This window comes from Erinaceus europaeus, chromosome 10 (genome assembly GCF_950295315.1).
Source record: "Erinaceus europaeus chromosome 10, mEriEur2.1, whole genome shotgun sequence".
NCBI lineage: Eukaryota > Metazoa > Chordata > Mammalia > Eulipotyphla > Erinaceidae > Erinaceus > Erinaceus europaeus.
In genome coordinates this window covers 35977915-36050003 of record NC_080171.1, presented here as the reverse complement: position 1 = coordinate 36050003, position 72089 = coordinate 35977915, and the positions used below count along the sequence as shown (strand labels likewise).

Sequence of the window (72089 nt, the reverse complement as noted above, 5' to 3'; positions counted from 1 at the left end):
AATATATGTCTGATTAGTCCCTTTTCTGATCACCTATTGCAAATGCATTCACTACTAACAGCTCAGGTACTTATTTGTCACCCTGTTTTTTTGTTTGTTTTAACCACAGCACTTCTCAGCTCTAGCCTATGGTGATGTGGGCATAGAGCCTGAGACTTCAGAGTCTCAAGCAAGAGAGTCTGCATAACCATTATGCTATCTACCCCAGCCCCTGTGACCCTTTTCTCCTCATGCTGCAGGATGCTCACTCAGTCATGTGTGATTTGGTTCCTTCACTTTCTGCCTGATGTATCAGACTCCTGGCAGTGCCTTCTCTAACTTCTCTCCTCCTCAGACTAAACTTCAGCATTGCTTCAGACACAGCGCTGGCGCCATAGCCAAGTTGCTCAGTAAATATTTGACTGATTAATAAGGAAGGCAAGACAAATTAGACTTTGAATTCCTTGAGAGTTGAAGATATAAATATCAATTATCATAAAATTTTATGTAGTTGTGTGTGATCTGCAAATAGTTACTGACTGACAAATCTTGTTGACCAAGAATTCTGATGTAATTGAAGGTACAAGTTTGATCTGTTTAGAGCGGTGACTAAATAACAAGGTCATAGAATTAATCAGATAACTGAAATACCATCACATTCTCTATGAACCTGTGGAAGACGATTTTTTGTTGTTGCTGCTGTTGGGGGTTGGGGAAGTGGGAGTATTGTCCCTTTAGGGGGAATTACTCTGCTACCACTTAGCCAGTTACACCAGTGTTTAGACACTTGAGTAGACAATTGTGATTTTTATCTCATGTACTATTCAGAGACCACAAAATGAGCAAGATGTATATAAGAAGCAATCTTGACTTGGTCCTTTTAACTAATCTAAAGTGACTATTGGTTCAATTTCATTTGCTGCTTTTATTTAATCTTGAGCAGCATTCCTTTTCCTCAATCTTATTTTTCCCCCCAACTATTTTTATTAGTGATTTAATAATGATTTACACTCTCACCAGTGATCACTTCCACAGTTGTCACAAAGTCCTATAGAACTTCTTTCCATCTTGACTTCTTAGCAGTGTCATAGTTCTGCTTTAGGAGAATTGATGGGTTGAGAATCCTTGCTCCTGAAAATGCTGGAGTCACATCTAATACAGGGGCAAATGACACCAAGACCCTCTGAGGGTTTTGTGTGGTTGACAGTATGAGTTCTAGAGGATGATAGTTCAAGTTTGAATTTTAACTTCATCAGTGGACATCCATGGAGTGAATGGATCAATGTAGGATTGCTTGCCTTGGGCTGTATTCAGCTCATCTGTAAATCAAGACTAGTACAACTCCAATAAGGCAGGCACAAGGATAAAATAATCAGTTGCATGTTACGACATGCTTGGTACATGGTGGCTGTTCACTAAACTGCAGCATCATTTCCTGTTTAGCTTTTGCCCTGGAGTATTAGTAGTAATTCAGTTGCTTAACGCTAAAGAATATATTGTAGAGGGCTGTGTCTCAAGAACATTAGATAGTAGTAGATTGGTGAGGTCATTTTTTTAAAAATTTTTATTTATGAAAAGGAAACACTGACAAAACCATAGGATAAGAGGGGTACAACTCCACACAATTTCCACCATCAGAACTCCATATCCCAACCCCTTCCCTGTTAGTTTTCTGCCGGGCTACCTTTGCCAGAGAGAGAAGAGACCAGGAACTCATGGCAGAGCCGGAACGCAAGTCTTTATTCATGTGGGTGCCCCAGAGTTGGGTGTGAGCACAGCAGGTTTAGGCCACGTGGAGCTAGCAAAATGGCCACCTCCCGCTATGCACGCCAGCCCTTCTCCAGGTCTTTTCCAGATCGGGATGTGGAAGAGAAAGAGAGAGCAGAAACAGAAGTGACTTTTATAGGGGAATTCTGGAAGTGGCAAGTCGGGACAGAATTGGCTAGGAAAGGGGGTAGAGAAAACAAGGCACTCTGGGAAGGTAGAAAGCTTCCATAGCAATGGTTGCTATAGTTTTTTAGCTCGCAGGAATGGGCGATACCCTGAGGGGGGCTAACCTGGTGGGGATCTTTCAGGCAAAACAGTGATTATGTAAATAGATCATAGTGTCAGCAATGAAGCAGAGCAGGGGGTGGGGGGCTGACTTTAAGACCCGACAGCTTTCCTATTCTTTATCCCTCTGGGAGTATGGACCCAGGGTCATTATGGGGTGCAGAAGGTGGAAGGTCTGGTTTCTGTAATTGCTTCTCCACTGGACATTGGGTGTTGACAAGATTGTTCCATATTCCCAGCCTATCTCTCTCTTTCTGTAGTGGGGCTCTGGGGAAGCAGGGCTTCAACACACATTGGTGTGGTTGTCTACCCAGGGAAGTCCAGTTGGCATCTGGAACCTGGTGGCTGAAAAAAGAGTTAACCTATAGAGCCAAAAATTGTTGACTAATATGAACCTAAAGGCTGAAATATTGCAGATGAAGAATTGGGATCTCCATTTTGGAGATAGATAGTAGGTTGCCAGGCTAGCATGGGGGTGCCTCTTCCTGGGCATGTACTCTCTGGGTTAGAGAGAACTCGACCGGAGCCAGCCTGGGCTGCTACTCACTCAGCGAAGAGAGGGAGATGACTCAGGAACCAAACCTGTGGCGGTGGTGAGGCAATGCAATTTTTTATTGATCACAGATCCAAGGCGTTTAAAGGGTAGACCCGGAAGTGGCAAGTCAGAAATGAAATGGCTAGGACAGGGGTGGAGAAAGGCAAAAAGGTACTGGGAAGGTAGAAACTTCCTTAGCAGCTGTTGCAAGGGTTTTTAACTGGTTGGATTAATGGTACCCTGCAGGCAGGTCTTGAGGGTATAAAGAAGACAGATCAAAGGAATGGAATGGGTGGGGATCTTTCAGGCAAAACAATGATTATGTAGATAGGCCATAGTATTAGGAATGCAGGGTGCTTTGTGAGGCTCCTCACAATTTCCCAACAGTAGGTCTATTTTAGGTATATTCCAAAGGGCCCATGATTATACTAGTTTTTCCCTCAGCCTGGCATCTGATATGCAGGTGGACCCAAGTTGTTGTCTGGGGAGATGATGTCATGGAACCCCACCTCTTCAGAGCCCTGCCCTACTAGGGAAAGATAGAAAAAGGCTGGGAGTATATATCAACCTGCCAATGTCCATGTCCAGCAGAGAAGCAATTATAAAAGCCAGACCTTCCACCTTCTGCACCTCATATTGATCTGGGTCCATGCTCCTAGAACAATAAAGAACAGGAAAGGTTCCAATGGAGGGGATGGGATGGGATACAGAACTGTGATGGTGGGAATTGTGTGGAATTGTACTCCTCTTACCCTGCAGTCTTGTCTATCATTATTAAATAATTTTAAAAAAGCAGTAAACACACACACACACACACACACACACACAAAGAGAACATTAGCTAGTATAAGCCAGACTCCTTGTTCCTGTCATTGATAGGGCTTTATATAACAGGACACCACATCATATAATTTCCTATTCATTCACATGTGCATTATTAGTGAATATTTTCATTGTATATTTTTGCAGAAATTTCTTATGCATATTTTTAATAGACAAGCTATTTTTTTGTGTTAGAGCATAAAACATAATAAAGTCCCCAACACCACTGCTACACATGTGTAAATAAGCTACCTTTCTCCTGAAAAACTTTTCATGCTTTTCATTTTATCCCAGCAATTTTGTGGATTTTAAAACACTCTCAAATTATAGTTAAATGCACATAAACTAATGAAGTAACATTTTATTTGATAATTCACATTGGCTCTCGTTTATTCTTGTGAACTAGCAAGGATTCTACTCATTATGTAATTGGAACTATAACACAGTTCAGTTTCAACACAAGCTGAAATGGATTTTTTTTTTTCCTTCCCTGCTACTTAAAATGTATTATGGCATGTAGTGTGTGAATAACAAAAGATTTCAGGCTTATAGATTTTTGACAGCCCACAATTCAGATATCCTTCTCTGTAGTTTTTATATTTTTATAAAGCAGCATTATTTTCTACGAAGAGGAATAATGACTGACTGACAGTAAATTCTGAACACATATTTGTTGCCTGGATTATCTACTAGTAGGCTCATATATGACTTAGAACTTAATTTTCTATCGTATTCTTACAAAATACAATAGCCAGACTTTTATTTATTTATTTATTTATTTATTTATTTATTTATTTATGTCAGCCAGAAGTTGAGAGGGTAGGGGGAGACAGAGAAGGAGAGACAGACATACACCTGCAGCACTGCCTCACCACTTGTAAAGCTTTCCTCTCTGCAGGTGGCAGGGGCTCGAACCTAGGTCCTTGTGCACTGTAGCATGTATGCTCAACCAGGTGCAACACCACCTGGCCCCAGTAACTAGACTTTTAATTGTGAATGTAAGGGTCTTCTAGTCGCTTCTCATGAGATGACAAAATCTTGAAGGTGTTGTGTGAAAATTATGGGTGTAACATTATAAAAACAGGGTAATTGTGATAGCAGTAGGAAGGCTTAAGACCTTTAAATAGATGATGACGCAAGTAAAATAATTTTGATGAATATATTTTTTAAATGTAGTTTGCAAATTGTTTGAAGTCTCCTTGCCAGAAGATTTTGTCCTCTTTACCGTATCACTTACAAAGCCAATCATTTCTTTGTGACTTTGCCTTTTGTGAGTTTTTGTGCAGGTTGGAAGGGTGTAGAGTCACTATATTTCTCTGACTCCCTTGCACACCTTCCCTCCAGCTCTTTGTTCCTAGATATTTGTGTTTTAAGTATGTTAACTATACTATAAAGTTGTCATATTAATAAAGTACTTCCCTACGCTACATTTCCCCTTCCAATTTACCTCTTTTTCAGTAACTGTTAGTACTCTTACTCCTTCTTCCTGTTTCTTTAGTCTAATCCTACAGAATTTTATATCCACTATTAACTTTTAGCATACCACCACCCCCCAATTGCTGCTCATCTAGATAATGGAATGTAATTATATTTTAGTCCTCTTATTTACTATATACTCCTTGACACCAAACTTATTGTATGAATGGCCTTAACCCCCAGTATTGTTCTTTCCCATCTACTACCAAAAAAATCTCTTCATTAAATTCTGGTTATGATGTTCCCAGGTTGGCTTTCTGTACACTTCCTTTTTATACAGCATTATATTGAATCAGCTATGTCTCTATAATGTATTTTATCAAACAGTAATGCAGCCAATTCCTCCAGCCACTTAGAAATCCTGGGTTTAAAATCAATAGAAGACTTTCTAGATCATTTCACTTCATCCTTGTAGAATTGTTTTCTGTTTCCCCCATCACCTGGAATGGATTTACTCACTGACATCCTTTCATTCTATAAAACCCCTCTCGTAGTTATCAAAACTCTTCATGAGACATAAGCATTATCTTCCCTTTTTGAGCAACAACAAAATTTCTTTCTTTACATCTCCCACCTGGGAGGGCAGCTACTTATGTATTCACCTCATCGCACTTCCTAGATTTTAAGCTACATGTGGGCAAGGCCAGCGTCTTACCTAAGTATGTGTCTGTGGGATGATATATAACAGCATGTTGCTAGGAAGTGTTTACCCATGCATTTAATTGTATGGAAAAAGAAACATTTTCCCAAACCTGAGTATATCTGATCTCTAGAAAGGTAATCTTTTGTTACACATCTTCAATACTTTTTGATAATTACATCTCAAAGAGTTTGCTAAAATATGTATGCTAGGGTGCCTCCCTCCCCCTACTGAGTATCTTACAAGTACTGATAGCAAGCAGGGGGTCACATTATCTTAATACAAGCAGGCTTTTGAAACTCTTTGTAAAGGCACGCATAGGTGTTTGTAGAGTGGTGATTGCGATGATGAATGTTACATTGAAAACTTTGAAAGATATTTTGTGTCTGGGAACTTGAATCTTGTGCTCTATAAAGTGTACCTCACCCAGGAACGCCACCACCTGGCTTCTGTACTTCATTTCTTAACTATTTAAATTATTGGGACTCTTTAAAAGTCATTCACTGATGTCCTTTCAAGTAGATTATCATTGAGATTGTATAATGCCATCAAAACTTGAAGTTACCTTAATCCTTTTTCTTCCCTTGAAGATTAATCTTCATGGTGTCCTAATTTTTTATTTTTCCTGTTGTCCCTCAAATCAGCCTTTCTTTATAAGCATTACTGCCTTCCCTTCTTTGTCTAACCTGCACCTGTTCTCTTCTAAGGACGTTCCCCATCTCTCTAGCCCTGTAAAGGTGTGGAGTGAAACTTTTCAGTTAGTTGACATTCTATAATTTTTTAGGGTTGGTAGTGGGGTTGTTAAAGGCTCAGTTCACAACTCTCCCTTTCCCCAGTCAGTCTATTGCAGAATAGCTCTTCTGAAAACCCAGCCCCTTTCAGATTTGTGCCATTGCATGCTACCTACCCTCTAGCTTGGTGGTGTGAGGTGCTGAGGGACTTGTCAAGTCGACTAGGGTCTAGATTTCTCAGGTATTCACAATGGCAGCCTGCCAGTAACTTAGCCTTGATACTTGTCCCACATCATCTCTCCGGAAAATATGCCCATCTCAACTTGAGCTCCTTATTTTCAGACTCAGAGTGAGGATCTAGTCACTGCTTTCTCCTCCTGTCACCTTTTGATCCAAGTGTCCTGTTCAGCACAGCCACTTGTACTTCTTGTCATCTATAATGACCTCTTGAATTGTAGACATGTACCCAACTTTCTCACTGTCCCCCAAGCCCAAGCCACCATCTTCTCCCCCAGGTTGCTCTACTAGCCTCTGGACTATTTTCCCTCCTTCTCAGCTGCTACCAGCAACCGGGTGATCCTTTTAGAATATTTATTGAATCATATTTTATACTTGTGTCCAGTGACTTCCCATTCTATTGAGAGCAGTACCTACACTCTTCATTGCAGCTTGATCCTTTCTGCCATAGCTTCTGCCTCTTTCTAGCCTCTTACTCCTCCCAGTGGACTCTGGCCTTCATGCTTGGTTCTGCTTCAAAAGATTTTGCATTTGCTGTTTTTCTACGAGGCATTTTCTCACTTTGATGTTTGTGGGCACTGTGTCCTTCCTTCAGGTCTTGGCTCACATGCCACTTAAAGCATCTCTCTGCACCTTTAGTATCTTTTATCTGAAGGGAAAAGGTTTAAAGAATATTTGACACAGTTCAACACCCTTAGAAGTGAATTATCTGTCTTCCTTCTAGGATATATGCTTTGAAGTGTAAGGACATTGTCTGCTCATTCATCTTGTGATTTCCAACACTGGATATTACCTACCACATAGTAGACCATTAATGTCTTCTGACTAAATGGATAAGTAGTATACTATCTCACTTTGGCTTCCCTTTCCTCATACAATCTCTTCTCTGCTTCTCTCCCTCCCTCCTGCTGACTTCTTCTACCCCCAGGAACAGAGATGTTTGTGGAGGTAGATGCTCTAATAGAACTTACATTTTAGAAGCAAATGCTTTCAAAATTTGAGAGTTTTCCCTGGAAATGAACTTGATGTGGAATTGCTGGTAGGCACTCAGGGTCTTAGGGTCATTCACATGGAACTGTCTTTCAGGTTCTATCTCCATCTGGAATTACTAGAATTTGTGATTACTACATCTGACACAACTCCTTCTAGCATCATAATCTTGGTGTTCTATTTTTTTAATATTTATTTTATTTATTTATTCCCTTTTCTTGTCCTTATTGCTTTATTGTTGTAGTTATTATTGTTGCTGTCGTTGTTGGATAGGACAGCGAGAAATGGAGAGAGGGAGGGGAAGACAGAGAGGAGGAGAGAAAGATAGACACCTGCAGACCTGCTTCACCGCCTGTGAAGCGACTCCCCTGCAGGTGGGGAGCCGGGGTTTGAACCGGGATCCTTATGCCGGTCCTTGTGCTTTGCGCCACCTGCACTTAGCCCGCTGCACTACAGCCCGACTCCCAATCTTGATATTTTCATCAGGAATTCATTTGATTTGGATAAATTGATTTATAGGTAAAATGCCATTGAAACCTTCCTGAATAGGCTAAAGTAGAAAGCAGTGCAAATGAAAGGAGTAGGTACTTTTAGGCATTTCATGTGATATGTAGGTAAATTCTCTGAAGTTCAAAGAGAGTAAGTACATACAGAAGCTAATGAAGTTGACTTGACATCGTAGATCTAGTCCTGTGCTTCTAAAAAATATGTTCCTTCCACCTACTAAGTAAATTTGACTTGTTTATAAATGATAAAGAACACTTCAGAGAAGCTTCCTTTTAATCTCAGAAAACTTTTTTTTTTTATATTTCCCTATCCTTTTTTCTCTCAATTGTTTTAGAGCATATTCCTTCCACGTCACTGCAGACGGTCAGATGCAGCCTGTCCCCTTTCCCCCCGACGCCCTCATTGGACCTGGGATCCCTCGACACGCTCGTCAGATCAACACCCTGAACCACGGGGAGGTGGTTTGTGCAGTGACCATCAGCAACCCCACGAGACATGTGTACACGGGTGGGAAGGGCTGCGTCAAGGTCTGGGACATCAGTCACCCGGGCAACAAGAGCCCTGTCTCTCAGCTTGACTGTCTGGTGAGTGACTATGGATGAGCAGGCTTAGACCTTCACTTGGAAAGTGAGACAAGATATGGTGATGGTGAGAGGCTGAGATGCACAAGCAATACACAGAATCAGTCCCAAGGGGGTGTTTTGTCTTCAGTGGTTTGTGGTTTTTCACTTGGAGATAAAGAGTTGACAGGGGAGGAATGACTTTTAGTTTTAGACAGAAGGACCCAGTTCTTCACAAGGCATGTGCAAGCCACTGTGCATCTTCACTAACCCTGCCCGGTGCCCAGGGCCAGGCAAACCCCTTGCTTTCCTGTCTGACCAAGGAATTTGAGAAAGCTAAGAGCCCACCATAGTTTCTATGAGCCTGCATCTACATCATAATATATCATTATTATGAGATAATACTTCATGTACCAAATAGTAGATATCCCATGGCTGTTTCATGGCTATTTGTCCCTACTTAAGAAAATTCAGTTTCATTTTGTTCCTTAGATAAGCAGGCTTTTTACTATAGAGTGATGCTAGGTCAATTTAACATTCCCATAACCACATGAGGTGGGAGGAAATTTTTAACTTTTTTTTTTGGTCACTTAACACTCCTTCCTTTATCAGGTTGATACCGTTTAATCATGTTCTTCTTTAGTTGGATAATATAGGGCGAGGGAGAGGGAGAGAGATTGAGAGATTGAGATTTCTTTAATTAAGCCAGTGACATTTTCTTGGTGACAGTAACTAAACCTTTCATTAGCCAGGTCAGATGTGCCAGATTCCCAGGTGTATGTCCTCCAGGCGAGGCTCCTGCATTAGTTTGTGTTTGTGGGTGTGCAAATGGCTCAGAATAGTGAGAGCTTGTGTGCATATGTGCTCAAGTGACTCAGGCAGCTGGTGATGTGGTAGTAGTGGGAGTGGATCTAACTCTTTCCATTTTCATACTAATTAAGATTAAGTATCTCAGTACTAAATTTTGTAGATCAAGTTTAAGTACTTCCCTAATTTCATGTAATTTTCTAGCATTAATCCACTTTATCATTGTCATAAGTAAAAATGGCTCATTAAAACCAGGAGGGAACACAATACTTTTATGGATTTCTGCTCTCATGTTAATGCTGTTTTCCTTTCCTCATGAGTAATCTCTTGATGGGTTTTGTCTCTGCAGAACAGGGATAACTACATCCGTTCTTGCCGATTGCTCCCCGATGGCCGTACCCTCATAGTGGGAGGGGAAGCCAGCACTCTGTCCATTTGGGATCTGGCTGCCCCAACCCCTCGCATCAAGGCAGAGCTGACATCTTCAGCCCCAGCCTGCTACGCTCTGGCCATCAGCCCTGACTCCAAGGTCTGCTTCTCGTGCTGCAGCGATGGCAACATTGCCGTCTGGGACCTGCACAACCAGACACTGGTGAGGTGGGTCAGCAGAATTTTCTTCTGTTTTGAGGAGAAGCCAGCTTTACCAGAGCTAGCCATGCCAGAGCATTCTCTGTGTGTCTAACAGATGAAATAGAATTTTCTTGTAATTATTGTTACAGGCCCGTATTATGGTGTTAGGAACAAATCATTCATGGAAAATGTTGTCTGCCTGATCTGGATTTTATAAAATCAAGGGTTGGGGGCATAGGATAGCTTAGTGGGTAGAGCATGTACCTTTCTATTGTATGATGCTCTGGGTTCTGTTCTGAGTACCATGTATTAACAGTGTTTTCGTGTCTGTTTTTTCTCTTTACAAAAAAAAAAAAAAAGAAAGAAAGAAAGAGCCCCCAGGAGTTGGAATATTGGACAGAAACATTGAGCTTTCAAACATAATGACATCCAGCGTTTCAGCCCCAGTATCTCCTGTGTCAGAGTGATACTCTCATTCTTTTTCCTCCCTCTACCTCATTGAGTTTGTTTTTATTATTGGTTTTTGTTTGTTTCCAGCAGGGTTACCTACTACTCCTGGTGGCTTTAGGGGGTGGGGTGAGGTGGGGTGAGCAAAAGACACCTGCCGCACAGCTTCATTACTTGTGAAGCTCCCCCCTCCCCCTGCAGATGGTGGTCCAAGAACATGAACCCAGGTCCTCACACATGGTGGGTAATGTGTGCACTTCACTAGGTGCACCACCACCAATCACATACACCTTCCACACATACACCCTTAAAAAAAGAAAAAAGAAAATTTTCCCAGTAGGTGGCCCAGAATGCATGTGCATGAGGCCATGGGTTTGTTCTCTGGCATTGCATAAAAATAGATGTCTAGATAGAAGAAAGGGTAGAGCGACTCGTCTTCCTTCTCCTACACTGCTTTCTTCTTTGCTCCTCCCCCTCCCTTCCATATTAAGCCTCATCAATTCAGATGTTGGGAAGCTGAGGTCAGTTTTACATAATTAATGTGCACAAGCTTCCCATGACCTCTTGAACTCATTAGATATCTGTAATTTGCCATCTGTGTCTGTTAATAAACTGCTATTGTTGCTAGACACTCAATTGACTCCGCAGGGTGTGTGCTACTGTGCTGGGTGTTGTGTGTATCTGACATATTTCATTTCATTCAACAGTTATTAAGCATCTACCATGGACATATAGGTACTGTGTACCGTGAGACAATAACATTATCTGTAGTTCCTGCTTGATAGTATCCTCTTTCCCTCCCATTGCCTTCTTGCTCATCTTAGTGGAACAGATTCCTGGGGAGCAGAGCACATTGGTTCTGTCCTGAGCTTGACTTAAGAGCAGGGCCTTCTCATCTTCCACAGCCACCTGCTGTCTCATTGTTGCAAACTGGCTGCATTTGCCCTGCTGCTCCTTGTGCCCTTCCCCACAGCTTTGTAGCAGGGAGAATGTGCCTTACATGCTTTTAAATGCTTTCCTTCCATATCACAAAGATAAATTTCAGACTGTATCTTTGATTAGTTCATATACATGTAGGCTGTGTTTATTTCGGTTGAAGGAAGGATTTCTGTATGTTTAATTGGTTAAATGTACATGTAAGAATAATTTGAAGAGTACTTCCTAAGTATTCAGAATAAAAAGTGGGGGCATCAACATTTCAATTATACTTTAATCAGTCTGTAATTATGTTTTGTCACTACTTTGAATAACTAGAAGAATACTACAGCAAAATGAAATCTACAGCTAACTACAATGAGATTGATTGCTAAGGAATTCTAAATAGAGTTCAGTGGAAACCTAACTTTCCTTCCATTCTGAATTTCCAGGCAATTCCAGGGCCACACAGACGGGGCCAGCTGTATTGATATTTCCAATGATGGCACCAAGCTCTGGACGGGCGGCCTGGACAACACAGTCAGGTCCTGGGACCTTCGAGAAGGGCGGCAGCTGCAGCAGCACGACTTCACCTCACAGGTATGGTTTTTATTTTTACCTTTTTGTCTGTGATATTTTAGGGAAAAAAATGGTGAACTACATGACATACTTAAAGAATAGTTCAATTGCCATGTGATGCCATCAATTTTGACAAACGTAAATGAAAATTTCATTTTCTGTCAAAATGAGTGTTTATTTCCTTTCTTTTTTTAAAATAGTGGTTCAAGAGTTGTTTACAAGATCATAAGATTACAGGATATAGTTCCACACTAGACCCATAACCAGAGTTCTCTGTCCCCATCCTCCCAGCCATAATCACTATAGTTTTCACAAAGTCTTAGAGACAATTTGGCTGCTTGTTCTGGTTTTGGTATGGTATTTTGTTTTGTTAAGTTTATGTTTCAATTCCAAGACTCCATATTTTGTTAGAGAATTGAAGAAAATATCTCATTATAATCTTTTTGCTGGTTTTTCTCTCACTGTCTATGATTATATGTAATGGGGTTTTACATACTTGACTGGAAAGTTAAATTCTGGAGAACCATTGAACTACTTTGGGATCACCTTGGTTTCTCCCTGTAAAATTCAAATTTTCTTGGTCTCCTTTCTAATTTAACTGGTACCCCATCACCAAAGTAAACAGGAAGTATTCTCTTTAGCCAACATCATTATCACTTGCTTTAATTCTAGATCTTTTCGCTGGGTTACTGCCCCACTGGAGAATGGCTTGCAGTGGGGATGGAGAATAGTAACGTGGAAGTGCTCCATGTCACCAAGCCAGACAAATACCAGCTACATCTTCATGAGAGCTGTGTGCTGTCACTCAAGTTTGCCCATTGTGGTAAGCAAAGCCTTCTTGTTCTCCATTTTCTGTCAACCCAAATGATTCCTCCTGTTTGCCTGCTGATGCAGTTGAGTCAGGTTGGAGGACCAGATGGTGGCACACCTGGTTAAGTACACACATTACAGTGTGCAAAGACCCAGGTCCAAGCCCCTATTCTCCACCTGCTGAGAGAAAGCTTCTCGAGTGGTTAGCAGTGTTACAGATGTATCTGTCTCTTCCCCTCTCTATCTTCTCCTCCCCTGTAAATGTTTCGCTTTCTCTATCTAATAAATAAAATAAAAAAAAAAATTCGACTCGGGTCCTTTAGTTGAGTATGTGCTTCCTTTAAAAAAGTACATTATTCCCTTATACGTGCTACTCTTCTCATACTATGTGAATTTGTGCCATCACAAGCACTAACATCAAATCTAGGAGAATTGAATTAATTAATTTTGCCATCATGATTATCACTGGGGTTTAGTGCCTGTCCTATGAATCCACTGATCCTGTGGCCATTTTTTTCCCCCCATTTTTGGATAGGACAGAGGGTAATTGAGAAGGGAGGTGAAGATAGAGGTGGAAAGATAGTTACCTGCAGACCTGCTTCATCGCTTGTGAAGCAACCCCTCCTGGTGGGGTGTGTGTGTGGGGGCTTGAACCGTAATCCTCTCGTGTGTCCTTATGTTCTGTGCTACGTGCACTTAACCCGGTGTACCACCTCCCAGCCCCCGAGAATTAAATTTATTTTTCAGGTAAAAAGAAACTCTCTGTTGCCCACCAGGTGAGATTGTTTTTGTGGGTAGTTTGATATGCTGTAAAACTAACTTGAAGTTTGCATTTCTTGAAACTTCTTCCTGTAGGCAAATGGTTCGTAAGCACTGGAAAAGACAACCTTCTGAATGCTTGGAGAACACCTTACGGGGCCAGTATATTCCAGGTAACAAACTTATTTTTAGCTACCATTTGCTGTGTGTTTCACTGCAAGGCCATTTGTTAACACTTTTCCATGTATATCTTTAAAATAATAGTACATGTAATGTCCTAGAAAGGAGTTGGTCTGTCTTTACTGCACAAAGAAAACTATGCCCAAGGGAGCCTGGTATCATAGCCCTGGAGCTGGAGGTCCTTCCTCCCAGTTATTTTGCCTGAATAGTCTGATAGCATTAATTCTTTGCTATGGGAGGGGCTAGGTGGTGGTGCACATGCTACAGTGCTCAAGGACTCAGGTTTGAACCCCTAGTTCTCAGCCTGCAGGGAGAAAGCTTTTCGAGTGGTGAAGCAGTGTTGCAGGTGTCTCCCTCTATCACCCGTTTCTCTAAATTTTTGGCCATCTCTGTCCAATAAATAGATAAAAGTAATACCAATTTTTTTTTAATTTCATATTTAAATTTTTTTTTTTTTTTAAAGTGCCATGGGAAAGTTCAATAAATTAAGACTGGCTTTTATAAACTTCATTCATATTAAATTCAGTATAACTTGGTGAAAGTGGTAGCAAAAGCAAATAGTAAATGTGACACACATATATAATAGATTTACAATTTTCATAACCAAGTGGTATCACATCATAGAATGAATTGATCCAGTTGTATCAAAAAATACATTTTGAATGATAATACTATTTGGATAGTAACATTAAAGTAACTGATACTTGTCATGTGGCTAAATTTAATATTCTTTTTTTATTGTGACTCCTAATCAACAATAAAAAAAATAGAGTATATATTTTGTAGTTAATACTACAAAGTCTTGCAGGTGTGTTGGATTATGAGACAAAATGTAGTCATTACACAATGTAGTGATTTCTTTAAGAAAGAGGTAATTTTAGCATGTAGCTTTGCTTCAACATATTAAGCATTTGCTTTTTTTAAGTGTTCAGAAGTTCTGGTTAAAATTATACAGATTTGGTTGGGGCTTTTGTTTTTCAACACAGCTGAGTTCAAAGCTGAGACTGAATCTCTTGTGGCTACTATAGTGTTCAGAACTTGTTACTGAACACTAACAGCTATATTTTTCTTTCAAAACCTTCCCCACTAACAAATTTGCATTCTGTTTCTACAGAGTTGGGCTTTATATTAGAAATACACTTAGGTTTTCTGTCTCCAAAAACGTCATGTTAGCAACCCCATCTATAACCTCACTTGAGCTCTACAACAACCCTTCAAGGTGGCCAGCATGTAAGATGCATTTGTTTATTTTTGTAAAATGCCACATCTGTTGTTCCACAACTCAACCTAAATCCACACCCTCTGACTGAAATTTAAGAGTTTTCCATTTCATGATAGCACTCTCTTCTTGACTGACTAGTGCTAAATAATAGGACTTTGTGGCACCAGCAGAAGTATTCATACCACAGACTTACCTACCACCTGATGGCCACAGTGCAAAGAATGGTGCAGTGTCCCAAAGAATGGAAGACCTCTACCATTTTAAAAAGCACTGTGACTTTCCACCTTCAGAGTTCCTGCTTGCTCAACAGAACATTAAGCTTGATTTTTTTTTTTTTTAATTCCTCCATGCCCTTTAGTTCTGCCTCTCGTCACCTGGTTTCTTTCAGTATTTAACATTTCTTTTATATGTTTCTTTCCTAGTCCAAAGAATCCTCATCGGTGCTTAGCTGTGACATCTCTGTGGATGACAAGTATATCGTCACTGGCTCTGGGGATAAGAAAGCCACGGTTTATGAAGTCATTTACTAAGGACAAATCTTCATGCGAACTGGACTCCTCCTTGTAGCACTTTGTTCTGTCATCCTTCCCCTTCACATCTAAAACCAAGGATTTCAAATACTCATTGCAGTTGTGGATTTGAGTCCCCTTTCTCTCCCCTGCTTCCTCCATGCTATTGAATTGTGAATACTCATTAAGAACCTGTGATACCAAATCTTGAGCTAGCGACTTGGAAGAACATGGAATAACCATACTTAACAGTGAATGGAAACTTTAATTATGTATTATATCTGTAATATATTTATTTTGTTTAAAGAAGGCTTTCTAACAATGGCTGACTAAATAAAGCTGTCTGCTCCTGCAATGATAGTGAAGGTGCGTTGTATTTGATCCCCCCCCCCCCTTTTCTTTTTGGCAAAAGAGGGGAAAGGAAGGTTTAAAATAATTGATTTAAATTGTCACTAAATGTAGACTAATGACTGTATAAAGATGTGAAATGTATAATTACATATGGAAGCAATATGTTGGCTGTGTTAGAATTTTGTTTTCTACTTATTTTAAAGATGTTTGAAAAATTGAGCAATTAGAACATGACAGGCCAAGTCATATTCATTTGAGTCTTTTTGGACAACTTTAACCAATATATCTAGAGCTTTAGATTATATTCGATAAAAGTAATTGAACTTTTTCTTTTTTGACTCGTTGACAAGTGTCTTTGTAATATGTTTTTAATTCCTTTTTTATTGTATTATAGACAGAAGAACAAATTAAATTTGGCCTCACTCAGAGAGAACTTAATTCCTTCTGGATATTTTTGTCATGTTTCTTTGCAAAGGGAAATGCCTGTCTTTGGGCAGTTTTGTCATTACGAGAAATTACAGGCTATTTTTTAGCATGTTCTGGGGGAGCTGCACAGATTCAGAGAATTTCTCCCACTGTGCAAGTCAAGTCTTTTACAAAACAAACAAACAAAAAAAGAGGAGGATTTGCAAGGACCTCCCTCTGAAAACCAGAAAGGATGGACTCTCACCTGGGATGAGGACTTGCTTTCTTTACCTCCAGTTCTTTCCATGTCTTAGTTGGATGTCCCTGAAATGGACACAGGCTATGCCATTGTGCCAGAAACATTGTGTTATCTTTTATGTTGTTGTTGTTGCTGTTAAACTATGATATGTGACTCCTTTTTTTTATTATTATTTTTTGTTTGAATGCTTTAAAAGAAATCTTTTTAAGTCTGTGGATCTGCTGATGTACAGTGCCTTTGCTGCTATGGATCAAAATCAAGAGAACTGTGTAGATAAACTTTATTGTATAAGTAGAAAATTAATTTCATACTAGAAATGGATGGATGCTGCAAGTTGAAATGGACTGTCCATTGACGTTCCTAACGTGGTAGCAGAAAAAAAAAGGTGTCTTAAGTGCTTAGTGTTTGATGTCATTAATAGTTTCGTAAAACTCTACAGTGTAGAAAGATTTTGATACTAAACTGTGCATTGTACATAGTTCTAATGCATTGTATTGACCACCAGTACTTCTATAATGGTAGATTGTTTGTGCATTCAGACTTTTAAGCATTAAACATAAATAACTTCTAATTTGCTTATTTCTAATTTTTTTTCTTTTGCTGGCTTTAGTTTATTCTTTTTGATTACACCATTCTTATATTAAAAGTTACAAGTTTTATTCAAGGGAGATTGGATTTATTTATATTTTTAAGGAGGATTGTTTTTAAAGTTGTTTGTTTCTCCAGCAAGGGGATTCACTGGGGCTTTGAGCCTGTATAACCCACTACTTTTGGTGGATTCTTACCCTTCCCCCCCACCTCCTCTTCTCATTCTTTTCTTTCTTTGTCTTCCTCCCCGTCCTCTTCTTCATAGAGGGAGAGAGAGGCCTGGTGAGAAGAGATACCACAGTACTGCCCCACTGCTTGTGAAGATGCGCTGCTATGTGGTGCTCCCATGTGGTGTCTAGAGGCTCAAACCTTGGTCTTCTCACTTGGCAAAGTGTGCTCTCTACCTGGTGAGCTATCTTCCAGCCTCATATGTGGGTTTTTAGTTGCTAGAAAGATTAGTGAATAGATGAGTTGCAACCAAATATTCATTGGGTGCCTCTGCAGTTTGTAAGAAGTATTGTCAAGAAGTTGTCCTGACGCTCAAAACCTTGTTGCTGTAGAGCATCGAGAGTTGTGCAGTTCAGTATGGTCACTGTTAGCCATTCTTGGCTTTTTTTTTTTTTAAGTGTTACTTTTTAAAAAAAATTTTATTTATTTTCCCTTTTGTTGCCCTTGTTTTTTATTGCTGTTGTTATTGATGTTGTTGTTAGATAGGACAGAGAGAAATGGAGAGAGGAGAGGAAGACAGAAGTGGAAAGAAAGACACCTGCAGACCTGCTTCACTGCCTGTGAAATGACACCCCTGCAGGTGGGGACCTGGGGGCTCCAACCAGGATCCGGGTCCTTGCATTTTGTGCCACGTGTACTTTGCGCCACGTGTATCTAACCAACTGCCTGACTCCCCATTCTTGGCTTTTTTAACTATCCTAAAATTGCAAATTCAGTTTTTCAGTCACATGTGGCTAATGGCTAATAAACATTTTCGTGGAGCATTTGTGTCATCACAAAACTTTGTGGGACCAGTGTTAAGAGGCAGCAAGCATACCATTCCCAGCTGTTTGGTTTGAGAAACATCTCCAGTATAATATACTGAAATAGGAAAGCTCACGGCCCTTTAGGCTGCTGTTACTTGGTGTGAAGGTTCAGCATAAGGAGAAACTTGGAATGTTAGGACTAGGAGATAGCTCACCCGGTAAAGCACACATTTTGTCACGTGGGAGGCCCTGTGTTTGTCCCTGAACTACAGGGCAACACCATAGACAGCACAGGGAAAGCTCCATATCCATATGCTGAGCAGTGCTGTGGTGCCTCTCTTCTGTCTGGCCTACCCTCTCTTGTCTTTCTAAGATAAAATAATTGGGGGGGGGGGAGTCGGGCGGTAGTGCAGCGGGTTAAGTGTAGGTAGTGCAAAACAGGAGGGCCGGCATAACAATCCCGGTTCGAGCCCCTGCAGGGGAGTTCCTTCACAGGTGGTGAAGCAGGTCTACAGGTGTCTTCTCCCCCCTGTCTGTCTTCCCCTCCTTTCTCCATTTCTCTCTGTCCTATCCAACAATAAGACAACAAGGGCAACAAAAGTGAATGAATAAATAAAATATTTTAAAAATGGGGAAGGGGTCGGGCAGTAGCACAGCGGCTTAAGCTAAGTGGCGCAAAGCGCAAGGACCAGAGTAAGGATCCCAGTTCGAGCCCCAGGCCACCCACCTGCAGGGGAGTCAGGTGGTAAAGCAAGTCTGTAGGTATCTTTCTCTCCCCATCTCTGTCTTCCCCACCTCTCTCGATTTCTCTTTGTCCTATCCAACAACAAACGACATCAACAACAACAATAATAACCACAATAAGGCTACAACAAGGGCAAAAAAAAAAAAGGGGGAAATGGCCTCCAGGAGCAGTGGATTCATGGTGCAGGCACTGAGCCCCAGCAATAACCCTGGAGGCAAAAAGAAGATTAAAAAAAAAAGGAAACATTTGGCCTGGGGATTCTGTTGAGCTGTGCTATAGCAAATAGCACCACATTTTAAAAAGGGGGGCAAGCGCTGGTGCACTCAGTTAAACACACACATTGTCATATTCAAGGATTCAGGTTTGAGCTGATGCTCCCCACCTGCAGGGGGTTCCCTCACAAGGGGTGGAGCAGTTCTGCAGGTGTTTCTTTTTCTCTCCCTCTCACCCTCCTCTTACTCAATTTCTCTGTGCTATCCAATAATTTTTTATAAAATATTTATTCTCTTTGTTGTTTTATTGTTGTAGTTATTATTGATGTCATCTGTGTTGGATAGGACAGGAAGAAATGGAGAGAGGAGGGGAAGACGGGGAGAAAAGATAAGACACCTGCAGACCTGCTTCATTGCCTGTGAAGCAACTCCCCTGTAAGTGGGGAGCCGGGGGCTCAAACCGGGATCCTTGGGCTGGTCCTTGTGCTTTGCACCACCTGTGCTTAACCCACTACATTACTGCTCAACTCCCATCAGACTAGATTTTTATGAGACCTGGATTGATTTGCACAGAGGGCTTGTTGACATAATTTTAACTTGAAAAGTTACTGTTTTTGATAGAGTTCTTTTGCTTACCATAGTTTTTATTCCCAGTATGGTTTTGCTGAGTATGAAGATCAAATGTAAAAATCACTCTGAACCAAGGAAAACTTAATTCCTGTAAGAAAATAGGTCTGCTGCACCCCACAATGATTCTGAGTCCATACTCCCAGAGGGATAAAGAATATGAAAGCTATCAAGGGAGGAGATGGGATATGGAGTTCTGGTGGTGGTAACTGTGTGGAAATCTACCCTTCTTATCCTATGGTCTTGTCAATATTTCCATTTAAAAATTTTATATATATATATATATATATGTAAAACTGGTCTGTAGCACTGACTTTAGTAGAACTCACGTCCAAGGAATAAAAAGAAATCTAGATTGAAGAATCCATCAAGATATTAAACTGTAGAGTGATACTCCAAGATTTTCAAGGGTTTACAGATATACATAGTAGTGTAGCTTCATGGCCAGTGAGACACAAGAAATCAACCTTACCCTGGAATGGTGCAGTCTGAAATGAACCACAGGCCTGTAATACCTCAAAATGACTGGAATTGCACAACTGGAAGATTTCCAGAAACTCAGTTTTATACCGTCGTGTAGTCATGGTATTCTTGAGAAACTGCCTTCCTGTGGTCAGAAGGTCATTGAATATCACTGTTGTGGGTAAAGCTGTGGTCCACATGTGCTCCTCTGAATCATCTACAGTGTCCTGTCAACTGGGTTACTTTTTGTACCTTCACTGTAGACATTGCATTGGATGCTATGTATATAATGCAGAATAAAAATGTCTGTCATAGGACATTGTCAGTATTTTGGGCAAACTGAATGGAAATTGGCACCAGAATTGCTTATCTGGCATTAAATAGGCAACTACAAAATTAGATGTTGGTATATAAGAAAAGTTATTTGATAATCTTACATGGTCCTTTCCGTAGCTACCTAGCTTCTGGACAAGCTGTGGACTTTCAATGGTGAGCTCTGAGCCAAGTTGATAACATAATCATTATGCAAGACTTTTCATGCCTGAGGCTCAAAAGTCCCAGGTTCAATCTCCTGGGGGCGGGGGGGGGGGGGGAGCATGCTCTCTCTTGCTCTAAGGCTCTCTCCCTCTTCCTCATACCCTCTCTTCTTCCTCCAATATTTTAAACATACAGTGGACTCCCAGCCCAGCAGCCTCTACTTCTTACTGGTGTAACAGCTATAGAAGCACCCCTGTGCTTTTAGTTCAGACTTCCATTTGAAACTCAAAATGGAAATGGCTTATTTTATAACCCAGCACATCAGAAAGTGTCTCTCTCTCTCTGTTTTTAACATTCTAACAGCAGTGCTGTCATATTGGCAGAAACTAATTATTTCCTTATAAGCTGCTGTTTTCCATTTTATTTTTGGCTTTCTTTGGGTTTGGAGCAATAAGTGACAAACTTTTAGGTTCTGGTAGAAAAAGTCATCTATTTGGTATCACAGCTCAGGCTGGATGCTGGAGTACTGAACAGTCAAAGGAGAAGAGTGGTGTGTGCAAACTCTCCCAAAGAGAACAGGCCAACCTGAACTCTAGACTCGTCTTGACCATCGGAATTCTTTGCTGCCTGCCCAGAATGCAAATTGGAAAACTATTGAGAGACCTTGCCACTTAGCTGCTCTTTGCTTCACTAGTTAACGGGTTTGAGATTTCAGCAACTAGCACCTCTTGAAAATGTCTTAAATCAGTCACAAATTGTCTTCTGAGTTCCTGTGACATGTGTGCCTACTGTAGACTGAATGTGGTATCTATAAGGCAATACTTGGGGGCAAGTAGACTTCCCCAAGTGTGACGCTTGGCACTGTACTTCCTCAGGCAAGGAGCCATTCCCATTAAGTTGACATTGCGGCTTGATGAGAACATCCAGAACTAACACATTTCATGAAATTTTGGAAGAAGACTTAAACTCACGTAAATGTCATACTTTATTTGACTTCGGCCCAGTAGAATAAACACACAAGCTAGAAGGTACTTGTGAGCTGTTTGGGTTTTGAGAGTTTAAGCAATAAATCTTTGGAATCTTGTTTAGGTGGAGTCCAAACTAATGTCCAAATGTGTTTTTATGAACCAGCCTTTCTCTGCAGGCCTGTGTAACAGTTGGCCATTTCCTAATTTTTGCAAGATGTCACCACAACTTCTTCTAAAAGCAACTATCATACGTTGCTTCCTGGCTTTATTCTGTGTCATGTGACAGAAAGGATGAGTTGAACTAAGTGTCTTTGTCCTCCTGGGAGGACAAAGGTTGAGAAATAGCAGCATGAGCTAGTGAAATGGAAAGAATGCTGCATGCCTTGTATCATTAGGGCTCCAAGGAAGAAAACTGTCAGGCTGTGCTTCCAGCAGCATACAAACAGGAAGAGACATCAGTGGGAACCACTACAGGGATGGATGGGATGAGTCCTACCCAGCCATGTAGCAGAGCAGTTTAACTGCCCATTATCTGAAGAACTTCAGTTGGCTCCCTCTTTGCTTCAAACCAGTTTTAAGGACCAGGATGATAGTTTACTGGGTGGGACACACACTTTGCCATGTGCTCAGTCCAGGTTCAAGCCCCAGCAGGCACCATGTGGCACTGGGAGAACCTCCAGTTCTGTGGTGCCATTCTCTTTCTCTGTCTCTTAACCTGAATGAAAGAATTGGCCTGGGAGTTGTGGAATCGTGTGATTTTGGGTTAATGTTGGCCTTCCTCCCCTTCAACTGGCAGTGACTTTCCTTCACATTTCTCACTCTTTTGTCCTTTCTTTTTTCAGAATCTATACTCATATTACCTACATATATATTTATATACACAAAAATTTTTTTTTCTTCAGTGTAATCAAGTCTGTTATTAAAGCTTATTCTATCGTATTGATTTCAGGATTTGTTTGGTTTCTTATATATCTGGGGCGTATGCATGCATGATTACACTGCTAACATGCTGCTTTTTATTTCAGGTAGGCAGATAAAAGGAAAGAGACAGAAAGGAGTAGAGAAGACGGAGAGATGCAACACTGCATCATTATCCATGGAACTTCCGTTCGTGCCATGGTAATCCCATATGCCAGGATTTGTGCCCTACCATCACTCTTTTGCTTTACTTTTTGTTCCTCTAACTTGTGCAATTTTATTACTCCCAGGCTTTTTATTTTATTTTTTTTTCCATTCTTTTGATTTCAGATAGGGAGTGATGGAAAAGAAGGGACACTATGGCACCCTTCCACTACATCTGGAGCTCCACTTGGTGCCATCCATGGGACTTTGATGAAGTGTCTCCCACACTTGAAATGAAGACTTAAATTCAAGTCCTTATTAATGAGCAAGGATACACTCTACCAGGTGAGCTATCTCTTGGCTTTAATTTGCTAATTTCAAAAATCTGCCCTCTAATTTGTTGACCTTTTCCTCTGCATGATTAAGTCTGTTGTTGAAGTGCATTCTATCACTGCGTTCTTTAGCTCTAGCTCCAGGAATTGTTTGCTTTTTTCTTTTTCTTTTTTTATGACTTCTATTTCTTTATGAAACTTCTCATTCTAGATCATATATTATTTTCCTTATTCTGTTTAGTAGTCTGTGGTCTCTTGCATTTCATTGGGTTTTGTCAAGCTGATTACTTCGAATTATTTGTCAGACAAATCATAGATTTCCATTTCTTTGAAGAAGATTATTAACTTGCTTTGGCAGTCCAAGGTTATTTGCTGCTTGGTCATTATTCTTATAGCTCTATCTTAGTTTGAAAAGGGAAACTCCTCTCCTGGTCTTTTTTAAAAATTTTTATTACCTTTATTTTGCTTGATAGCAACAGTCAGAAATCAAGACAGAAAGGGGTGATAGACAGAGAGAAAGGCAGAGAGACATCTGCGACACTATACTACTTGCAAAGCTTTCCCCCTGCAGGTGGGGACCAAGGGCTTGAACCCGGATCCTAGCGCTCTGCAATGTGTGCAGTCATCCAGATGCACCACCACCTGGCCCCCCGTCTTTTTTTTTTTTCTATTTTTTTTTTTAACCAAAGTTGTCACTAGGAATTGTTATCTTCATGACTTCACCATTCTGAGAGGCCTCTCTTTCTCTCTCTCTCTCTCTCTTTTTTAATAGAAGCTGAAAGATAGGAGACACTCATGAAGCATTGCTCCACTACTCATAATGCCCCCCTCCTCAGCAGGGTGGGGACCAGGGTCTTGAGCCCAAGTCCTCATGGGGTGAGCCACCACCAAGTCCCAGCCCTCTCCCAGTCTTCAATCTGGTTTGGGCAGGTCAGGGCCTACTCCTGTCAGTTCCCTTGCACGGCTGGGATTATCTCTGGACTTCCAGTTGTGTTGGCTTGGAATCAGTTATGACATCTCTGGGTCAGAACTCTGGATCACCTATAACTGCAGTGGGTAGTGGGAACCATTGGGGTTCCCAAAGACATTCTGTTATTGGGTTGAGAATAGTTTTGATTATATACTGAGTAGCACCCATGCACTTAAGAATTTGTTTCCCTTTATTACTAAGGGGGGTTCTGAGTGAATTTGGAGAGGTGACTTTTTGTGGAGTTTTTTTGTTTTTTGTTTTTTTTTGTGGAGTTTTAATTAAGACCTCATCACAGAACTCAGGCCAGTTACACTGTGTTACTCTCTGAATATTTTTCTATCAAAAATGGGGGCTGCCAGAGCCAGTACCTGGAAACATCACTGTTTAAACAAGTGCATAATTGGTTCCCTGGAGGAGCGTTGGGTAGCTTTGCCTGTTTTAAGGGTCATCTTCTAGGGATGTTGCAAAACTTAAATCCTGTTCATCTGCAGAACCTAAAAATCTTTCCTGAAATCTCCAGTTATCCACAGAGGTTATCGCTGTGTCCAGAATTGAACACTGATGCCAAGTTCACTTCATCATCTCTGGAGATAACGATTATATACGATGCCTGTGGCTTGCTGAGCAGGCAGTAATGAATGTTAGCCTTTCCCCTTGTTTGTTCAAATCCCTTTACACTGTTAGATAAGGCAGTATTCTCAGTGGACATTTGCTCTTGGGAGTATTATTTAACTAGCGTATGTACAGAAGCTGCCATGAAAATGTGGCAATAGTCAAGCAGGTTGCCAACTGTGTTGGAAAAAAAAGGTACATTTTTTTTCCAACAAAGTAGAAGTATATATATATATATATATATATATATATATATTTCAGTTTTTTCCCAACATTTACTAAGAAAGACCATATGTTACTACTGTCCAACGCACATACACACTTCCTCCGATGTTTGTAGTTACCAATAGCATATGAATATTGGTGAAAATGCTTGCCTCTCACTCAGAAATTACCCTATTTGCAACACACCACTTTTCAATGTTTATTTTTCATTTTTTCACCTGAGGCAGAGAGAAGGAGAGAGGGAGAGAGACAACCCAGAGTACATGTGGTGTTGGAGATGAACCAGGATTCTCAGGCATGAAAGTATGATGCTCCACCAGCTGAGCTATTTCTCCATTCACACTGCCACACCTTTATGAAAGAGATGCTGTTGGTTTTCAGTCACTGTGTGTGGCTCAAAGTAAACTCTTACTTTAGAATGTAAGGTTTTCTTTAAGCTGAGTGGTCAAAATTCTGTTGTGAATGCATTTTTAGCACCGTAGTGACTTGGTTTTATGGTAAATTGACAGAGGTTGGAAAACCGATCTGAGAAGGCTTAAATGTCTCTTAATTTATCCATTTATTCAGTAAACATCTATTATGCAGCTAAACTAGACATGGAGATACAGATATTTCCCAGAACAGCGCTTACAGTTGGAATAGGACCTCACAAAAGGAACTCCAAGGGGGCTAGAAGATGGCTCACCCGGCTAAGTGTACATGTTTGTCAGTGAAGCAGTACAGCAATTGTCTCTACTTATCTCCCTAGCTTCCCCTTCCCTCATGATTTCTCTCTGTCACTATCCAATAAAGGAGAGAAGGAAGGAAGCCCATGGTTACAACATTGCTTGACAGGAAGGCCATGTGCTAAGAAGACTTCAGGTTACTGTGTGATCATCTGGAGAGGAACATAACCCAGACTTGGAGGATAGTTCAGGCTTTTGGAAAGTAAGATCAGAATAGACTCCCAAAAGAAGTAACAGTTGGGCTGGAACCTGGGGAATATGTGGGGATCAGTCATGTGAGGAGTCTGCGTGCATGGCAGAAACCGTAATGCAGACAGAACAGGCACATATTCTCAAAGGTGACAGAGAATGTGCAGACTTTAAAAAGTTGGAAGAAAAATCCTTTAATTCTGCTTCTTTATAAAAACCTGTCAAAGTCAATATACAGATTTAGACTTGTAACTAAATCTCTCCCACACCATAGATAAACCTAAAGAGACCTGAATTAGTCCTTGGTGCCATTAGAGGACTGGCTTTTTCTAGAAGAATGGCAAATATTATTATTTTTTTAGATATTTATAAAATGGAAACACTGACAAAAACCATAGGATAAAAGAGGGGTACAACTCCACACAATCCCCACCACCAGAACTCCATATCCCATTTTCTAATAGCTTTCCTATTCTTTATCTCTCTAGGAATATGAACCCAGAGTCATTATGGGTTGCAGAAGGTGGAAGGTCTGGCTTCTGTAATTGCTTCCCTGCTGAGCATGGGCGTTGGCAGGTCTATCCATACTCCCAGCCTGTCTCTCTCTTTCTCTACTGGGGCAGAGCTCTGGGGAAGCTGGGCTCCAGGACACATTGGTAGGGTTGTCTGCCCAGGGAAGTCCAGTTGGCATCATGGTAGTGTCTGGAACCTGGTGGCTGAAAAAAGAATTAACATGTAAAGCCAAAAAAATTGTTGATTAATTATGAACCTAAAGACTGGAATATTGCAGATGAAGATTTGGGGGGTCTCCGTTTTGGAGGTCTATTTTAGATATATTAATAGATAGTAATATAATAATATATATATATAATATATATATAATAATAATATATATATAATAGATAGTAGGTCTATTTTAGGTATATTCCAAAGGGCCCATGACTTTATTAGTTTTTCCCTGAGCCTGACATCTGATATGCAGGTAGACCCAAGTTGTTACCTGGGGACATGATGTCATGGCTGGAAAAAGGGCTAGAAAGCAGGATCAGGGAAGAAAGCAGCTCCCAAATATGGGAAACGTATATAAATATTGTTGACTGTAAACCCCATCGATTCGATATAGGGCCCATATTCAGCATAGGAGCCTATGTAGTCTCTGCATCCTTGTAGGTCTGAATTCACATTCTGTGGGAAGGGCAAATATTCTTTCTTAACATGCTAGTGTCTGTCTGCTCACCCATTCATTGTAGATTTGTGAGAATTCACCAAATATTGTGTATTATATCCATCATTCTTTCATGTAACAAATGTTAGTTGAGCAGGTGTTAAAACTATGTTTGGGGCCATTGAGCATATTAAAGGGCTCAGAAGCCACCAATTCTTGTGCCAAATGTCACAACAAATCACTTCTACCCTAACCTCCACCCACTAGTTTAATGCTGAAACACTGTGCTTTTCACTAAACCTTTACAGCTTTTTTCTTTTTCTTTCTATTTTTTTTCTTTTGGTCTGAAGTCATCAACTGATGAGCATATCATGGCAGACAGATCCAGAGCTTTGTAAAATTCAAGCTCTATTATACCTATTTCATCTCTCTGATCTACCAGGCCTGTCACTCTGTTTTAGAAGGAAATTAGATGGTTCTGACAAGACTGTTCTTCACAAAGCAATGTTGATTATTACCTAGTATTCTGTGATCGTATGGGTGTTTGCAAATTGATTTTTTGATGATTTGTTCTAGTAGTTTCCAGGTATGAAAACAAAACTGACTACTCTATGATTTTTAGGGCTGTCCCTTTCTGTTTCAAATATAGATCTTAACTCTACCTCTCTCTCTCTTTTTTTTTTTTCCCCAGTGTTTAGTGGCCTCACTGATCTCCACTGAATCTTTTAAAATACATTTGAAAAGGAGCATTATTAGCTTTGCCCAGAAGTTTTGTGAGGGGAGATGCTTGTAGGAAATGATAAGCTAAACATTTAATTAACTCTTTAAAAAGAAAACATGGTAACAAAGAACTGGAATTTGGAGTTAACTTAGATGTTGACAAACTCCTAAAACATGAAGAGATTGCTATCCACAGGTCTCAGGATGGCCCTAAAATCTCCCACTTTTAATTTTACTATTATGGAAGTAAGTGGTGTTTGGTGAAAAGTAGTGGCATACTGTAAGTAGTTTGGTGAAACAAATTGATTCAAATATATTCTTTTGTCAAGCTTAGTTGTAGGAGACATAGATAAACTACAGGATCACATGAACTTTTGAGAAGTGAAGAGATCTGTTTAATCCTACAAAAGAAAGAATTATTGCTGATGATCAGTTCAATTGCTTTTCCTCGATATTAAGATTAGTTCAGTGTCTTTTAGAAGCCCAGGTGAAATCTTCTAACTTATTAAGAAAATATGGTCAGCAAGCTGCTTAGACTGTTATTGTGTCGACATTCCATGACGATGACAGCTTTGGGGATTGTATTCAAGTCTTGTGCAGGAAAACCACAGAAAGTTGTGAAAACTCTTTTTCCCTAAAACATCTGGGGATGGAGGGAGGGTGTCAAAACTAGTTGAGTACACCTTAGTTTGTTCTGGGTAGAGAAGTGATGGGATTTCCTTCACCCTCTGGTTACTTTCTTGGCATCATCACACACTCACTGGTATACTTAGCTTTAGAGTCTAAACACAATAGTTCAGTAAAGAGGGCTTTTTGACTCCAAGGCAGACAGAACCATTTTTCAATTGCAGAAGCACTTAATTCTTTCTCACTTTAGGTGTGAAAGCCATTTGGGTGATAGCCCAGGCAGGGTATTGCAGACCGAGAGTGAAAAACTCTTGGCCTCTGAGAAGGAACCATAGGGGGAAGAAATTCAGTTACCATTTACCAAGAGACCAAGAAAAAAATATTGCATTTAGAAAAAAAAATTATTCTTGGCAACTGTGCTTCAGACTCTATGATTTGGAATTTAAACATGGGAAAATGTTATAAATGGGCTGTACCATATTTGTCTATCACTCTCTTTTTGAAGTGGCAATCTGGATGGCTGGAAAGTATGAACACATCTCTATTCTGGTGCAGCTTGCTGAGAATGGCAAGTTACAGAACAAAGCCTGCCTGTTGGGCTACTGCTTATAAATAGATGAAATCTAGTCCTTGCAATTGAGGGGAACTTCCCTTCCAATTTCTGCATGTGTGCATGAGAAGACCTGAGTGTATACTTGACAAGAAGGCTAAGCTATTGTGAGCTGGCCAATAGAGATAGGAGAAAGGGGACCAGCAGATAGCCATTTTCTGACTATATTTCTTGACCAATAGCAAGTTCCCTGTAGCAGCAATCCTTATGCTTCAGTATTATTTTGGGATTGACTTGAGCATCACATTGGAGAGAGTTTTGATGTGTCAGAGACCTGCAGAGCTGCCCCAGGCTATCTAGCAATGACTCATACTCCAAGATGACTGACGTTTTTTCTCTTCTTCCCTCTCCTCTCTACCCCCGTCACTCCTATGGTAGTCCTTTTGTAAGATGATAGACCTGTAGGAGTTCTGGGAGGATTGTGGGTTGCTCATATTCAGGTAGGAAAATGATCTTAGCAAACAGATAACAGTATCTGATGAGTAGGTTAGTTAGTGCGTCAGCAGCATTGTCTTCAGTCGCTGTAGTGACACAGTTATGTAGGTAGCTTGGCCCTACTTAAATGCATGGAAATGGAGACTCAGGGAAGTGAAGAGATTGCTCCAATGTCTATACCCTGGCAGTGGTGTGATCAGTCCACCTGAACTGAATCCATGGTCAGCTGTTTCCCTTTTTCCTCCTAGGAAGAAAACTCATGTGTCATTGCATTGAGAGTGACTGTTGCAGGTGAGCAGTGGGCTTTTAGGCATAATCAGAATATGACCTTTGTCTTTGTCCTTCTACAGAGAAGTGGTGAGAACTCAGTGACAAGTCACTCTCTGGGCAATTCTGTTGAGAGTCCACATAATGTAGTCTGGCACTAGGTCTGCTTTAAGAGGGGCCTATAGCCATTTGTCAAAGATATGTTAGCCTTTCAGTTTTCAGGGTGAGCAAACAGTCCTTACTCATTTCAGTGGGGCTGTTGACTTGGCCATATTTCTTAGCTGTGCTTCTCCTCCAGCCCTTGCTTCAATTTCAATGTATATGCTACTGCTTTTCTTATGTTTTATGTCTAAGGAAGCCAAAAACATCTCGATGGCATAATGTTGCAGAACCATCATAGGAATGTCTTAAAGTTAATACAATGAGTTATATTCAATGGTTTCTAGACTTCTGTTTCTTTGATAACAAATGCTTTGCCAACCTGTTCATAAAGTTGTATCCTGCAGTGCTGTGGCTCTGCTGTGTCTTTCAGAGATTTTGGAATTTCATTGGCTCAACCCCATAGGGCACACATCAGCACTGGTTCTCAAAACTTGGTTCAAAGACAGTACTATATTTCAAATGAAAGTTTCACCAAATCTTGGCAACAAATGAAGAAAGAACTTTTAAAAACTCGCCTATTCAGTGAAACGGTCATTAGTCCAAGTCTTCTGTTCTCCCTGATTATGTGCCTGTGCACTAGACATGACTTTCTTGTGAGCCAATGGTAATTACAGAAGGTGGAGGTTTCTTTTAGATAGATGACATGTTTCACCTTTCTGCCCCAATAAATGGTCAATTCTGTATGAATTCCCAAGCCTACCTTTTTAAAAAATCTTTTAATTTATTTATTTATTTGTTATTAGATAGAGACAGAGAGAAATTGAGAGAGAAGGGGGAGATATGAAGAGAGACAGACAGACACCTGCAGACCCGCTTCACCGCCTGTGAAGCAACTCCCTTGTAGGTAGGGAACCGGGGCTTGAACTGGGATCCTAACCAGTCCTTGCACTTTGCGCCACGTGTGCAAGACTACCATTTTTTCCCCTTCTGTTCTCTGAAATCCTAAATCTGTAATGGGAAATTCTCAATATATGTGTTATTTCTACCATCCTATATTTGCGCCCCAGAATTCTATCAGTGAAAAACTTCTAAGAATATAGGTAGACTAAAGGCTTTTTATTGATGCTTTAAAGCTTACAGGTATTTTTGATTGAGACTGTTAAATTTGGAGACTTCAATTTCTTGGAGTATGGGAGGAAGCTTTAGATTGTTTTCTCATCTATTTTTCTTTCTTCTTTTCTTTCTTTCTTCCTCCCTTCCTTCCTTTCTTCTCATCTGCTTCTCTTTATTCATCCCCCTTTCTCCTTCTCAATATAGATCTTATATCAGAGGAAAAGGGAATCTTCCTGAGTTACACTTCTCACAAGAGGATATAAAATAATTAACTAAAGAATATGCCAGTCTCCCAGTGGCTTAGGTCCCACTGCTTAGTGCTGGGACAGTATAGCCCTAAATAGCCACCTTGAGAACAATCAGTCTATGGGTCCCAGGGAAATACTCTTTCCATTTTCTTGCCCTTTGTTATTAAAAGAAAAAAGATACAACTCCATCCAAATGTCATGAAACCTTCTGGGTGGTACTGTGGCTACTTCTCTCAGAGATGCACACTACTTCAGAATGCATGAAAAGATTTGAGTGGCAAGAGTGCTTAGCTAAGAGAAAAGACAAATTAATTAACCTGTCAAATCATTTCCTCTGATAGCAAGAGTATGATAGAGTCCCATGTGATCAGATAGCATTTCCCAGCTGTGCTGAGCATCTACCTTCATTTTTCTTCATTGTTCCAGCGGTATTTGTAAATTAGTGCAGTATTCAGAACCCTAGTATGTGGGGTTGAGGGAATATTTTCCCAAGTTACATTATACAAATTACTAAATTTGTATAGATGTGGGTTTTTTAATATTATGTGAGAAATAGACTTTCATATTATTACATGTTACTTTCTTTTTTTATTTTATTTTTATTCTCCCTTTTGTTGCCCTTGTTTCATTGTTGTTATTATTATTGTTGTTGTTGTCATTGTTGGATAGGACAGAGACAAATGGAGAGAGAAGGGGAAGACGGGGGGGGGGGAGAGAAAGATAGAAACCTGCAGACCTGCTTCACCACTTATGAAGTGACTCTCCTGCAGGTGGGGAGCTGGGGGCTTGAAGCGGGATCCTTCTGCCTGTCCTTGTGCTTTGTGCCACCTGCACTTAGCCTGCTGCGCTACCACCCAACACCCTACATGTTACTTTCAAAGATGGTGAATATACAGTATGACAGTTTAGATATTGAAATTAAAACATTTCATAGTATCTTTGTGGTAACAATATCTATCAATCCAAATATAATGTTTGGCATATAAAGGAATTTTATTAACAACTCCAGTTAGCACTGTTGCAGCAGAATAAATATTCTCCAAGTAGAAAGTCTTAATTAAAAAATATGCTAGAACTATAATATCTCAAGGAAAATATCTATTTTATCATTGCTGTCAATAAAATACAAAATATGCAGAAGTGTTGATTATAACATAATTATAATTTTACTGAAACAAAGGCAAGAAAAGCAAATTTTATGGAGTATATATTTGAATTAATGAAACTTGTTTTATGACTTAGCAAACATCACTAGTCCATCAAAGAAACAGCCAGACATGTACAATATAATTAAATCCAGTCATCTTTGAGAGTTTGTTGGCTTTCAGTAAGTCATACAAAAAAAAAAAAATCATAGCTTTAAACAAAGTTACTCATTCCATCATTATGAATATTTACTTGTCAAGGATTGGGAAAGAACATACTTTATTAAGCAGTTACTTTGTTTTATATCTTGTAATTATTTAGATCTATGGAGTGTGAATCTCCACTTGAACTTGCCACATTTTTGCCTTTTCATTTTGTCTCTGGGGTTTCAGGGGTCCATATTGACTTTTATAGAGACAGAGATACAGAGATAGAAAGAGGGGGAAAGACACTATGGCACCAAGCTTTCCTCCAGTTTGGTTAGGGCCTGGTCCTTCTTGTCTTTTTTTCTCCCTCATTCTTCCTCCTTTTCCTTTATTCTCCTTTAGATATGGTTTTATTTCTCCCTCTTATTCACCTGTTTCCTCCTCTTTATCCTTATAAATCTTAATGTATAACCTCACACATTTAATGGTTGTAATTTTTGTGAAACCAAATCAAATAGATCTCAAAGTCTCCATCATTCCCAGAAGATGAGAAAATTCTCTATTTGTCAGTAGGGATAAAAGTATTCTCTTCCTATCTCTAGATTTGTATGAAAGATCAGAAAACTCATGCAGAATCAACAGGTGATCTCTCCCTTGGGGAGGTCAGGTGGATGGATCACTGAGACCTGCCTCTCAAACTCTCTGCTGTTGTTTTCGCCGGACTATGTTGTTTTCGCCGGGCTGGCTTCACAGGCGGGTAACAGACGACCAGGGACTCATGGTTGAGCTGTAGGCAGTATCTCTTTATTCATGCAGGACGCAGCACAATCTAAGCCAAGCTAAGCTAAACTCAAGTACTGTAAAACTCACAATGCTGTCTTTATATATACTTGCCAAGTAGGGTGGAAATAGGATGTGACATAGAGAGGGTGGAGAGAAAAGTGACTGGTGAAAATCAGAGTGTGACAAGGAGAGGATCCGGGAGTGACAAGGAGGGGGCGGAGCAGGCGAGAAACCTATCACTGAACCACCAATGCCCTGGAGGGAGGGTGGTGCTTGTTAACAGTGGTTATGTAAATAGAATGCAGTGGTTATGTAAATAGAATAGTGTTAAGAAGGGGGGATTTAAACCAAATGAAACAGAAGGGGTCTCATGCATACCAACACTCTGCAAGTAGTTCTGCAGCTTCTACTAAAGACAGAATTCTACCTCTGACAGGGAGACACAGGTAGTCTGATATGTGGAGCCCAGCCTTTATAGGATCCCATTCCTTCCTGGGGTAATGTCACTCTGCTGGATATCAGTAAGTTCTGCTATCGTCTACACTGTTTGAGGACTCTGCTAATCCCAACCCCAACTCCATCCCCATCCTCATTCTGGGGAAATGAGCCGTGCTTTTAGAAGTTGTCAAATACCACCTCCTACCCCCATGATGATTCCCCTTCAAATTCTTGCTTTCCTCAAAAACTATATCCAAGAGTGAAACTGTCCAAAGTAATTTCTGCTTTCATGAACTACCAAGTCTTCTAAATCATGGAATGAAACACAAAGTTCTGGTTATTTGGTTGGAATAAGGGAGAAAAATCACAAACATGACAAAGCAAATCAATATTTAAAAAAAAAAAATGACCTCACACAGGTGGATTTGGGGCATGAGAGTGAGAGGGCAGAGTCTGTTTGATTCTTGGGACCTACCCAGAAGATAAAAGTTGGGGCCCAGCTAAATATGATTAATTTCAGGTGTTGAGGGAGATTTTGTATTTTGTTCTAGGCTATCTACTCAGCTCACTAGAAAAAAAAGATGGAGAAGGGACTAAAGTTATACTGCAGGCCAGGAATGAAATCAGTGCATTTGGTTGGTGTATTCCTGAGGGTGTGTTTCTTGGAATTGAAGTGTTCAAGCTTCAGTGCTTGCCCCATTGTAAATTGTTACTGCTATCTCCTATATACTTAACATGTAGCAAATTAGACATGCATAAAGTATATTTACATGTCTGCTTATTCAGCCAGTCAGTATTTTTTGAGGGCTTTCTACTTTTATTTAAAATTTTTAAAATTGATTTAATAATGTTTGACAAGAGGGGTACAATTCTGCACAATTCCCACCAGAGTTTCATATCCCATCTCCTCCATAGAAGCTTCCCTATTCTTTTTTTTTTCTTTTAGGACCTTTGGTGCCTCAGGCATGAAAGCTTTTTTTTTTCCTCCATCGTTATTGCTGAGGCTTGGTGCCTGCACTACAAATCCACTGCTCTTGGAGATCATTTCCCCCTTTTTTGTTGCCCTTGTTGTTATTGCTGTTGTTGTTGTTGGATAGGACAGAAAGAAATCAAGAGAGGAGTGGAAGACAGGAGGAGAGAAAGATAGATACCTGCAGCCCTGCTTCACCGATTGTGAAGTGACCCTCCCTACCCCCACAGGTGGGGAGCTGGGGACTCAAATCGAGATCCTTATGGAGGTCTTTGCACTTCACGCCATGTGTGCTTAACAGACTGTGCTGTAGCCCAGCCCCCAGCTTCCCTATTCTTTATCCCTCTGGGAGTATGGATCCAGAATCATTGTAGGGTACAGAAAGAAGGTGGAAGGTCTGGTTTCTGTAATTGCTTCTTCACTATCTACTTTCTATTTGTGAGGTATTTAACTAGGTACTGGTGTACAGTGGTATGTAAAATAGGTAGGATGTTGCCATATGGACCTTAAAGCTCAATAAGGGAGATAATTGATTAATTAACAGTCCTCCATATGTGTTTGTTTATAATAGATGATGCTGAGTTAATGCAGGGAAACAGCAAAAGTTGAAAGAACCAAACACATTGTTGTTTGGAAAAGGATCAAAGAAATTAGGAAGGTTTTACTTTCTCCATAGAAGATTCAGAAGAATTTTTTAACTCTATGTTCATTTTAAAGAAATCATATTTTAAAAAAAAAGCAACTCCTATTAATTCTACGGAACTGAGTTAACATCAAAAGCTAGAAGCTTTAGGAAAATCCATCTTGGATTAAAAGGATGAAGACTTTTCTGATTGGAACAAGAATAGCATGGACTTTGAAGGGGGGCAGGGTCACTCAGGTCAGGAGTCCTCTTAATTAAAATTAGCAAAAATTATTTCTCTACTCATAATAAAAATGAATACATGTACAATAAAGTGAATAAATCTCAAAAATCTTAATGTCCAGTCAAAGAAGCCTTCTACAACATGGATAATTTCATGTATTTAAAATCCTAGATTAGGCACAATTAATTAATCATATTGGGGGAATAACCAGAACAATAATTGACTTGGGAGGGAGATAGGAGAATGAGGATTGATATTAATGAGGAAGGTGAGGGAGGAATTGTATAAAATAATGGACATGTTCTCTCTATTGTGAATGAAAATTTGACTTACACTTTGCACTCTCAATACCATCCACTGGTTCATTTAATATTTATACATTTTGCTGTATGTACATTTAACCTAAAAATAAATACGAGTGGTAGAAAGATGAAGAAAAAGGAAAAAATTAGTTCCGATGGTGGGAATTATCTTATGGTTTTGTCAGTATTTCCTTTTTATAAATAAAAACTAAAAACAAGGAAAAGGAGAGGAGAGAAACATTAGAGATAAAGGGCATTGTTAGCTTTAAGATACACAGGATGGGGTTTTATGTGGAAGGTAGTAATGTAAGCAATACACTTTGAAATACATGATAAAAGAAGATGGGACCAATGAATGAACAGTCAGATGCAGAAGGCAGATATAACTATAGGTTCATAATTATCAAGTCTAAGTAGTGGGCTTGTGGGGATTTCTCATGCAGTTCTTCAGATATTTTGATGTTTCATTTCTTCTCTCAAAGAAGTCACCGTTCATCGAAAAAATACTATAATCTACTAGTTTAGACATGCTATCATTTAAATATGTCATTTTAATAGGAAGGCTAATTTATGGTAGTTACTAAATATTTCTATTATAAATTAGTAAATTCACTAGTAAATTATTTCCTGAAAATCAGGAAAGTAAATAGCTTGTCTAAAATCAAGTGCCTACTTGGTATTTCTGAATCTTGATACTATGTCACTATCTATATTACTACATTACTGCCCTGTCTAGTACTTACTAGCCCCATATGTGCCATTGCCGGTCTCCCTAAAATAAAACTAGTTGCATTTTTTTCTACTTTTTAAAACTTTTCACAATATATAAGTGACTCATTGTGTTTCTGTTGGAAAGAGCTGGTCTCTGTTCTTTTCAATGGACCCCAGCATGGATAATTATTGTATGTAGGCTCATTATGCATGCTATCAGTATAATGGGCAATGTAGGAAATGTAGACTCTGCTAACCCACTAAGACCCTTTGTAGGGCTAGGGAAATAGCATAATAGTTACATAAAAGAGTTTCATGCCTGTGTCTGAGTTCCCAGGTTCAGTCCTCAGTACCACCATAAGCCAGAGTTAAATAGTGCTCTGGAGGGAAAAAAAAAAAAAAAAGCAAGTACCCTTTGAACTATGAGATTGTTATATGTATTGATATTGAAATGAACCTGGCTGATGGGGAGACTAGGGTAATTGAGACAGAGTGGCTTATATCATTGATCAGAAAGTCATTTGTCATCAATAAGCAGACATACAAGGCAAGATAAATTAAAATCCTAGATGTGCGGGGAGACCAAGTCCAAATTAAAACTAACCAAATGGCCCTGCTAACACCTCTGAACACAGTGTAAATAAAGGATACACTGACGTTAAAATCAGTTTGGGATGACTGGGGCTTCCAGGCTATAGAGTCTCCAGATCCTTCTACACACGTCTGGGCCCCAGGCCACCACATGGGAGAGCCTGCAGGTGGGAGGGGGTTCAGGAGCAAGGTGAGGGGTGAAGGAGTGCTGCGGGCCTCTCCTTCCTTCTCTGTCTTTCTCTCCCTCTCTGTCTCTCACCCTCTATCTAGAGGAAAGAAAAACAAACAAATGAAACCACTGCCTGGAGGGAATCCTAGCAATAATCTGGGTGGCAAAAACAGGAGTTTCTCCAGATTGTGGCATCTGTGGACTGAGAAATAGGGTCCTCCCCCCCCCCCCCGAGGAAACTGATATTCCGAGGAAACTTTTGGATCCTGGGCAGCTTTTCTTCTTTCCTTTCCTTTATTTTTTATTTTAATTTTATTTTTTATTTTTCATCAGACCGTTGCTCAGCTCTGGTTTTTTTTTTTTTTTTTTGCTACTCTCTTCCCTGATCCAGCTTTCTTTTTTTATTTATTTATTTATTTATTTATTTTTTATTTAAGAAAGGATTAATTAACAAAACCATAGGGTAGGAGGGGTACAACTCCACACAATTCCCACCGCCCAATCTCCATATCCCACCCCCTCCCCCGATAGCTTTCCCATTCTCTATCCCTCTGGGAGCATGGACCCAGGGTCATTGAGGGTTGCAGAAGGTAGAAGGTCTGGCTTCTGTAATTGCTTCCTCGCTGAACATGGGCGTTGACTGGTCGGTCCATACTCCCAGTCTGCCTCTCTCTTTCCCTAGTAGCATGGGTCTCTGGGGAAGCTGAGCTCCAGGACACATTGGTGGTGTCTTCAATCCAGGGAAGTCTGGCCGGCATCCTGATGACGCCTGGAACCTGGTGACTGAAAAGAGAGTAAACATACAAAGCCAAACAAATTGTTGAGCAATCATGGACCCAAAGCTTGGAAAAGTGGAGAGGAAGTATTAGGGAGATACTCACTGCAAACTCTAGTATACTTCTGCTTTCTTACTTTGGTGCCATATTCCAAACTCAGTCAATTTCTGCTTTGCGTTTCTACTTCTTCTTTTTTTTTTTTTACATGCATAACATTCCCCAGATTCCCATTTAGCAATACAACCCCCACTATTTCATTCATCATTTTTCATGGACCTGTATTCTCCCCACCCACCCACCCACCCCAGAGTCTTTTACTTTGGTGTAATACTCCAATTCCATTTCAGGTTCGACTTGTGTTTTCTTTTCTAATCTTGTTTTTCAACTTCGGCCTGAGAGTGAGATCATCCCATATTCATCCTTCTGTTTCTGACTTATTTCACTCAACATGATTTTTTCAAGGTCCATCCAATATCGGCTGAAAACGGTGAAGTCACCATTTTTTACAGCTGAGTAGTATTCCATTGTGTATATATACCACAACTTGCTCAGCCACTCATCTGTTGTTGGACACCTGGGTTGCTTCCAGGTTTTGGCTATTACAAATTGTGCTGCCAAGAACATATGTGTACACAGATCTTTTTGGATGGATGTGTTGGGTTCCTTAGGATATATCCCCAGGAGGGGGATTGCAGGGTCATAGGGTAGGTCCATTTCTAGACTTCTGAGAGTTCTCCAGACTGTTCTCCACAGGGGTTGGACCAATTGACATTCCCACCAGCAGTGCAGGAGGGTTCCTTTGACACCACATCCTCTCCAGCATTTGCTGCTGTTACCTTTTCTGATGTGTGACATTCTCACAGGAGTGAAGTGATATCTCATTGTTGTCTTGATTTGCATTTCTCTGACAATCAGAGACTTGGAGCATTTTTTCATGTGTTTCTCAGCCTTTTGGATCTCTTCTGTGGTGAATATTCTGTCCAATTCCTCCCCCCATTTTTGGATGGGGTTATTTGTTGTCTTGTTGTTGAGTCTGGTAAGCTCTTTATATATGTTGGTTATTAAACTCTTATCTGATGTATGGCATGTAAAGATCTTCTCCCATTCTGTGAGGGGTCTCTTGATTTGGGTAGTGGTTTCTTTTGCTGTGAAGAAGCTTTTTAATTTGATGTAGTCCCATAGGTTTATACTTGCCTTAGTCTTCCTTGTAATTGGATTCGTTTCATTGAAAATGTCTTTAAAATTTATGCGGAAAAAAGTTCTTCCAATATTTTCCTCTAAGTATCTGATAGTTTCTGGTCTAACATCCAAGTCCTTGATCCACTTGGAATTTACTTTTGTATTTGGTGAAATACAGTGATTCAGCTTCATTCTTCTGCATGTTTCAACCCATTGTTTCCAACACCATTTGTTGAAGAGACTCTGCTTTCCCCATGTAATAGTCTGGGCCCCTTTGTCAAAGATTAGATGTCCATAGGTGTGGGGCCTCATTTCTGGGCTCTCAATTCTATTCCACTGGTCAGTGTGTCTGTTCATGTTCCAGTACCAAGCAGTTTTGATGACAATGGCCCTATAATATAGTTTGAGATCTGGCAGTGTGATGCCTCCGGTTTTGTTCTTTTTTCTCAAGATTGTTTTGGCAATTCTAGGTCTTTTCTGGTTCCAGATAAACATTTGTAGCATTTGTTCTATTCTCCTAAAAAATGTGCTTGGGATCTTGATGGGGATAGCATTAAATTTGTAGATGGCTCTGGGTAATATATTCATTTTGATTATGTTAATTCTTCCAACCCATGAGCATGGAATATCTTTCCACTTCTTTGTGTCTTTTTCAATTTCTTTGAGTAGTGACTCATAATTTTCAGTATACAAGTCTTTCACTTCTTTGGTTAGGTTTATTCCTAGATATTTTATTGTTTTTGTTGCTATAGAAAAAGGAACTGATTTCTGGATTTCAATTTCTTCTAACTTAGTGTTTGCATAGAGGAATGCCACTGACTTTTGAATGTTAATTTTATAGCCTGACACATTACTGTATTGCCTGATGATTTCCAAAAGCTTCTTGCTAGATTCCTTAGGTTTTTCCATGTATACTATCATGTCATCTGCAAATAAGGAGAGTTTGACTTCTTCTCTTCCAATCTGTATGCCTTTAATTCCTTGCTCCTGCCTGATTGCTATGGCAAGAGCTTCCAACACTATGTTGAATAGTAATGGTGATAGTGGGCAGCCCTGTCTAGTACCTGATCTGAGGGGAAATGCTTCCAGTTTTTCACCATTGAGTATGATGTTGGCTGTAGGTTTGCTATATATAGACTCCACTATCTTCAGGAATTTTCCATCTATTCCTATTTTTTGTAGTGTTTTGATCATAAAGGGATGTTGTATTTTGTCAAAGGCTTTCTCTGCATCTATTGATATGACCATGTGGTTTTTGGTCTTGCTTTTGTTGATGTGGTGGATCACATTGATTGATTTACGTATATTAAACCAACCTTGCATGCCTGGGATAAACCCCACTTGGTCATGATGAACAATCTTTTTGATATACTGCTGTATCCGGTTGGCTAGAATTTTGTTCAATATTTTCGCATCTATGTTCATCAGAGATATTGGTCTGTAGTTTTCTTTTTTGGTTGTGTCCCTGTCTGCTTTTGGTATCAGGGTGATGTTGGCTTCATAGAAGCTGGCAGGGAGTATTCCAGTGTCTTCAATCTTCTGGAATACTTTTAAAAGTAGAGGTATTAGTTCTTCTTTGAAAGTTTTGTAGAATTCATTTGTAAAACCATCTGGTCCAGGACTTTTATTTTTGGGAAGATTTTTGATAACTGTTTCAATTTCATTAGCTGTGATGGGCCTGTTCATGTTATCGACTTCCTCTTTACTTAGTTTTGGAAGTTGGTAGGTATCTAGGAAATCATTCATTTCTTCCAGGTTCTCTAGCTTGGTGGCATATAGTTGTTCATAGAAGCCTCGCATGATATGTTGAATTTCTGCAGTGTCTGTTGTGATATCTCCTCTTTCATTTACTATCCGATTTATTTGGGTCTTCTCCCTTTTTTTTTTTGTGAGTCTGGCTAAAGGTGTGTCGATTTTGTTTACTCTTTCGAAGAACCAACATTTACTTTCATTGATCTTTTGTATGGTTTTCCTATTCTCAATGTTATTTATTTCTGCCCTAACTTTAGTAATTTCTGTCCTTCTGGTTGCTTTAGGGTTCCTTTGTTGTTCTTCTTCTAGGTCTTTAAGATGTGCAATCAGGCTGCTAATTTGTGCCTTTTCTTGTTTCCTAGTGTGTGCTTGTATAGCTATGAACTTCCCTCTTAGGACTGCTTTAGCTGTGTCCCAAATATTTTGATAGCTTGTGTCTTCATTTTCATTGAACTCTCGAAACATTTTGATTTCTTCCTTGATTTCCTCTTTGACCCAGAAGTTGTTAAGAAGTGTACTGTTGAGCTTCCACATTTTGGCACTGTTACTAATCTTTTGTTGATTGTTAAGTGTTAGTTTAATTCCACTGTGGTCTGAGAAGATGCTTGGGATGATTTCAGTGCTCTTGAAAAGGCTGATGCTGTCTTTGTGGCCTAACATATGGTCTATCCTTGAGAATGATCCATGTGGATTTGAGTAAAATGTGTATTCCAGTTTCTTGGGATGAATGACTCTGAAAATGTCCAATAGTTCTAGTTTATCTATCTCTTCATTTAGCTCCCTTATGTCTTTACTGATTTTCTTCCTGGATGATCTGTCAAGTTGAGATAGTGGGGTGTTGAAGTCCCCTACTATGATTGTGTTACTGTTAATATATTGCTGTAGCTCTTTCAGTAGAAGTTTGATGTATTTAGATGGCTTCTCATTGGGTGCATAGATATTAATAATTGTTAAGTCCTCTTGATTGACTGATCCTCTGAGCATTAAGTAGTGTCCATTCCTATCTTTTTTAATCTTATCTATTTTAAAGTCTATCATGTCAGATATGAGAATAGCTGTTCCTGCCCTTTTTTGTGGGCCATTGGCTTGAATGATGGTTTTCCATCCTTTCACTTTAAGTCTGTGTTTGTCTTGTTGCATTAGGTGAGTTTCCTGTAGACAACATATTGTTGGGTTGTGTTTTCTGATCCATCTTCCTACTCTGTGTCTTTTAATAGGTGAATTCAGGCCATTCACATTTATTGATATCAAAGATTGAAGATATTTTAACGCCATTCTTGTAGAGTTTTAGAGTGTTTTGATATATGTTCTATTTGTGGTGGTCTGGTTGTTTATAGGAAACCTTTCAGAACTTCTTTCAAGGCAGGCTTGGTGATGGTTGCTTCCTTCAACTGTTGCTTGTCTGAGAAGGTTTTGATGCTTCCATCTAGTCTGAATGACAATCTAGCAGGATATAGTATTCTTGGCTGAAAGCCTTTCTCATTGAGCACTCGATAGATATCTTGCCATTCTCTTCTGGCCTGTAGTGTTTGTATGGAGAAGTCTGCTGCTAAACTTATGGGTTTTCCTTTGTAGGTGACTCTTTGTTTTTCTCTTGCAGCCTTGAGGATCCTTTCTTTATCCTTATTCCTTTCCAATCTAAGTATGACATGTCTTGGTGTCTTTAGGTCTGGGTTAATTCTGTTTGGGACCCTCTGGGCTTCTTGAATCTTTATGTCTTTGGTGTTGTCTAGACTAGAGAAATTTTCAGCTATTATGGCCTGGAGAATGCTTTCTTCCTCCCCTTCTCTTTCTTCCTCTGGTAAGCCAATAATGCGTATATTGTTTCTTTTGAAGTCATCCCATAGGACTCTGTTGTTGTTTTCAGCATCTCTTAATCTCTTTTTGAGGTCTTTTACTTCTTCTTTAGTTGTCTCTAATTCATCCTCAATCTTGCTAATTCTGTCTTCAGCCTCATTGATTCTATTCTCTCTGCCCTCTACTGCTTTCTGGAGTTCATCTATTTTGTTGCCCTGCTCTGATACTGTTTTAGCTTGTTCAGCTAGTTGCCTTCTTAGCTCAGCAATTTCAGCTTTCAGCTCTCAAATAACCATGAGATTATTAGAATTTTCTTCCATATTCTCATTTGTTGTTCCTGCAGTTCTGATTACAATTTTTTCAAATTCTTTACTCACTCCTGTTATTATTTCCTTAGCTAATGTTTGGATGTCGAACTCGTTGTTTTGTGCTTTGCCCTCTGGAGGACTTTTAGCTGGACTCTTGTCCTGGTTCGAGTCTCCAATATTTTTTCTTGTTGTTTTAACCATTTTATATAAGTTAACAGTTTTTTCAATCCCTGAGTTGGAGTTCAGTGGTGTAAAAGCCTTTTTTTTTTTCCCCTGTAGGCTATGGTAGCCTGAGGGCTTTTATACTATCAATAGGCTTCTTGGCTTAATCACTGACTCCTGACCAAGAGATAAAGCAGGGTGTGGCAGAGATAATCCAGTGGTTATGCAAAGAGACTTTCACAGCCCTTCAGCTATGCCACCGAGGTATAGGTCTTCTCCTGAGTTTCCCGGTTAGATCTCTGTGCCCTGGTGTCCCTCCCTTTTGCTGCTCCAGATTCTGAGGGTAGTAGCAATGGAGACTCAGAGTTGTACTTGGTGAGTCTCTGGGGAGTCCTTTCCTCCCTTCAGCTGTCCCCTTGTTGGTGGAGCAGACTGGAGGTGGTGTCTCCACTGACAAACTGTCGAACTGTTAGCAGTCACTTAATCTCTCCTTAGGCCCCTCTCTCCTCTCTGTCACCAGCCACGCGTGTTTGTACTCACGGGTGATTTACTGGGTTTCTGTGGTCATTCTAGTCCTGTCTTGTTTCGGTCCGGGTGGTCTCCTTTGGTATTCCTAGTTGATCCGGGAGAGGAGAGGAGAGGAGAGAAAGAGATCTGCTGCTTGTAGCTCCGCCTCCGGAAGTCGAATCCCCGCTCAGCTCTGGTTTATAGTGGAGCTGGGGACTAAGACTGGGAGCTCAGAGCCTCAGGCACGGAAATCATTTGTCTGCCCATCCCTCCTCTCTGTAGCTTTTCATACTTGTCTCCAGAACTTCACTTTGGTGGTTTGTAACCCTCTCCCAGCCTTTACTGCTAATTAAATTATATCCTTATATTATAATGTGAGTTCCTTCTGTACAATGATGCTGTTGTCATATATGATTGACCTGAGTCCTGAGTAAAACCCTTGTCCTCCACTGGAAGTCAACTCATTTTAAGATTCAAACTCCCTATTTATTTATTTATTTATTTATTTATTGCCTCCAGGGTTATTGCTGGGGCTCAGTGCCTGCACCATGAATCCACTGTTTCTAGAGGCCATTTCCCCCCCTTTGTTGCCATTGTTGTTGTAGCCTTGTTATGGTTTATTATTGTTGTTGTTGATGTTGTTCGTTGTTGGATAGGACAGAGAGAAATGAAGAGAGGAGGGGAAGACAGAGAAGGGGAGAGAAAGATAGACAACTGCAGACCTGCTTCACTGCCTGTGAAGTGACTCCCCTGCAGGTGGGGAGCTGGGGACTCGAACCAGAATCCTTACGCTGGTCCTTGCGCTTTGCACCACGTGCACTTAACCCGCTGCACTACCGCCCAACCCCCTCAAACTCCTTATTTATAGAGATCCCAGGAAAGTTCATAAACTGTTTACTGTCTACCAGGGAGCATTTTCAAGTGTGGGTATTGATTAACTCATTTAATCCTTAGCACATTTCTATGAGGTATATACTATTATTATACCTATTTTACAGGTGAGCAAACTGGGGCATAGAGGTTTAGCACATCCATATATTTAGCATCAACTAAACCAATGTAAAGGAATTACTGCAATTAGGGTAATCTCAGAATTGAAAGCTTGTTCTGTCAGAACTTTCTTGAAATGCTTTCAATTTAGAGAGTTGATTTCCATTTCTTAGGCTCTTGAGAACATTTCCCCAACCTCACTCCCACTCTCAAGAACACTGGTCCCTAGTGGATGCACAAGTACTTTTCCGAGTTGTGAATCCCTTCCCTGAATTCTCAGGTGTTTATTCCAACTATGTAGAGCAAATGGATTACTAGAGTGGTCTCATTTAAGAATTCATTTTCTTTCAATAGTAATGGTCATTAAATCTCCTTGAAAGCTTGCCACACCCAGCGATAATTGACTTAGCAATAGAATTACCCTGTAAGATAGTACTTCTGCATTTCTATGGTGGTGGTGCTGATGGAATTCTTGAAAAGGCCCAGACTTTGCCAACCTTTCTAGATATTCAGAGAAGGTGACTACTGCATTCAGAGGCAGTTAATTTCCTTAGTGTTAGATTTTGTGCATTCTGAAGAGAATTTAGATTGGCTGCTATACTATCAATAGAAACTACAACAAAGATGCTTAATTGAGTCATCAAAACTTACTTGCACAGCTTGCATACTTAGGCACTGTTGGTTTTCTCTGCCAGAGATCAACCAACCCCTAACACCCCCGCCCCCCACCTCCACCTTACCTGCCTCTCCCACCTTTATGAGGCTATTTCAATAATTGTGAGTCAGACTGATGCCAGGTCTATAATCCAGGTCTATTTCCAGAAGGCATAGTCTAGTATGGTTATGAGACCCACCAAACTGTGTTTAACACCCTGGCAAATCTTTTAAACAGTAATGATCAAAGCTCTTAAAATTCAAAAGCTATGACACAATACCAATTTTAAGAGGCTCTGAAGGTGATAACATGAAAAGTCTTGAAGAACAGAACACTCTGGGAATGCTAGCACTCACATTGTCCTAAGAACCCAGAAGGTGCCAATTGTAACTAAGGAAGAGGTGGGGCCACAAAATTAAGCTCTCCAAGTTTGGTAAGCACCAGTGACAAATGGTCATTGATAGGGACAGGGGAGAACAGGGGGAAGGGGGGCAGTGTTGGAATCTTGTGGTTTCTTTGAGCTGAATGACTGCTCCATGAAGTGTGATTTGGACCCAAGGCACTACCTTGAATCATGTCAGAAAAGCAAATGTGCAGAACTCATCCCCAGATCTACAGAGTCCTTGTGGTTGGTGATCAAGCATCAACATTTTAGCAGGATGCACAGATGCTCAGAGAATCTGTGAGATCTGAGGTGGAGAGCAAATCCTTCTTTTAAAAAATATTTTATTTATTTATTTTCATTTTTTGTTGCCCTTGTTTTTTTTTTATCATTGTTATGGTTATTATTGTTGTTATGGATGTTGTTGTTGCCAGATAGGGCAGAGAGAAATGGAGAGAGGAGGGGAAGATAGAGAGGGGGAGAGAAAGATAGACACCTGCAGACCTGCTTCACCACTTGTGAAGCCACCCCCCCCCCCCCCCCCGGCAGGTGGAGAGCCAGGGGCTTGAACCGGAATCCTTATGCTGGTCCTCAAGTTTTGCTCCATGTGCGCTTAACCCGCTGCACTACAGCCTGACTCCCTGGAGAGCAAATCTTAAGAACAAAACAAAAACAAAACGATGCCAGTAACCCATCCTTTTGTAAAAACATCCTGTTCATCTGGTGACAAAAGCAGCAATCACTTCCTGGACTGTTAGAGCAATGATATGAAGTTTTAAATGCCTACTCTTGACTTGTCTAAAATTCTTTTTTTAGCCTGCTAATAAAACGTTAAAAAGTGGTCCGGGAGGTGGCACGGTGATAAAGTTTTGGACTCTCAAGCATGAGGTCCCAAGTTCGATCCCCAGCGGCACATGTGCCAGAATGTTGTCTGGTTCTTTCTCTCTCCTCCTATCTTTCTCATAAATAAATAAAATCTTTAAAAAAATACGTTAAAAAACCAACTTTGAGTCAAACTTGTCTAAACTATCTCTCTACTACACAAGTCTATAGGTCTCCTACCTCTGGGACAATCACAGCTGTTGCCTGGAACTTGTGGAACACCACTGAGCCTCACAGAAACTAAAAACATGGAGTTGGGAATACATCAAAAACCATTTCTTCATCTAGGCTGGTGAGTTTCTAAAGACAATTTCTCTCTCTCTCTGTCTCTCTCTTTCCCTCTCTGCCACCCGGGTTATTTTGGGGGCTTGGTTCCAATGTGATAAACATAATGTTCCTAGTGCCCATTCTTTCCCACCCTTTTAAAAAATATTTATTTTATTTGATATGACAGAGAGAAACTGAGAGAAGAGAAGACAGAGATGGAAAGAGATAAAGAGAGGCACCTGTAGCCTTGCTTTAATGCTTGTGAAGCTTTCCCCCTGCGGGTATTAGAGATCTGAACTTGGGTCTTTTGCACATGGTAATGTGAGCTCTCAACTGGGTGTGTCACCATTTGGCTCCTCTAAAGACAATTTCAAATAGCCCTTTTCCAGGCATGTAGATTAGGTAAAATTTTAATTCTGGATTGATCACCTCTGCAATACATTAAGCTGGTGAACTGCAAAGACTTGCTTTTCGTGTGATACTGTCATGGTTCGTGGAACTTACAGTTGTCATCAGAATGTAGAAGTTATGGAATGAAGCATATTGATTTTTACATCTTTTTTATTTCCACATCTTTTACATTTTCTGTTAAAAGGCTGTGTTACAGAATTTGGCTGGTCAGATGTCATTCAGATTTCATCAAAGTCAAATTGATGAATAAATTCAGAGAATATGTTTCTTTTCTAGACTAAAATTACAGAGCTATTTTAGTTCCATGAGATTGAAGTGTTATAAATAATTTTGCTTTAATCTGTATTCCATTTGGTTATCCTCATCCAATAGCCCCAGCTCTTAAAGTCTTCTTGAAATACACTAGGGTTTATTATACCCCTTGTTTATACTGGGGGTTGAGTCAAAGAAAGTGTCAAAGATGTAAACATTACATAAAAGTAGAAGTTTCAGAGATGAAAACAGAACCTAATGGAACAACATTGCTAGTGGTAAATGAGTTCTGATATTATCCAGAACCAGTTCTTACTCTGAGATGTCCCCTACTTATAAAGAGTGTCAAACAGTCTCCTAGTAATCTTCGAAGAGAAATCTGATTGTTTACATGAAAGTGTTTCAAACTCTTCAGCTGATATAAATTGTGTACATCCAAGTGTATGCATTAGGATTTATACTAAATCTCTTTATCTGGTAAGATAAAAGAAATGTTTATAATTTCCCTGAAATGCATTTGCTTTTCCCATGGTTTTAGCTAATACCATTATCCCCCTTCTAAGGAGCCATTTAAAACATAGCTGTGTAACTTACCACACAAACAGTAGCATAAGCCCTTTGGTATTTTCTAATGTCCTAAAATGAATAATTTTGGCTTTCCTAATTGACCTCTTCTATAAGAAGGGGCCTACCTTGTGAAGTTTCTCCAGTCAGTCCCTAAGAATGTCTATATCAAATAGTTTTGTATGGTTTCTCAGCTCAGTTTCTTGAATTCAGATGTGATGAAAATATTCTCTAAACAAAATTCAGTGTCCCAAGATATGGCACAATGGATAAATGCTGAATTCTCAAACAAGAAGTCCCGAGTTTGCTCTCAAACATCACATGTGCCGGAGTGATAATCTGGTTCTCCCTCTCTCTCTCTCACTCTCCTCTCTCTCTCATTACTAAATAATAACATGAAATTTTTAAAAATGCATATTGAAAACACAATTAGATGCCATTTTATACCCACCAGAGTGGCAAAAATAGTTGTGAACAATACCATGTGTTGTTGATGGTGTGATGTGAAGAACCCTCTTACACAAGCCAGTTGCAGTGGGAATAGCACAGTCACTTTGGAAAATGACTTGATCTTAATGTAGTAAACTGGATGATGTGAATACAACTCAGCATTTTCTTTCACCTAGGTGTATACTCCATGAAGATTCTTATCCATGCACACCAGGATGCTACAAGGAAAATCTCGGGGCCAGGGGTCAGGTGGTGGCACACCTAGTTGACTGAGCATGTTATAATGCATGATGACCCAGGCTTGATTCCCAGTCACCATCTGCAGAGGCCAAATTTTGCGAGTGATGAAGCAGGACTGCAGGTATCTGTCTCTTTTCTTCTCTACTTTTTCTTTCTCCCTCTATTTCTGACTGTCTCTATCTAATAAATTAATAAAGATAAAAAGGAATAATCTTGATAGTAAAGCCAGGTATCTAAAAGGATAAGGGGGGCTAGGTAGTGTTGCCCCTGGTAGGGCACTCATGTCATAATGAACAAGGATCTGGGCTCAAGTCCCTAGTTCCTACATGCAGGGAAAAGTTTCATAAATCCTAAAGTAGTGTCGCTGGTGTCTCTCTTTCTCTCTTCATCTTCATTTCACCCTCTCAGTTTCTCTCTGTGCTGTCAAATAAAAGGAGGAGAAACTAATAATAAAAATAGCTCCTGAGAGCTGTGGATTTGTTGTGCAGGCATTGAGTCCCGATGGCAATTAAGAAAAAAAACAAGAGTACATTGAAAAGAAAACAAACAAACAAACAAGCAAAAGGATAAGGACAAGCGCTGGACTAGGGAGACAGTTCAGTGGTTATGCAAAAAACTTTCATGCAAAAAACTTCTAGGCCAAAGCTGAATAGTACTTGGGTTAAAAAAAAAAAAAGACAAATTAAAAAGAAATAGAAACAGAGGCTAAATTAATATTGCTATGGCTAAAGTAATATACTATATAACTATGTGAGTCAGCAATGATAAATCTTAAAAACATTTTGGGGCCTGTGGCATGACAGTCTGGTACACTACCTCTGCATTATCTCCTAGGCCCATATGTGTGCCTTTTATATACATGCCCATGAAGAAGCCTGGTGCCTGGTTAATTCATGAGTCAGGAATCTAAACCTTATTCTTGATTCCATCCCTTGTTAAAGGTTCAGCCCTGGGCAAATTCTGTAACCCCTCAGAACTCCATGTCCACATTTATAAAACGACTCTCTAGAAGTTTTGAGAGATGCAAATGATATATGCAACTACAGCAGAGCCTGGCATATTACTACCCTTCAATCAAATTTTCTCCCTTAACTCTTTTATTTGATATTAAGTTCCTTGAGGGAAAGGATCAGGGCACATTCATTTTGCGTTGCCCTGAGGGCCTGGAACTCCATCTGGAACATTGCAGATGTCAGATAAATTTTTATTAAATGTGCAAATGAAAGGGCTAGTGGTAAGACTTTGAGGCTAACCACTGAACTTAGTAAATTACAATTGACCGTTTTCCTTTCATGAAATTTCCCTTAAGAGGAGTGTGTGAAGTAGGCTTTTGTTTCAGTCACATTTAACAGATTCAAATGGCAGGCTTTGAAAAGCTAAGTTTATTTCTCTCACATTAGAGTTTTAAAATACACAGAGCAGGACTGGTCTAATGGTTTCATGGTGAGACTCAGTGATCTTTGATCTCGTTTCCAAGATGGAGGAATACGGTGGAAGAAGTGGTAAGATGTAGTCTTACTTAACACTTTTTCTCATTGCCCATTCTCTAGTACTTCTAGCTGTTAAGGAGACTGGGAATAAATTTTTAAAAATTTAGATTTACTTATCTATTAGTAAGACGGAGGGAGAACAAGAATATCAGTCTAGCACATGCAGTGCCAGGGAATCAAACTCAGGACCTCATGCTTACAAGTCCAATAATTTATCTACTATGCCACCTTCCAATTCTCTGAGGATTAAATTTTTACTCCAAGCTGACATGCAGCTTCCATTACTGTGGAAAAGTGTAACTAGCAACTAGATAACACCTCATGTTCCTCCCAAAGTCTTTGCTCTCTGACACTTGGTGGGAAATAGAATGATTACCAGTCCCTTATTCTGGACCATGAGGTTGTCATTTTCCTATGATGAGGAAAGTGAGTCTAGAAGTATCCAGAGTCTAGATAAATGAAAACTCAGCAGGTGAATATTATACTATCCATTGATGTGTGGGAAATATGTCTTTTTCATTTAAACAGAGAGAGGCAGAGAGAGGGAGAGAGAGAGAGAGAGAGAGAGAGAGAGAGAGAGAGAGAGAATGTGAAAGAGACCATAATACTGAATTTCCTTCAATTCAGTGGGTGTCAGACTCGAACCTGGGTCATGCACATGGCAAAACAGCACACTACCTAAGCCAACTACTACCCAACATTTCTTTTTCTCACACCTCTATTATTTTGGAACTTGTTATCCCAAATTAAGCTGTATTCTAAATAATGATAGAGATGGCATTTACACATGTTTTTGTGGACAAGTATGAGTTGAAGAAACTTGTACTGGTAGTACTATCCTCCGGTGAGAGAATGCAATGGTATTTACTTTTCTCTGGTGAGAGGGGGTTGATCTCTCCTAACTTGGCAGTTTCACTGATGGGCAGGAAACCATTCTTTCTTCCACCCAGCTGTGACTTCATTCTATTAGGTTGAGATTTAAATCAGGGGTGAGTTAATATAGTGAATTGTACCCCAGTGGCTTCCAATTTATCCACTTCTCACTTACAGGGTCAGGCTCCATATACTTATGTTCTATACTTGCAGTACAAATTGTACAAGACACTTTGAAAAATCAAGTCAATCAGAAGTAATCAGATAACAAAACACATTCCTGCCTCATGAAAGGAAATCTCTGTGTGAAAAAACCCAGATTCATTTAGAGTTGGAATGCCTTCACAAAAAATGTCTGTCTCTTTAGAGAAGCATTTACCGAACACCTAGTAATTTGCTGAATCCTTAACTAACTTTTGAAAGTCACATTTCTTTTTTATAATTTTTTTTAAATTTTATTTATTTATTCCCTTTTGTTGCCCTTGTTGTTTTATTGTTGTAGTTATTATTGTTGTTGTCATCGTTGTTGGATAGGACAGAGAGAAATGGAGAGAGGAGGGGAAGACAGAGAGGAGGAGAGAAAGATAGACACCTGCAGACCTGCTTCACCGCCTGTGAAGCGACTCCCCTGCAGGTGAGGAGCCGGGGTTCGAACCAGGATCCTTATGCCGGTCCTTGTGCTTTGCGCCACCTGCGCTTAACCCGCTGCGCTACAGCCCGACTCCCTGAAAGTCACATTTCTTAACACATTTATAATACTGTGTCCAGAGCATTTCACATTTTCACATAAAGTGTTACATAAAGTGAGGACACTTGTTCGAATAGCCTCTCTGGATCTGAACATAACACAATAATTGGGCTTTTTCCCAAGAGTCATTGCTTCTTCAGTATCACATCTTCACAATTCATAGTCAAGGAATGATAAAGAAATAGTCTTCTTGAGTTGGCAGTATAGCTCCTTTGGATAGTGTGCCTGCTTTATTATGTGCGTGATCTAGGTTTGAGCCCAGTCTCCTCAGCAATGGAGGAAAGCTTTTGTGTTGTGATATCTTTCTTTCTCTCCTTCTGTCACTTTCTCTCTGAAAAAGGTGGCCCGCAGTGGTAAAGCTCTGGTGATAGTAACCAAAAAGAAAAAAGAAAAAGTTTCCCTAAGACATTAAAATGGTTTTTGAATTTGCAGAAGATCAAGCTTCCCATGTTTCTTCCTGTTATATTTGCTTTGACTTTTTATTTTCACATGAGTTCATATATTGTTGCTTTATAGTTTACATGAATGTATATGCAAAATTTTGGTCTTTTTACCAGAGCACTGCTAAGCTCTGGCTTATGGTGGTGCTGGGGATTGAACCTAAGAGCTCAGAGCCTCAGGCATGAAAGTTGTTTACATATCCACTCTGCTGTCTCCCCAGCTCTCCTTGTATATTTCTAATGTCATTAAAAAAAAATCTCAACTCTCAGTATTTTCTCTTCTTTCCCTACATACAGGATGCCACAAAATGTTGGAACTAAAATAATTATGCTCCCTTCGGGCAATACCTCCAGCTTTTGAAGTAGACCAAGCTTCATACCTAAAAGCTTTTGCTTCTAATAACACAGAGAAATAGAAACAACATCTATGGAGAGAGACAAGCCTTTCATCTGAGCTATCTTTTAGTTATGTTCTGAAAACAAAAACAAGGCAAAACTGCTTTAATGATCTAAGCTCTTCCTTTTCTCCAAGAAGAATATTTTCTGAATTTGTATGTGATGTTCTTCTTTACTTATTTATTTATGGAGAAGTCCATGTTTTGTGAGCGGTTAAATAACTCTTTGGTTTTGTGGTCCCCGTTCCATTTCCTTCATGGGGAGGAAAGGGCCTGGCAGGCATCCAAGTCCACACATATTGCAAAAAAGCTGAATTTTACTGGGTGTTGTGTACCATCTCTACTGGATTATCACACACACAACACACACATACGCACACACACGCACACACACACACACACACACACACACACACACACACACACACACACACACACACACACGTGTGAATTGTCCAGAATCTCCATTAACTGTCTTCTCTTTTGTTCTCAGAGAATGTCTTTTCTTTTGTCCTCAGAGAATTCCTTTTTTTTAATGGGCAGGAGAGAATGCTTTTTTTTTTTTTTTAATAGGCAGGGCTAGAAAAATCCTATCAGTGCTTTAAAATGCAGGTTTTTAAAAGATGACATTCTGTTAACTGTGGAAAAATCATATATGGTTGTGGAAAGCTGACTAAAAAAACAAACATATTAATGAAACAACTCTTCTAAAGTATATTTATTTATTTGTTGTGGATGGAGATAGAGAGAAAATGAAAAGGGAAGATAGAGAGAAAAATAGAGACACCAGCAGCACTGCTTCCTGGCTTGTGAAACTTCTGCTTTCCACACCTGCAGGTGGGGACTAGGAGCTTGTGCACTGCAACGTGTGCTCTACCAGGTACTCTACCACCTGGCCCCTAAAGAAAAAAAACTTAAAAAATTTTGTTTAAATATTTATTTATTCCCTTTTTGTTGTCCTTGTTTTTTTTATTGTTGTAGTTATTATTGTTGTCATCGTTGTTGGATAGGATAGAGAGAAATGGAGAGAGGAGGGGAAGACAGAGGGGGAGAGAAAGATAGACACCTGCAGGCCTGCTTCACTGCTTGTGAATCGACTCCCCTGCAGGTGGGGAGCTGGGGGCTCGAACTGGGATCCTTACTCTGGTCCTTGCGCTTTGTGCCACCTGCGCTTAACCCACCGTGCTGCCACCGGACTCCTGAAAAAAAAAATCTTATACCTATACACTGTTTTACTGTTATCTCTGTCTAGAATATCTGCTCCTTCTGGGAAGCTGAGTGTTCCTTTTGGGGGGATCCCCATTTAAGTTTATCTCATTGAGGTATCTACATTCCTATCTCTGGCCTGACCAGATTCCCAGTGAGACTTCTCTCAGACTTCAATGGATGCTCCTCTGAAGGAGATATCCTGGACTTTCTGGGTGCTCTGTCGTTGGTTGTTGATTTATAGCGCAATCTGTATATGTGGACGATGGAAATAGAGCTACCTCTCCTCAGACTCATTTCTGAAGTACTTCTTTGAGTGTTCCTCCTGCTGGTGTATTTTACCAGTCCCTCATCGATATCCATTTAGCTTCTCAATGCACAGAGCACAGCAACAGGATCATTCAGACAATCCTCTGCTTCAGAAGTGACCTGAAGAACTGCACCTAACCACAAAACAGGTGCTTCCCCCCTGCAGGTCCCTGCACCACAGGCTGACAAGCTATGGCAGCCATATTCTGTTCTGCCTTTTATTTAGTTCCTGTAAGAATCAGAGGTGCCATTGAACTGGTAGACCATGAGGTCAGAGAGAGAGAGAGAGAGAGAGAGGGAGGGCTTTGAACTTAAGGCCAGCCAGACAGCAGTTTCAGTCCTCCTGGTGAGGTGAGTGCAGTGTCTGTGTTATCTTCAGGTATCACCCCCTTAAGATTCAGTTTCTTCAACTGGGAAATGCAGATCATAGATTTATTCCTATTAACTTAGCAGGAGCCAATATAAGCCCATTCTCTTGTCCTCAGATTTAATCCCTATGCTTTTTTTTAAAGATACATTTAATATATGTTTATGATAGAAAGGGAGAGAGAACAAGATGAGATAGGCCAGTGCACTACACCCCTCTGGCTTATGTGGTGATGGGGCTTGAACCTGAGACCACAGGTATATAAGCTTTGTGTTTTTCTGCTGCTCTGCCTCCCAGGATTGCATGATAAATATATCACCACATTGTTCTATTTAAGAAAGAAAAAATAAAAGTTAATATCAGGGACTGAGTAGAGCACACCCTTTACCATATGTGAGGGCCTGACTTAGGGTAGCACCACAAAAAGGGTAAGTTTTTATTGATGAATCCATGCTGTGGTGTCTCTCCTCCTCTATCTTTTACCCTCATTGTGAAACAACCAATCAAGTATGTTGGGAGCAGTGGAACTGTGCAGGCATGAAACTCTGATAGCAATAACAAAAAAAAAAAAAAAAAAGAAAGAAAGAAAAAGAAAGAAAGAAAGAAAAGAAAAACAAATATAGTTTCTAGTAATCTGTTCTTATAAAATTCAACTGATTGTTAGAAATAACTCAGCAGATTTATCTATGTGGTAAAGGACCCATAAGGTTATTTCTCTTGCTTTATAGCAGCCCTTCCAGAACCTGATGATAGATGCTTGTCTCTAGATTCTGGGCAGAAATCCCTAGAAAAATCAAGAAATAGAGGGTCAAAAGTATCATGTGCTCATGAATGACATCCTGGACTTGTTACATTTTTTTTGTATATATATATATATATATATATATATATATATATATAGCAGGCTGGTTGATATATGTCCCCATAAAGAAGGGTAAAGCTCAATACCAGTAACCTAACTGTTGAGGAGTGAGCATGGAGATTTATAAGCAGTTGGACTTGCGGCTTCTCTAAACTTCCTATGTCTCCTTATTGATTGCCATCCAAGGCAACTGAGCATGCTCTCACCAAACACTGCCTGTTAAGAGGCTTGGTGGGGCCTGTGGTCATTTGAAGAAGCCACATAACCACACTTGTGGTTAAGGCTGCAATGGCTCAGAGTGGTAGGTTTGGATGTGAAGGGAGCTGAAGCTATTATTGAAGTGGGATTATTTCTTTAGGTCTTTGGGTGTGTGGTTTTGGTTAGCAGCAAAGAAATGGGAATTGGATTCTACTCAGCCTCTGCCACTCCTTACTGCTCGGACAGGGCATTCTGTAATGTGTGTGGTATTTATTCCAAGAGACTGATGGCTGACCTTTCATTTCTTCCGCCTGTGTGTGCATTTCAGAGAGCCTATCATCCACCATGTATTGTAAGTACTTGACGGGTTAGGTTTTAATTCATTAATCTCTTACACTACTTCTGTGAGGTAAGTACTATTCAACCCCTGCCCTACCTGCCTCATGAGTGGTGAAGCAATGCTGCAAGTGACTCCCCTTCTCTAGCTCCTCCTTCACTCTCAATTTCTCTGTCCTGTCCAAAAATAAATAAATATAAAAAAGAAAGAAAGAAGGAAGGAAACAGAGGGAAATAAAACGTGTGTGTGTGTGTGTGTGTGTGTGTGTGTGTGTGTGTGCGCTCTTCTCTCTATTGGAAATCTTGCAGTTTCATCATTACAGATGATGGTAGTGGTGATTGCCCAATAATTTTTTTTTCCTTGCTTGAACCATTTACCATTTGCTGACTAAACAATTAGCTTGTTTGTTCCAGACAGTGACAGATGATCCGGTCTAAGTGAGAGATCACTGGGGGAAGTGGGAGCGGGTGGTGGTGATGGTGCAGGTTCCTGATATTGAACCCGCTCATGCCCCTGGGCAGGTCACCTGTATGCTAATGTTTACAGAGCACACCTGGAGCTTGTAGAGCCTTCAGTCCGATAATGATAATACCTCCCTCACTTTTTTCTAAAGTGAAGGCATCAACACACATCCCTTCTGGTTGACTCATTAAAGGAATTTCAATAGCCCATTCAATAGCCATTGGATATATCTGTGGAGCAAATTCCTAAATTTTACATTAGTCCTCCGCCATGCTCACCCTGAAACAAAGGGAGGTTAAAACTGAAAACCAACAATCAATCACTCCATTGGCAGCGAAGACCAATTTTGACAGAACGGTGGCACTGCACTTGAACTTAACACTTGCTTTCTTTCCCCCCTCTTACTCACTCCAGCTCTCTGCACTAAGTAGGAATCTGCTGGGAGATTTGACCTGAGATATGACTGGGGCAGGCTGCCCAGAGCCAGCTGGGCTGGTTGAACTGTGATGGCATTATCAGAGCATCCACAATTCTGTAATGGAATGATAAACAAGGAGTATTGTCAGGACGTTGGCAGGACTGTGGGGAAGCTGGAGTAAAATGAATGAGAAAGGATGTGGAGAGCAGGTGAATTTGATTAAGGAAAGTGGCTCCAAACTTGGGCAGTTGATCCTCACATTGCCACTGCTCTCTCTTTTCTAGTAGCTGGCACAAAGGACAGTGGCAGAGAAGGGCACCAAAAAAGGAGGCTGGATATCACCCAGCTGACTCATGAGGAGCCAAAGAAATGCTTAGTTATCTAGGACAACTGGAAAGTTTTAGGGCAGTATTGAAAGGCCTGGTTCTTGTCCCATAACTCATGACAATTCATTGTGTGTTTCCAATTTCCCTTAGTGCCACCAGCTTCTGGAATGCCATCCATTTGGTTTCTTGGCATGGGTTAGTCCAATGTAGGTTGGAGATATTAGTGTTTCAATTCTTCTCAGGCAGACCTACAGGCTCTTCTGTCCTGATTTTCTCTCCTTACCTCTTGAAACATTTCTTAATACTCTTTAGTGTGCATCTAGGGGGCAACTTTATCTGTTAGGTTTCCCCAACATTCTATCATTTCCTGTCTTAAAGTACATTTAGCCTTTCTCTCCTTTATGCTTTTTTTTTTTTTTTAATAACACACACCAAAGACCATCTTGGATTTGTCTTTCTTATGAATGTTCATGTCTTCTTTGAAACTAAAACTCCCAGAGGGTGGGATTCATGTTTTCTTCATTGTTTCTGCTTTCACATCTCTGTCCACAGAACTGTGTACAAAATGGATGCTGAATAACTTCTTGTTGAATTGAAGCAGATGAAAAATAGGGTCAGGGACATAGGCCAGCCTGTCAGAGCATAAACTTGCAAGTCTGAAATCCTGGGCTTCATCTCTGATACCACCTTGTGCCAGAACTAAATAGCGTTCACATTCTTTTTCTTTCTCCCTTGTCTCTCTCTCAATAAATACATAAACCCTTAAAAGAGAACTCTCATATTGGGTCCAAGAAGGAGAAATATTTTCAGGTATGAACATATTAAATTAAACTAATTAATTAATTAACTTGTTATTTATAAGACAACAGTTCAGCTCTGACTTTTGGTGGTGGTGCTGGGGATCGAACTTGGAAACTTTGCTGCCTTAGGCATGAAAGTCCTTTGAATAACCATTACCCTAGAGATTAAGTATATTGCTCTTCTCCCCTCTCCCACCTTTCCTCACAGTCTTCCCTCCTCCTTCACTTACTTTTGTTTTGTCTTTTCCAGAGACTAACTACATTTCCCTCTTCCTTCTTTACCTTCTCCTCTTCCACCTTCCATTCCCCTCCTTCTTCTGCCCATCTTCTGGTGTGCTCTAAAGATTTAATTAGCATCACCTTTGCCTTCTTGAGAACTTGGTTTGACAGATGGTGAGAGGGCCTCTCCAGATTGCAGTGGGCTTCCTCAACTCTTCTCTCCTCTGTCTTCTCTGTTAACCTTTGCGTGAGGTGCAAACTCCATCCTGGAGGGGTGGCTTTGGACTGACTACAGGATTTAGACTTGTGTGGGTCCAGGAGGTAGGATATAGTGTAAAGAAACTATGTTCTGCAAATACAATAAGATCTGAGGATTGAAAGAAGAACGAATAGCTATAAATAGTATTATGGTTTCTTTTGTATTGCTTTTGAAGTAGCAAATACTCACTGACTTGATGGGAAATTATTTTCCCTTTCTGAAAAGAAAAAAAAAATAGTGTTCCACGACTGAGTGCTGAAGATATGTTTTTTTTTTTTTTTCCTGGTAGGTACTTTTTTTATTTTTTGAAATTGTCACTAGGGTTATTGCTGGGGCTTGATGCCTACATGACAAATCCACTACTCCAGGGGGCTCCTCCCTCCCTCCCTCCCGCCTTCCCTCCCTTCTTCATTCCTTTCTTCTTCCCTCCCTTCCTTCCTTCCTTCCTTCCTTTTTTTCTTTTTATAATGACAAAGAGAAATTCAGAGAGGAGGGGGAGATAGAGAAGGAGGGAAAAAGAGAGAGACCTGCAACACTGCTTCACTGCTCATGATACTCTACTCACCCCTACAGGTGGGGATTGAGGGACTGAGCCATAGTCCTTATGTTCACTCTACTGGATGCACCACTGCCCAGCTCCTACAGGTACTTTATTTCTTCATTTATGTAGTTTGTGATTAATTGGTTGTAAGATTACAATGTATATTTCCACACCACACCTATCACCAAAAGTCCTATATTCCTGCCCTCCCATCTCCCAAAGATAACCACAGTATACACTTCTCACAAGTCTTGGAAACTGTTTGCTTGCTTCTTTTTTCTGCCTCTCCCCCAAGTTCATGTGTATCTGATCTCTAAATTACACATATGAATGAAGTTGTCTTTCATCTATACTTATTTCACTAAGCATAATCACCTCTAGTTCTATTCATTTGTCCCATAGAACACAATACCATATTTTTTATTGCAAATTAGTATTCCATGGACTATATATACCATAATGTCTTTATCCAGGTATTTATTTGTGGGCATTTAGGTTACTTCCAATATTTGGATATTATAAATAATGCAGCTATGAACATAGAGGTGCATATGTCCCTTCAAATGAGGGTTTGAGTGTCTTTTAGATAAATGCCCAGAATGGCATTGCTGGATCATAAGGTAATTCTGTTATTTAGAATTTTTCTCTTTTTTTAATTGACTTAATAATGATTGACAAGACTGTAGGATGAGATGTACAATTCCACACAGTTACCACCCTAGAATTCTGTATCCTGTCCCCTCCATTGGAAACTTCCTTATTCTTTATCCCTCTGGAAGTATGGACAAAAAGATTTTTAAAAAATATTTATTTATTTCCTTTTGTTGCCTTATTGTTGTAGTTATTACTGTTGTTGTTATTGATGTCGTCGTTGTTGGCTAGAACAGAGAGAAATCGAGAGAGGGGGAAGAAAGATAGATACCTGCAGACCCACTTCACTGCCTGTGAAGCGACTTCCCTGCAGGTGGGGATCTGGGGGCTCGAACCTGGATCGTTTCACTGGTCCTTGCGCTTTGCGCCACGTGCACTTAACCCGTTGCACTACCGCCACTCCTGACAAAAGATCTTTATGGGGTACAGAAAGTGAGAGGTCTGGCTTCTATAATTGCTTCTCTGCTGAGCATGGACATTGACAGGTCAATCCATACCCCCAGCCTGTTTCTGTCTTTCCCTAGTGGGGTAGGACTCTGGGGAAGTGGGGTTATAGTACACATTGGTGAGGTCATCTGCCCAGGGAAGTCAGATTAGCATCGTTGTATCATCTGCAACTTGGTGGCTGAAAAGCATTAAGATGTAAAACAGAACAAATTGTTTAATAATCAAGAATATAAAGGTAAGAAAATAGCATATGAGATTTGGGGTCTTCATATTGGAATAAGCTAGGAATTCTTTTTTAAAGCTATATTTTTTATTTTTATCTTTTGTTTTTATTGGGAGATTAATGTTTTACAGTTGACAGTAAATACAATAGTTTTACATACATAATATTTCCCAGTTTTCCAATAACAATACAACCTTCACTAGGTCCTCTGCCATTATGTTTTAGGACTTGAACCCTCCCCACCCCCACCCCAGAGTCTTTTACTTTAGTGCAATATACCAACTCCAGTCCAAGTTCTGCTTAGTGTTTTCTTAGTGTTTTCCAACTTCTGCCTGTGAGTGAGATCATTCCATATTCATCCTTCTGTTTCTGATTTATTTCACTCAACATGATTTCTTCAAGCTCCATCCAAGATGGGCTGAAAACGGTGATGGGGGAAGGTTCCTATTTTCTTAGAGTTTAAGGAGACAATAGATAGTTATTGTTATAACCCAGTTATGTGGGAGTTTGGTTTGTTTAAGGACTCTCCATACAGTCTTCCATAGGGGCTGCACCAATTTACAAGGAATACCATTTCTAAATGCAAAAATTCCAAGCAGGACTTTGGGAGGAAGCTAAATTGGCTCTTTTTTGATTCCTCTGTGTTCCTTTATCTACTTAGAACTATTTTTCCTTGTGGGTATGTTGTAAACCCTTGCTTGGTTCATTGCAATGCACTTTGTTGTTGTTACCTCAGGGCTGACTTTTTCTTTTTTTTTTTTTTAATTTATTTTTTTATTTAAGAAAGGATACATTAACAAAACCATAGGGTAGGAGGGGTACAACTCCACACAATTCCCACCACCCAATATCCATATCCCATCCCCTCCCCTGATAGCTTTCCCATTCTCTATCCCTCTGGGAGCATGGACCCAGGGTCGTTGTGGGTTGCAGAAGGTGGAAGGTCTGGCTTCTGTAATTGCTTCCCCGCCGAACATGGACGTTGACTGGTCAGTCCATACTCCCAGTCTGCCTCTCTCTTTCCCTAGTAGGGTGGGTCTCTGGGGAAGCAGAGCTCCAGGACACATTGGTGGGGTCTTCAGTCCAGGGAAGCCTGGCCGGCATCCTGATGGCATCTGGAACGTGGTGACTGAAAAGAGAGTTAACATACAAAGCCAAACAAATTGTTGAGCAATCATGGACCCAAAGGTTGGAATAGTGGAGAGGAAATGTTGGGGGGGTACTCACTGCAAACTCTAGTGTACTTCTGCTTTCAGGTATATATTTGCCCTAGTTTATGGATACCTGTGAACATATGCTGTATCTCCTGGAAACTGGTGTATGTCTAGGTTTTGGGACTTTGTTAGAAAGTGAACCACCTGGGATGGAATTAGAGAATATTATGAAAGGAAAGGTCTCACCCGAGTGATGAAGCTGAAGGGTTGTCGTTCCACATCTGAAGTCTCTGGACATAGTCTGAGCCAAGCATGTTGAGGTGGCAATCGTTGCGTTGATTAGGTTGCGATTGGCAGATGCAATATTATTTGATATTTATCGCGAGAGGCATTCGGGAAAGTGGGCCCTATCCTAAGTTTCCAGGACTGGGGGAAATATAGGCTCTATAGTAGAGATGTGATGTTCCTGCTGTCTTAGGGTTCAAAAAGACAATGGATAGTTATTGTTATCATCACATTATTTGGCAATTGGGTTAACTTTGAAAAGTCCTTTTGTTAGGGTTTGCTGTATAGTACCCAGTATCTTGTATATATGTGCCACCGGTTGCTTCTGATCTACTTGGTCTAGGCTTTTGAGAGAGTCCGCATATCAAATACACAGCCTATATATTAAAAAGACTCAGTCTGTGTTTTAAAACCAAGACATACAATTAATTTTCCCCCTCTCATATTAATTAACTAGTGATTTATATGACTACACTTTACTAGGAGTGTACATAAACACCATTCCCACCACCGAAAGACTGTGTCCCATCCCACCCATCCCCACCAGCCCAGGAAGCAGCATGTCTACCCCTCTTTTTCATGGAGGCAGAGACAGAGAGGGAAAGACATCACAGCACTGAAGCTTTCACCAGTGCTCAAATTCAGGTTTCCTGTATAGCAAATCATGCACCCTCCCAAGTAAGTTATGTCACTGGCCCATAAAAAATACATTTTAAAGAGTTATATCCTAGTGTGCTTTATATTTATGACCCTAAACACCTAAAGGCAACAGTTGATCAATTCTAGTGTTGTGGATGGAGCTGAGAATATTTAGTGCAATGTGCTGAGACTTTACAAACCTTGACAATAAAGATAGAAGATCTATCTTTATAATATTCATTTAGAAATGAATATTATAAAAGAATACTTTGTAATCTCATAGCTCATCATCTCAGTTGACTCTCAGAATAATTCTTGTGTGATATAGGCAGGCTAGGTTGCCATGTCCCTGTATTAATGGAGAGAAAATTGAGGTGCAAAAGGTTAAGCGAATTGGCTAGTGTCATCCTGCAGGTATATTGAAGATGTGGGATAGGACTCCAAGCTTTCTGTCTCCCAGCCCTGACTTTTTATATAGCAGCATTATGATTTTAAGATGGATGTAATTAGAGTTAGGCCTAGATACACAAATATAAGTGAGACACCACCCCTTTTTGCAAAGGCTGGTTGGGAGCCAGAAAACTTATGAAACATTTGCAATAGAAACTGGTAAGGATGTTATAGAATGAGGCACTAAAGGAAGGAGGGCATACTTCTGTGGGGGTGAGGGCAGTGATAGGGAGGAATTTGAATTCTTGGATTTAAGAAAAGGAGAACTGCATGGAAGTGTTTCTTTTCCATGAGTCTGTACATGAAAAATAATTATTCCCCCCCCCCCCCCTTTACGGCCAGGAAACTGAGTGACTGAGGAATTAAGTTGATGGTGTTGAAATAAAGCAACTCCAGCTGAGTAAGAAAGTCTTTGGCAATTGAAAAACTCTTGGTCAGGGAGTGAGGAAAGGTAGTGAAGACCTGGAGAAATGGTGGCTCTGGAAGTCTGACCTCAAACAGAGCTTCAGAAAGACACTGTGGCATGTGCTTGGCCATGATGCACCCAGGCAAGCTCACATATTTTCATGTGCAAGGACCTGGGTTCAAGCACTTAGTTCACACTTGCAGGGGAGAAGCTTCACAAGTGGTAAAACAGTGATGCAGGTGTCTCTTTCCCTCTATTTCCTCCTACCTTCTCAACTTCTTTCTGTCCTATCAACTATAAAGAAAGAAAGAAGGAACAAAGACTCAAGACTCGGTGGTAACCCTAGTGGCCAGGGGAAAATGTCACTGTGACAGATGGCATCTCCTCTTCCTTCTCTTCCTTCCTTTCTTTCTTTCTTTCTTTCTTTCTTTCTTTCTTTCTTTCTTTCTTTCTACCAGAGCACTGACCAGTTCTGGCTTATAGTGGTACAGGGGACTGAACCTGGGACTTTGGAGCCTCAGGCATGACAGTCTGTTTGTATAACCATTATGCTGTCTATCCCTGCCCCAGATGGCATTTTCTAAAAATGACTGAGATGGTCTTTTTATCTCTCACGCTCTTCTAAAAAATGTCCTGATCTTCTAGCAAGAAGTTGAGTCTGATTCTCTTTCCTTTGAATACAGGTGGGCTGGTGACTGCTTTAATCAAGAGTACTCAATTTGGGGGTGGGGAGGAACCTCTTTTGCTTTTCCATTTTCCCTTATTTTCTTCACAACTACTCCCAAGTCCTCTTTACCCTCCTTTTTCTTTCCATATTTCTCTTTGTGTTTCACTGCCCACACTATGCAAGGGGGATCTTATTCCTTACCCAGGCTTGTACACTATTTATTGTGGAACCATTAGCTCTTCAAATATTTATTGAGTGCCAGTAAATAAGAGCTGGGGGACACGGTTATAGCTTAACATTTTTAGTGGTTTTATGCTTTCGAATTTTATTTTCAACTGGCAGCGTTTGCAACAGAAATTCAAATATTATTGTATAAATTTATATTAACATAAAATATGTGTGCTGAAGCAATGAGTGTTTAGGAAAGAATGAGTAACAGAGTAGTAGCCTCAGCCAGCAGACTTTTCTACCTCTTACCTTGGGAAGAGTGTCTGTTATCGTAGGTAGTAAGGTACCACGATTGCTGAGAAAATAATTCTCCCTTTTGACACATACAGCACTTGGTAGGATGCAATTGGGAAGTCCTCTGTGATGACAGCTATTAATGGCAAGAAATTTGAGGTAGATGCCAAGAGGAAAAGAACTAGGAAGTGTCATCTTACTGTGGTCTACTTGGCTTCCAGACCTGGTGAATTGTTCTGGATCACCATGAACCAGGTTCCTGGACTTCACATTATCTTGATTGGCTTATTCCTTGGACTAAAGTTATTTGGTAATGTTAATAGGGACCTTCCAGAGAAATAACTAGGAAAAAATTCCAGAAAATCATTCATGCAGTTGAAAGCAGACATTGTCAGTGATATTTATGTTGGGCAGAGACTCTGCCTTATTTTGGGTTATATACAAGGACATTCTGGGCTTCCAGCAAATTGTAACCCCTAATGTAATTTGTAGAATTACTTGGTTTGGAAAGATGCAAGAAAGCAAATTTTAAATTGTCATGTAGCTTTTCACTTTCAAATCATTAAAAGCTTACAAAATCAGCATTAAGCCGCATTACCATAAGTAAGAAACAATCTTGAAATAAAAAGCTTATGCAAGTCAGAAAAAGCCAACATCTTTCCATAGACTACTTAGACAGTCTAAGAATTTTTAACATATATTTTATCTATTTCTTTTAATGAGAAAGATAGAGAGAGAAAGAGAGAAAGAGACCGAAGCATTGCTCAGATTTGGTTTATGGAGTTTCTGGGGATTGAGCCTGGGACCTGAGATCCTCAGGCATGAAAGTCATTTGCATTAACCACTATGCTATCTCCTCAGTCCCAAGAGTTTTTTTTTATTTTAATTATTGTGTTGTTTACTGACTCCTTTTCCTTTTGAATTCAAGGCACCAAATGACTGTTCAGAAACTGTCTCCTACCCAAACAGCTGGTGTAGCCTGCTACTCGCAAAAGGAATGCTTCACTTCTACAAAGCTTAACATCCTCCTCTTACATCCCGATTCCACTGTTCTTGAATGCTAGTCATTACTAATTATCTTCAGCTGTATCATAAGGTACTTTCTAGCACTTTAATACTTAAGGCCCACAGACCAATTATGGAATCATATCCAACCTTTGTGATGGGTTTTGCTACTGGCAGCAAGTTTGAGTTTCTTTTTGTTTTGCTGGGCCAACAAATTGCTGGTTAAACTGAGAAGAAGCACAATTGCATCTATGCTGGGATGGGATAGAAAACAGGATAAAAAAATAATAGAGTGAATGCATCCTTGGCTTGCAATGTCAAAAGCAATGTCAGAGCTCATAAAATTCCTCTGAAGTTTGATGACTATAACCTAGAGCAGAGGGGACTGGGAAGGAGTAAATAATATTGAAATAATTACCACGTGTCCCAGTCTGTGCTAAGATTTCCCTAGCCTTTCTTATTTAAATCTCACAACCTAATTAGGAAGTGATTATTACCTCTAACTCACAGATGAAAAAGCTGAATTCCAAGATGTAAAGCAGTTTGTGCCAAATCACAAAGCTCGTAAATGACAGGCAGTATTTGAACACTACTTATTTATTATTTAATGAAGGCAGAGAGATGGAAAGAGGGTGAAAGATCACAGCACTAAAGCTTCCTTCAATGCAGTGGAGGCTGGGCTCAAACCTGGGTTGCACATATGGCAAAGCTGTTAACTATCCAGGTGAGATATTTCACTGACCCTAAATATACTTTTTTAATCCAAAAGAAAAGAAAGAAAAAGAGAAGAAATGCTGTTGCAGGTTCAAGAATCAGAGCCAACTGATGGAGTCAACAGGGTGGAAGTTTATTAATGTTAATGGGCCACGGAAAGCTCATTCTCTAAGAATTCTGTGCCTTGACTGGGCGTATGGACCAACCAGTCAACGCCCGTGTTCAGCGGGGAAGCAATTACAGAAGCCAGACCTTCCACCTTCTACAACCCACAATGACCCTGGGTCCATGCTCCCAGAGGGATAGAGAATGGGAAAGCTATCAGGGGAGGGGGTGGGATATGGAGATTGGGTGGTGGGAATTGTGTGGAGTTGTACCCCTCCTACCCCATGGCTTTGTTAATTAATCCTTTCTTAAATGAAAAAGAAAAAAAAAGAATTCTGTGCCTCAAACAAAGGGAAGGTACAAGCTTATCTAGGGGGTGCAAGCTGAGAGGAGAAAGCCTCATTACAGAAGTGGAGGCTGCAAGGTTAAGGGGTGGGGTTTGTACCCATTGCTCAGAGTCTGGTTGCCTTAGTTACTGTTATCTTTTCCTGGACACAGACCTGTCTGGGAAAGTTTAGCCTCAGCATAAGATACACCACTGAGGGAGGCGGGGTACATTTCTCAAGGTCTCCTGTTATCTTACAATTTGGTTAGTTAACTCTTTCTTTGTCTTGACATTTTCTTTTCCACCTCAGTGGCTGCTAGAAGTGGTGGAATTGAGCAGACACTGAGCCCCAAGCATAAGACTGGTGGGGAAAAAAATGTTACCAGGTGCTACAGAACAGGAGGATTCTTCAAAGGGTATGAACAGTGTGAGAATATGCCGGGCATGTCTCCTATGCTTCCTTCTTGGCCTTAAACCCTGGCAAGATACTGCTAGAGACAGGGACTACCTGATGGAAAGGAAAATTGACCTTTTATAGCCCAGCTGTTTGCTTGATAACCTAGACCAGAGGTCAGCCCATGTTTTTAAAAGAGCCAGGTAATAAATATTTTAGACTTTGTGAACCATATGACTTAGTTGCAACTATTTTGCTGCCATAGCACAAAGAGAGTCCTAGATAACAGGTAAATGTGACTGTATGCCAGTAAAACTTTATTTAAAAATCTGATAACATGAGTAAGACCTTGGGAAAGTATCTGACGTGCATGTGGGAAAATAAAGCCTAGAGTATCTCATGAAATCCTTGTCAAGAGAAATTATTAAAGACTTTGAAATGGGAAAAAATAATGGAGTCTCTTTTTACATTATTAATTTTTTATTTATGTTTTAAAATTAATTTTTAAAATTTATCTTAAATGTATATTTATATATGGAGAGAGAGAAAGAGAGAGAGAGAGAGAGACCAAAGCACCAAAGCAGTGCTCAGCTCTGGTTTATGATGGTGCTGAGGATTGAACCTGAGGCCTTGGAGCCTTGGGCATGAGAGTCATTTGCATAACCATTATGCTCTCTCCTTAGCCTCCTCTACTTAATATTTTATTCATTTATTTTGTATAGAAACAGAGAAATTGAGAGAGAAACAGGAGATAGAAATGACAAGAGAAAGACACCTGCAGTACTGCTTCACTGTTTGTGAAGTGTCCCCCCTGCAGATGGGGGCTGGGGGCTTGAATACCTCCTTGCATATGGTAATTGTGTACTCTACAGGACACAACTCTGCATGGCCCTTGGAGTCTCCTTTAACTGAAGTAAGGCATTTCCCAGAATTCTCTCTCCAGTTTCTCTGATATCAGCAGCATTCATTTACTTCAAGTGACTTCACAACTGTAAAAACTGATAGTAGTGCAAATTATTCCTATCCATAGAGATACAAATGAATTTTGTGTGATAAAGATATAATTGATTCCTTCCTCTTCTCTCTCCAAATAAACTAGCTTCCTATCTATCCAGCAAATTCTTTTTCAGTCCTGCGGGCCTAAGGATGTGTCCATACTTGGGGTTCTCCTTTGGCCTGGTTTTAATACCTCACAGGTTCTTTCATCTGTTAGTGAATTAAGGATAACCTTTGACTTATGTTCACTTTATGCTTGTGTGAGATTTTATTCTTTAGCATATGAAAAAGAGAGAAGGTATTAGAGAACTGTGTTGGGCACCTCTTGTGCATCATTTCTAAATGTTCTTGGCCACCACATCTGACTCCAGTCACTGCTGTTTCCTCTTATGGTGCTGATGCTTATATTTACTACCCTTAAAAACACTTACAGGGGACAGGCGTTGGCACAGCCAGTAATGTGCACAAGTTACCATGTATGAAGACCCATTTTTGAACCCTTGGCACCAGCCTGCAGGGAGGATGTTTCACAACTGGTAGAGGAAGCTGCAGGTATTTTTCCTTTTCGCTCCTTCTTTCTCTATCTCTCTTGTCTATTTCTCTCTTTTTATCATATTAAAAGTAAATAAATAAAATCTTTTAAAATTTACATAGAAACTATAGCCATCCTAATTTCAATTCATGTGTGTGTAAGGTCTGCTTAACAAATGTAATTGTACATCTTCTACCAGATTTGGTCTAAACGTGAGCCTTTCTATTGTGAGGAATAGAGGAAGTCTAGAGAAGGCCCTATCTACCGAGTGGCCAGATAGGAAATCACAAACAAGGTTGAATTTTAGTAAAGTGCCCAAATCACAGCAATTTGAGTCAGGTACAGTTTGGTAATTGATTTAACTTTTGTTTTTCCTACCCTCATCCCCAATCCTGCTTCCATCTGTTTCAAACTTCTCATTATGCCTCACTGTTCTGTGGGTCCTATTGCATTGAGGTAAGTCAGGATTGGCCATATAGTAAGACTTCAGGCAGTATATGTTGAATTAGTAGATGACACACATGAATAACTAAGGGAATTTCAGTCTGTTGCAGGTGAATTTTTTTTTACGTTCATTTATTTTGGATAGAGATAGAGAAATTGAGAGGGAAGGGGGAGATAGAAAGGGAGAGAGCCACTTGTAGTGTTGCTTCACCTCTTTTGAAATATGCTTTCTATAGGTGGAGACTAGGGGCTTGAACCAGGTCTTTGTGCATGGGGAAAATGTATGTTCAACCATGTGCACCACCACCTGGCCCCTGTTGCCTGTGAATATTATTTTTTCCTTGTATTGCTGCAGTTTTCTACTTGTGGGCCACAGGCAACTTGGTGCAGAGGTATTCTAGAGAGTCAGGTTATTATTAAACTCTCAAACCCACTAGGAGGCCAATTAAAACCATTACTCTCTCTCTCTCTCTCTCTATATATATATATATATATACACATACATAAATATACATATATTTTCTTCATGTATGGTAATATAATTGGAATTACTAAGATGCAATGATGCTTATAATCCTTACTGGACAGGGTATACATATAATGAAAACCTATAAATCTGTATTCATTAACATGAGAGGACATCTATGTTTATTTCTCCTATTTTGTGAAAGTGAATTATGAAATTATGATATCGCTCATGGAAGATAGTATATAAAATAATGGATAGATGGATAAACAGATGCAAAAGAGAACAAACATGGATTTTTATTTATAAACATTTAAGTATTTACAAGTATTCCTTCTTAGTTTACTTCTTCATTTTGGTACAGATATCATTTATTAATTTCAGATAACATGAATACTGGAGTTTAAGTTCTTAGATATTTTTCATTGATAAAGTTTCTTTTAGTCTCTGCATATTTCCTTTAAAAAAAAGCATTCTTTTCTTGTTCCATGGGTATGAGTTTCTCTAATGTCCTGAAAAATCAATTTTGTTTGTTTGTTTTTTTGTTATCACCAGGTTTTCACAGTACCTGGTTGACTTTTCTACATGGATAAATAAATAATATCCACCCAAATAAATAAATAACTACATCACCAAAGTTTCCTCCAGTGCTGTGGGGACTGGGCTTAAACTTGGGCCATGCACATGCCAAAGCTGTATACTATCCAAGTGAGCTACTTCTCTAGCTTTGAAATTTTATTTACTTATTAATTTTTTAATAAATATTTTTAACATTTTATTTTATTTTATTTTTTGAAATTTATCAGAGCACTACTCAGTCTGATTTTTGGTGGTGCTGGGGATTATATCTGGGGGGTGCTGAGGATGAGAGCCTTTAGTGTCCCAGGCATGAAAGGTTACTTGCATAACCATTATGCTATCTCCCCAGTCTAGTCTTGGGCTTTTGAAAGTGTTTTTGTTCTCTATTTCTCTTTCTACAATTTAAAACATCTATTTGTTTGCTCTTGAACTTTTGGAATTTGTTGTTGGTGATTCCTGGTGACCTCTAGACAAACTGACCATATTTATAAACAAGACACTAAAGGTGAATGCTGGGTCTCGGGGAGGAGGGTGTTGTTAACTGGTGGTCATCATGCGTGGGTTTTCCAGATGCCAAGTGACACTGTCATGGAAATAAACGGACACTTTCATTAAAGTAAAATTGTTTTCTTCCATTGAAGAATTTTCCCATGTCTTGGCAAGGTGGACTGGATTGGGAAAAGTGGAGTGTGAGGGACAGGAATGAGAGGAAGGTTCAGACACATCCTACCAGCATTCTGTGCCACCACAGAGAAGGATTGGGAGAGTATTAGTTTACCCTTTACATTTAACTATAGTTACCTCTTTCCAGCTTTATACTTGATCCCAGTGATCACCAATGCCTGGATCTACTCTCTGGAACTTCTGGTTTGAGGGCTCTGGAAAAACCCAGTTTTTCTGGGTGGAGTGAATAGGAACTAAGTGCTAGGGCTAGAACAGGCCTCTGGAGACCTAACGGCAACCATTACAGGCCTTAAACATAATATGCAATGTGTCTAAGAGATATATTTGATTTACAAGCACGTATTTTAATGTCTTTAAGTACACTGAACACATTGCAAATATAATCTTGATATAATATAAATATATTACAACAATGTCTACCTCATGGAAAGAATAAGTTATTTCATCAAAATGTTTGGCTACATTTTTGCTGGAAACTATTCATTTATACAGATGTAAACATAAATTCACAAATGTAATAACAATAAGAATGATTAAATAATAGTAGGTTAATTTATCTTTATACTTGTTGACATAGTAGTTAACTTAAATACGTGATTATTGTTAAAAAGATTCATTTATTTGTTTTCATGAGAGAGAGAGGGAGAGAGAAGGAAGGAAGGAGGGGTTGAGAGAGAGAGAGATATCATGGCAACACTCACCTGTGACTTATGATGGTGTTGGGGACTGAACCTGGAACCACTGAGGCCTTAAGAATGGAAGTCTGGTGAACTATCACTGCACAATCATCTTGGTTTTAAGGTGGTTATTTTTATATGCTCATGTTTTTCCTTGTTATTTTTAATTATATAAAGTTCTTGCTTGCTATAAAATATCAGACTGATGTAGGAGGGGATACAGTGCAAATTCAATATTCATTTGCCTCCCATTCCTTAATCATATACTCCTCCCCAGATGTCACTTCATTTTTTTAAGAAGTATTTAAAATACTTTATTTATTTATTGGAGAGAGACAGAAAGAAATTGAGAGGGAATGGGGAGGTAGAGAGGGAGAGAGATAGACACCTGTAGCATTGTTCTCTGCTTGCTTATCTTTTAGCCTGCAGGTGGGGACTAGGAGCTTGAACTGAGACCTTTGCATATTGCAACATGGGTGCTTATTTGAGTATGCCACCATGTGACTCAAATGAAGTTACTTCTAATAGAGTGGGTAGTCTATACTTCCTGTTGGGTTATTGTTTCTGACTTTTCTATTCAACTAAGTTAATGTCTATTATCATTACATTGGGTATAAGATGGAAAAGTTTAGGATACTACCTCTCACATGCATGTAATTTATTTGAATATTGGACCAGGTTTGGCGGGGGTTAAAGAACTGTTCCTTATATGAATTCTGGCTCCTTTCAAGAACTTTAATTAACTGTAACAGGCCAATATTTCCTTAGTTACTATGGCTAACTGAAAGTTGACTATCATACAAATTGGTTTTACAAATCATGACACTAGGTTTCAGATTTTAAGAAAGATCATATTAAAGTGTTTCCTTGTATTCTGTGCTCAGAGGAGGATCCAACTGGGAGAATAAGAATGAGCTCAAGAATCTAAACTGACACCAAAATGAAAGCCTGTTTGCTGTGAGAAGCATTCAAATAATTTTTTAATGAACTGGTTCTTTTGACTTATTTTAAGATCTATATGTAGGGGGAAATAAAAGCATG

At 39.9% G+C, this 72089-nt stretch overlaps 1 protein-coding gene and 1 long non-coding RNA gene across 15 annotated transcripts in view; both read left to right on the top strand.

The window, feature by feature from the left end:
* Positions 1-16913, top strand: part of LOC103107323 (TLE family member 4, transcriptional corepressor) — a 167898-nt gene extending 150985 nt beyond the window's left edge. For all 14 annotated transcript variants that reach the window (XM_007516111.3, XM_007516110.3, XM_007516104.3 and 11 more), the window contains 6 exons: positions 8304-8553; positions 9686-9933; positions 11721-11868; positions 12520-12670; positions 13513-13589; positions 15241-16913. In XM_007516111.3, the coding sequence (XP_007516173.1) occupies positions 8304-8553; positions 9686-9933; positions 11721-11868; positions 12520-12670; positions 13513-13589; positions 15241-15348 (982 nt within the window). In that variant the 3' untranslated portion in view covers positions 15349-16913. The remainder of the gene's footprint in view (positions 1-8303; positions 8554-9685; positions 9934-11720; positions 11869-12519; positions 12671-13512; positions 13590-15240) is intronic.
* A 5048-nt stretch (positions 16914-21961) lies between these two features.
* Positions 21962-48610, top strand: LOC132540729 (uncharacterized). Its single transcript, XR_009551887.1, has 3 exons — positions 21962-22802; positions 46474-46601; positions 48430-48610. It is a non-coding gene; the product is annotated as an uncharacterized LOC132540729 (long non-coding RNA).
* Positions 48611-72089: the final 23479 nt, after the last annotated feature.